The sequence below is a fragment of the Rhinichthys klamathensis genome, unplaced genomic scaffold, assembly GCF_029890125.1.
Source record: "Rhinichthys klamathensis goyatoka isolate OS25496 unplaced genomic scaffold, OSU_Roscu_1.1 h1tg000469l_1, whole genome shotgun sequence".
NCBI lineage: Eukaryota > Metazoa > Chordata > Actinopteri > Cypriniformes > Leuciscidae > Rhinichthys > Rhinichthys klamathensis.
In genome coordinates, this window is record NW_026606958.1 from 310,620 (window position 1) to 371,567 (window position 60,948).

A 60,948-nucleotide genomic window follows, 5' to 3' on the forward strand; every position below is an offset into this window, starting at 1 on the left:
AGAGTTTAGATGTGCAACAGTTACATTCACTTACCAAGGAAACAAGAAATACAGATTTTTCGGGCTGAAAACTGCTGGCAGTTATTTTCCTTTTTGGTTTGATTTACTTTACGTTCAATTTTAGGCTGTGCTGTGCATGCTTTGTTTTCATTGAGATATTGATGTAGAGTATTCATCAGTTGTTTTCTCTCCACACCCTGGCAGAGGAAGCTCATGGGATTGTGTGTGTATATTGGTAATGTCTCTGAGTGACCTGAGGCTATGTCAGAGATGGTGGCAGGTGAAGCCCATGAGGCTAGCTGTTTATTTCCTACTGGCATTTACGAATGTGACATGTTGATGTGATAATTGAAAGGAGGCGAGACTTTTGGAGGAAACCTTAGCGGTGACTCACCATAGCAGCTTGCTTTTACCTACATCTCTGCCGTCATTAGAAGAGTGAAGACATTATGTGCTGTTGAGGTCACTCTGCAGGCCATGACTAGCAACCTTCAGCATAAATTTTTCAAGATTTGACTGACATGCTCATGCTCAAAATTCAACATTTGTGCTGTTACAAATTGAAACAATTGTGCGATAACTTAAGGGATTCAAGCTGATGCTAAAACCAGATTTTATTTTTTTTGCATGCAATTTATTAAAAAATAAACCTATTGATGATGCTTGTTTAAATGAATTTAAAAAACATTACAAAAATTTTATTTGAAAAATAAATCATTTAATATGATTTATGATATCCTAATGAAGAAAAAAAGTCTCATTAAAGAATGCAATTCTTGAAATTGATCTTTTATTTCTTAGAATTTATTTAGCACACACATAGGCATGTGCCGGTATCAAATTTTCATGCTGCGATTAATTGATTGAGCTTTTATCACGGTATACGGTATTATCACGATATTTTAATTGCACAAGAGAAACAGACGGATTGGGGGTATCTAAAAAAAACTTGCATCACAATGTGTAATTGTGATTGTCAAAACATTAATTTTATTTTTTAGTGACAACATGTTATAATGTTTACATGGTTACTGAGGCTACTGTTTGTATTATTGCTTAACACAATTTTCATGATTTCAATTAAATTCTTGGATTTAATTTCAATCTTGATTCAATATTGACTCATTTGGATAAATATTAGGTAGGCTACAGTAGATAGCCTGCATTTAAATGTTTCTCAAGAAAAAATATATCTCACATAATGCTGTAAACATACAGAGAGAAATGAAATATAATGCATACAATATAAATATAATAATAATATAAATATAAAAATGTAATATGCCGTAATTTTCATTATAATAACAATTATATAATGACAAGTAAACATATATTAAAATATGTAATATAGTGCACATATTTAGCAAAATACTCCTCTCTATAGCTATTTTCTTATAGTCAACTAACATTAAATGGCTTTCCTGAGGTAAATGTAACGTTCTGTGACATAATTGTTCTCCTGCAGTGTTATTGACCTCTTTCCGTGGTTGAAAAACACTGATTGATCGAAAGTACGTACCTTTCGGTGGGTTGTACTGTCTCTTTAATAAAAAGTAACAGATGATCGGTTTACTTGATCTGAGGCGCGCGATCTGTCACGTCACATTTACAAGCACCAAAACAGTATTTATTGTCTGAATTTCGTTATAAAACCTGAGAGCTGATATTTTTTTCATATCAAAAGTAACCTGCTCTGTCAAGTCTGTCGGTGTCAGTGTCCTCTTTGCTCCGCGATTTTTCTCTGGGTGAGAAAATGGATGTGTGGCGCGAGACCGTGTGAAAGTGTCAATTGCGTGAGTCTCAAGCTGAATGCGTGAGAGTTGGCAGCCATGCGGGGGATAAATAGTCGGCAGCGTTCCTCCTTCCGCCGTGCTTCTTCTCCATGTGAGGATTGTTTATAGAGTGCGCACTGCATGCACAGTGCTTATACATGTGATGTGGGGATTGTTTACATCAAAGTGCACATGTGTTTTGCGCAGCATATACGCATTGTTTTTTAAGCGGTTGATGGAAAATAAGCTGATGCGCGTTCTAAAAATCTAAATTCGGATCTATTATTTTTCACGGTATTTCAAAGTCCCCGCGATAACAATATCGTGCATATTCATTACCGCGATTTATCGCATTACCGAATACCGGCACATGTCTACACACACAACGGCTGTGTCATGCTCAGTAAGTCTATAAAAATATCAGATAAGTTGACGTTTATATGACAAGGCAAGGTTCAGATTGTAAAATGTCATTAGCCGCTTTCCGACCGAAGGGACTTTTGCAGTTCCTAGAACCTAACGTTCCTATAACCCTTTTTTTCGCGTGTTCCAACCGGACTAAGTTAGGGATTTTTTAGTTCCTCAGACCGTAGTTCCTATAACTCTTTCAGTACCTAGTCTAGAGTGAGAACTTTTTTAGTTCCCTTTCCCTAGGTCTACTTTGATTTGATTGGTACTGTCTGTTGCAATTCGCCTATGTAGGCTATGCTAACTCATAACTTAAGACAAACATAACGCATTCAACCAGCTAATTGCTAATGCTTGCTAAACTTACCCGTCATTTTGTTTGCCTCCTGCGCTCTGCTCTTCTATCTTCTTCCATCATATTACTTAAGATCATATTACGCTGGAGCCTTCGTCTTCTGTGTTTCTCTGTACAGAACTCAAGATCTTTAAACGCCGCCGTTCGTACTCCGTTATTAAGGTCCCGGCAAGGCAGAACAGAAACATTCCGATAGCCTCCTCCACGCTGGTTTGTTGTTGTTGTATGTTGTGGCACCGCCGCCGCCGTGCTTGCGTCACTCCCTTACCCCTCCTACCAGTTCCGATGGCCACTTGGCCAGTGCGAACGCAAAAAGCAAAACCGAGTTTGGGGGAGAGTAGTTCTTAGAACTGTTTAGAAGTGGACAGTTCCTATAACTAAGTTCCTGTAACTACTTGGTCGGAAAGCGGCTATAGTCACCATTAGGCTCTTTTGACTTTCAGTTTGTTTTGATTTCTCACGTGTGTTTCCCTGTCAGTGTTTCCAGCCACAATCTGTTTCCATGGACACTAATCACCTTCCTCACAGCTGCCTGTCATTTGCACTCATCATCTCTGTGTATTTAGTTCCTGCTTGTCTTCAGTTCAGTGTCCGGTATTGTTCGTGTTCGATACGCTGTCTCACCTGTTCCTGTGTATCCTGAGTATCTACATTAAAGAAAGTGTTTACTACGTTCTTCGTCTGTCTTCTCTGAACCAACCCGTGACAGAATACCGGACCCACAAATGGAGAATATTGACTTCATTGTCCTAGCGCAGAAGAGCCAGGATTTATTGTCTTTCTCCACGAACTTCTTTTATCTTGCAGTCACCAGCCCCCTCGACGACGAAACCCTGAAGACCCTGTTCTGGATCAGGGCGAACTTCCACCACCCGATCGACCTCCCAGACACCTCTAACCTGAACTGGAAGGAGGCCATCATCAGGTGTCTGGAGAGCATCAGCCAGAGCCTGAGATAAAGAGGACAGAGCTGACCCTCGCCCCGGAGGAGGAGCCCCAACAGGAGTCTGACCAGGGGTGTGAGCCCACGACATCTGTAGACGAGGGAACCCAATCGAAGGAAAATGAGGACTGGCTGATAGATTTTTCTGAAGAAACACCGTTTCCCACCCTATCCCACACGTCATCTGTATCTTCGTCGTTTTCAAACCAATCCAGTGACTGTATCTGCCCTGTCATCGACCTTTCAAGTACCATCTCACCACAAAGCTCAGCCAGTCCTCCAGCCCCGCCGCTGCTGGATGTTCGCTGCCCTACATCGTCTCTGGGGAGGGTCCCTGACGTCGAGTCGCAGGTCAGCCATCCATCCACCCCTTCGGCTACAGCGGGCTCCTCCTTCCCCTCGGCGTCACCTCTGTCCTCCCTCACTCCGACTCCGCCTCTGCTCTCAGGTACTCTGGCTCCACCTCCGGCGTTAGTCACCGCGATGTCGCCTGGGTCTCCCTGTCCAGCGACGTCGTTGGAGTCCACCGGCTCTCCGTCTGCGCCGATGGATCCTGCCGCCAAGTCTCCGTCGATCATCTTCCAGCTGCCGTCAGCCTCTTCGCCACCTGGTCTCTTCCCTCCCTCTACTCGGTCGTGGGCTGTCGGTACTGGACGGCTCTGGGTCTGCGCCACCAGGCCATCTCCATCTGTGCCGTCAGGGAATCGTCGTCATCCCTTCACCATCCTGCCACTCCAGCCTCTCTCCTGCACTTCACCTTCACATCGTCCACCGCCAGAACCTCCTCCAGTCCTCCCTCTGCATTGCGTTACTGCGCGAGGATGCGCCTTGCCGGAGGGGGGCGTTATGTCACCATTAGGCTCTTTTGACAGTCATGAGATGAGACTACCAAAAACTTAATAATATTCCCTAAAATATACTTCTGCTAATTGGACATGTTTATTTGCCATTTATCCTAAAAGTAGAGCTGTTTTGTAACATAAGATCTAGGCAACTTCTGCAACTTGCCATTGATTTTCTAAAATTCATGTTGTCTGCAGCCATTTGTGACTCCTTTCTGTTCCACCTGGCCCCTTGGGTGATTAAATAATTTACCTCATTGTGTGGGTACGTCCAGGAAAAGAAATGTAATTGTTCCATTACTTCATTGTGTGTTCAATTACCATTCTGGAGGCAAAACTGATCCATCCCCCTATCTTTTTCGTTCCATGTGAGTGGAAGGATTTTCTCTGTACAATACGTTTCACATTGATTGATCACATTGATTGCTAATTTGCAGTTCAATTTGCATGTGAAGAACTTGACGATTCACTGTCCATCTTTTGATGGACAGTCTGCTATCAACACTTTCCATATTTTAGTAATTTTAATGAATATCCGTAGGGGCTATTTATCTTTTTTTGTAAATTACTTTCATGTGGGTTCCTTTGTGTTTTGACAAACCCCAGGGCTTTATTATAGGTGTATGGCACAGAAATGCTTGCTTATTTATTGGATCATTCTCATCCTCTCATATGCACTGACACTGAAAGAATGACATTTGAGGTGCCATTTTTGAAGCTTCTGCTGGAATAGTCTGGTGGGCTATATCCTTATCTTTTATTAAGGCTCTGAGAGTAAACTCTGACCTTGCACTCCATATTGTATCTAACAGCACAGCTTGTTTCCAGTATCACCTCTAGCAGAATGAGATCTGATGAACCACAAAGCTCAACATTTGGCAGAATGTGATAAGCATGTTGCTCTGTCACTGGTTTTTATGCTGTGGAAAATCATCTGAGACATAATTGAGAAACTCTTATCAGGATTATTTGCTAAGTTTTGTTGTTTGGTTGTACTCTAGATGAAAGATTTAGAACACATGTATGAACAAACGGTCAATTTAATTTGTACTTCTCGTCATCTATCATGCTTTCTGAGCGTGAGGTTTTCAGCTTGATTCACATGATAACTTTTGCTTTTTGATATCTCATGCACAGTATTCTTCAAATGGTGAATCCATATTCAAATTATAATTAGGAGAAACATTATTAGCAATGCAAAAAAAGGTTCCTTGGCCTAAAAAACACAGTAGTCATGCTGTTTAATGTCAGCCTTTGACATTTGATTCACAACATCTAAATTAATATTTGGTTAAGGGACATTAAAACCATGCCATTTATAATGAAGCCAGCTGGTTGGATTTACTACATTATTTACTCATCACCCTGTAACGAACTTAGCTCTATGAAATATTAATAATCAATAATAACTTGTTATGATTAATTATGAATATTTTGGTCAGTTAATTGGATTAACTTGACATGGCTAAATTAATATTACAATCAATTAATCAGTTCGTCCAACGAACTCTTTTGATTATTTATTTATTCTAAGAAAAGGGTATCTTCCATGGCCACAGAAGAATAATTATTTCTTAGCATGTACAGCGCTTTTAGCATGTAGCAAGGTCAAGATCGTAAAAGAGACTTTGTTTGCAAGCAGTGAATCAGAACCAAATACATAAAGTGCACAAGTTTTATTAACTAAATCATAAACATGAATAAACTAAACAAACATACATAAATACATGTGTAGGAAAAAAGGAGTGAGAGATGGAATGATGTAACGATGGAGAAGATCCATCGAACTATGAGAAGAACCAACAGCATTTCATTTTCACATTTCATTGAATTGAATACTTGCATTTGTAGTGGGAACAATTCTTGAAGTTGTGGAAAATTGAAGTCGTTGAGGGTTCCGGCAGTGGCAAGTGGAAGTTGTTTGAAAGTTATCTTTCTCCATGAGCACATGGCTGGTTTGGTCAAGGCCTGGGGCCCTGGGCCCTGTTGAGGCCACGCCGAGCACCCAGGAGAAGTGAGGAAGTCGGAAGAGTGGGTGATTGGAGTCGTTGTTGGTTGGAGTCATGGTTCCAAACTCTTGAGATTGTTCTTGGTTCTTTGTGAGAGAGTCTTCTCTCTCCTGCCTGAGCCCATATCTGGTTGGATCAGGGCCTGCTGGGCCCTGTTGAGGGAGAAGGGGTTCCCCAGTATCACCAGAAACAGTGTTGCGGCTGGATGAGAAAACCCAAGAGAGAAAGGTCACATGTGGACTGTCTCTAATAAAGCCTGATAAAGATCCAACCCCTAAGGGTTGACTGACCAATAAGAAAGGTGACATGTCTGAGAGGGAAAGTGTTGATTTATGGTCTTTGTCCCCAGCATGCTTAGACTGTTCATTCATTCTCAGATAGATATAACAAATCCACATTGCATTCTAAGAGAAGGTGATGTACATCAAAGTGTGAGTCATTAAATGAGGATTAATTAGGTAGGAGGCATGATACAGGTGAGGTTACATTGTTAGCTGGTTGTATAATAAAATACATACCATAGCAGTGTTTCCCCTACCATTGTTTAAAACGACCCCCTGCCCCCCTAAAATGCTGACGAAATCCAGTCATAAAAAAGGAATTTACTGTATAACACGAAATTTCACGGAATTTGTACATTTTTTGAGGAATAAATAGAAAGCAGTTCAGTACACTTAAAAATCAAATCGCGGTGTAGACTAGTGTGTGTGAATATTAAACCACAAAGACTATTTAAATACGAATCCTGCATGTTCTGTGTGAATGAATGGTGCAGCCGACGCGCAGTTTCAGTTACCACACACACAGAAGCACGTGTGACGTTTGCGCTGTTTTTTTGCCTATATGAAGACACAACTGCATGAACTTCCTCTCCAGGCTCTAGATCCACTCTGAAAGTCACTTCGTGATCATTTAACCGCTTAATTTGAGAAAAACTTCATCATGACATAAACACACAGAAACTCAAAAGGTCTTCACGGCAACCCGCCAAAATAAAAGTTCGGTTTAACTTGACAGAAATATATTACTGTTGTACAGTAGAATTTAGATATCTCCCAATGTAATAATACTAACACTGATCCCAAAAAATTATCATCAAAACTACATTTAAAGAATAATCCATGTTTTAATTTTAACAGTAAAGCTCATTGTGCAGCACGTTATTTGACAAAAAGTTTATTTAATTTCATATTATTAAAATTGATGATAAATTATCAAATTTGTGTTTTATGTCTTCATTTTATTACCAGATAAAATACAACACAGAACTAGTGTGAATTTTTTTTTCATATATATTTTTTTAAATGTTGTATAAGTCTAATGATTTTATTTATTTATTTTATTTATCTATTTATTATTACAGGGACAGTGCATATTAATTAACATTGTTGCCAATATGCCAGAAGTAGCCAGAAGGCTATTTTTCATCTGCAGTCCCCGGACAGATGTTAAAAGTCACCCTAAAAGAGAATAAAAATTACATATAAAAAAAGGAAAAAAAAATTGTACAATACATTTATGATGATTTCAATTAATTAGACATGCTTTTTGATTGCTAAAAAATTTACACCACGTATCCACATAACACGCCCGCTCCGCATCAATAGCAGTTATTTTGTCAAGCTTTTTTTTTTATTTATTTTTTTATATTGGATGTTTAAGTGTTTGCACAGACTTAAAATACAGTGCATAAGTCGTACAGACTACGTTTATGGTGCTTTTATGTGTTCTTTTGTCCTTTTTTTTTAGGTATTTTGGATGTTTTAAGTTAATATCTTACAACTTTCTACACTATTAATATATATATATATATATATATATATATATATATATATATATATATATATATATATATATATATATTGGAGTAAATGTTTTACTTAAAAATGTCACATTTAATCCAATGTTTTATTTATCGTTTCTTTGTAATTATTTGCTCAATTTAATTTACTAGCTATTTTTTTTTCTTAAATTGGCTATGGTTTAATTCTTCACTTTAATATGTCATTAAGAGTCTAAAGTGTGTCAATTCATGCTGAAATTGTTAATTTGACAGTAAAACAGCATAATAAGCTACTTCACTGATTAAATTAATGCAGGTTATGGTTAGGGAGAATCTTATGGATAATGAATGTGTGTCTCCACCAAATTTGTTTCATTAGCCTGAACATCTGCTAAGTAGCAAATCCCCAAATCCCTTGCAGTTGCAGTAATGCTACACAATAATGTAATATAATAATAATATTGTAAATTTATGTCTACATTATAAAAAAAATCATTTTGCTTTTAACAAGTTATTTGTATTTTAGGTTGTTTGAGATCTTAATAGTAATTGAGACTTGTCATTTACATCCGGTTTGATCATTTGCAGAGAGAACATGCATTGCATTTATTACACTCCTCAAATATTCTTATGATAACTATAAAATGTGCATCACATTCACCGGCAGTTCCTCTCTAAAGAGACTTCATCACCCCAGCCATGTTTTACATTTCTCCCAAGGTTACAATATGTGCACATGAAACTGCATACTGAATTTCATTTAGCTCAGGGTTTATTTTTTTTATATTTTTTTTTGGAAAAACAAATTCATAATATTGATGCCAGGAAGATGGTGACTAGTTTAACCAATGAATTAGTCTAAACTGTCCAGTTTTATATAATATGTGCATAATATGATTTTGGTTTTGTTGCTTTTACTGAGAGAAGTATGGAAATGTATTGTATATATTGTACATATTTTATGGTACATGGTATCATATGGTATTTTTACACCACATACAAGACAGACAAATACACAACATTAGCACATCATGGAAACAACATTTAAAAATTACAGTACCTAAATTAAGCACATTTATGGCACATGGTACAAACGAAAATGTAAATCTATTTGTCTTGGTTAAAGGGACCCTACAAAGATCCTGAGGGGAGGGTCTGAAATGCATCATAAAGAGGGTGATAAGTGTCAGATATGATGTGATGTGCTTTGCTTTCTGCATTAAAAAAAACCCAACCCTGACAACCCAACCCAGGCAATTCACACCCAATAGTTTACTACAGTTATTTACAACCTTTGAAAATATTTTTTTTGTTTGACCTTCAAAGAGGCAAACCAACAAATCAATGAAAACGTTAAAATCAATTCAATATATGCCTTATAACAAACAGTCATCAATGTCCTGTCAATATTAAATTTGGCTAATTTCTGCAGACAATAAAGTCTTTGTTGACTCATCTTACACAGTCTATCAGTATTCTCTGCAAAATGTAATTTATTATCGATAATAGTGCCTATAACTTTCGACCAATTGAATCGAATGATTATCGATAATCGTACATGGCACTACTGCCTGCCTGATTAAGCTGCAGATCGATACACATATCCTTGGTTTTCTCAGCATTCAGAAGTAGACCAGCCTCTAGACACTGATCTGTAAAAGACTCAACAATAGGCTGGTGTTCTGTGATTGTCTGCATATGAGGGACCAATATGGCAATGGCATGATGTGGTTAATAAACATTGTTGCATGTGTCTAATGCAGTTCATCAAGTGACATAATTTTAAAAAAGTGGGTTGGACAGTGTGTGTGTGTGTGTGTGTGTGTGTGTGTGTGTGTGTGTGTTGGCATGTTTAGCTATTCTTGTTAGGACCAAATGTCTTCCCAAGGATTGTAAAACTTGAGATTCCCTATACTTTTGTGAGGACTTTTTGCTGGTCCTCACAAGGAAAATTGATTAATAAACATAAAAAAATGTTGTTGTTTTTTTGTATAAAAAACATTACGTCTATGGAGGTCCTCACACATATAGCCAAACAAACGTGTGTGTGTGTGTGTGTGTGTGTGTGTGTGATCAGATATGTACAATAACAATTGCAGAAAAAATAACATTACAATGTCTAGAAATCAATTTCAATAGTCCATTGAGTTTAATTTATCAACATGTTTAACGTGATAGTTTCATCCGTACTATAATACAAATATATCATCCGTCCAGAGATTCTCTGAATGATGACATGTCCCAGCCGCAAATTACGCCTATTAATTTATCCCTCATTTGTTTGAATAGCACCAAAACCAAAGTAAAATCACAGTCTACCTTTTTTTGTTGAGTAACCACATGTTGAGATTTGTTTTTAAATAATGCCTTAATAATGCACATAAAATAAGGATCATGAGCCATGTATGATAAAATATATGTAACTAAATTAACCACGACAGCGTTTTGTTTTGGGCACAACAGCCTCTGCATATATAGATGCTGGTGTTTTTTTTTCTGAACTACTGGGCATTGACCTAGCTGTTTCGCAAATGTGTTTTACTTATTGATTCAATTCAGGATTCAGTCCAATTTGTCCTTGTCTGTACTTTAACTCTACGCCGTGAATCAATCGATCACGCTCTCTCCCAGTAGCACTAGTTAGTCCACTTGTCACATTGTGCATGGCGCTGCATCCGACTACAGAGTGTGTTGCGCTCGTGCCTGCGTTCAACAGGAGTCAGGAGACAACCACGCGCCTTTAAGAACTTATAAGCGATTTATGTATCGATAGAGAAGACTAGAGAATTTGACAGTCTGTCCATTTGGCATCGATTCCCACCAAATCGACAATTTCTAAGTGACATGTTGCCGTTTTCCGCTTGAGCAAAGGACTCTCTCGCGCGCATTTGGAGCAGTGTGCATCGCGCGCGGTCTCCAGTCCACTTCAGATATTGTATATCAGAAGATTTCTGCACATTTTCGCCATGGAACCTCCACAAAACGGATCTAACCTAACGGGGAACTTAACAAACCAATTCGTGCAGCCGCCGTGGCGCGTCGCGCTCTGGTCTGTGGCGTACAGCTCCATCCTAGCGATCGCGGTGTTCGGGAATCTGATCGTCATGTGGATCATTCTGGCTCACAAGCGGATGCGAACCGTAACCAATTACTTTCTGCTCAACCTGGCGTTTTCAGACGCATCGATGGCCGCCTTCAACACTTTGATTAATTTTGTTTATGCCGCGCACAATGATTGGTATTTTGGAGAAGCCTACTGCAAATTCCACAACTTTTTCCCCGTCACCTCCGTGTTTGCAAGCATTTACTCCATGAGCGCAATAGCAGTCGACAGGTAGAGTACATGTAAAGATACCATTAAATCAATGTGAGAACTCTATAAATGTTGTTTTAATGCATGCTTTCATTAATACATCGCAATAGGTCTAACCTTTTTTTAATGCAACATTTCTTATCATAATGGTTTCATATTTTTTCTACAAAAAATATTTAATGACTCTAAAATGTAGTTTAAATATCGAGCAAAATATATAACATATTAAAAATTAAAACATTTTACAAATGTTTTACAAATATAATCTATTTTGCCACATCAAAAATGTAAATCAGGAAATGATTGGATTGTTGGATCATTGCAGTGGTTTGCTATTGCTGTGACTGACGTCATGTGAGTGACAGGTTGTCCCGACCTCACGTCAGTAATCACGTCATCAGAGAAGAGATGTTGCTGGTTGCTGGAAATTATTTTGATTAAAGATTGGGAGGGCACATGAATTAAAAAAAAAAAATTATGTGTACAAAAATAATTTATAAAAAAACCCTGCAATATTCCATACAAAAATAAGAATTGTCAATTTTGATTTAATGGTGACTTTGTCACACTGACAACATTTTTTCCAGAATAAAACTAATTTGCCTTACTGCTTTTAAAATAAATAAATAAAAGCCAAACAAGTATTTTTTTCTTCAAGTATTTTAGCCTTTTAATGAGACACTTTTTTTTTTTTTTTTACAGTCTCTGGAAGAGTTATATGCACTTTAAAAGTGTCCTTTGATATGCATTTATATAGACTTGACAGATTCAGTTAAGATTGGTTTAAACAGTTATTTATGTGTCAATTTTCTTGACTGGGAAAAGTGCCTCAGGCAGTCCTTCTTACACAGAATGGTTGACTTGAAGTAAATGGCTGCACAATGATTGTGGATCGCCGAGCTCTGCTAACTTATCTACAGCACCTTCAGGGGGCGTCTTTGCAGGTGCAGATGCACATTCATTCTGTTCTTGGAAATCAAATCACACAGTGCAATTGAAACCACATTCATAAGCAATCATTTATGGCATAATTCTTAGCCTGAATTGAAAAGCTCAAAATTGATAAATCAGTGATATTCTTTAAAGGGGTCATGAACGGGATTTTTCTTATTATTTTAGAATGTTTCCTGAGGTGCACTTTTAATGTTAGTATGATTTTTACATCAAAAATGGTCATAATTTAGAAATAAAAGGCTGTTTTCTATTCTGATTTTAGCCCTCTGATTTGAATGCTCTGTTTAAAGGGGCATGTCTGCTGTGAGACTTCAGTGTAAACGACCACTGCTGTGATTGGCTAACATCTTTGCATAGTGTTCCACATGAAACTCTCGAAACCTTTTACTACGATTTTACTATTACAGCTTTTGGGATTAACTAATCGTGAAAAGTGTTGATTATAGCTGTGGCAAGCAGGTTGGTGTGATTGCTAATGAGCGTCACCTGCGTGCCGCACCGGACTCGAGTTTCTCACGGAGGAGCTTCAGAAGCATTAAAGGAGGAGTGACGGCAGTGAAGGATGAGAGAGGACCAGGCCTGGACTTTACATTTTGTTTTGTTTATGTGTGTGCAGCAGTAGTCCGTGAGAAACTCAAGACCAGTGCGGCACGCAGGTGGCGCTCATTAGCAAACACCCCGCCGGCAATTAGCAATAGTCCTGCTTGCCAAAATAGCATTATATTTAGATCTACTTTCGTCGCATGAAAGGTTGCAGTGATGAGCATTGTAGCTGATGACAGATATGTCTGTTGAGCGCATGAATGCAGTGATCTCATCAATGCTTTCATCGTAGCTAACAATACGAACATGATGTAAATAAGAGATTCAGTGGATTATAATGGGAGTTTTTGCGAGAGTCCAGAACTCAGTCACTGATAATCTCGCGCTGTTTGATTGACAGCTCCAGCGATTATAAAGGGAGTGTTCTTTGATCGCTCTCTGTATATAATTCAGTTACAATTTAGATAGCTTATTTTCATGCTACTAAAAGTTGACCGTTTAGTCACTGGCTTGATTTACAGACGCATAAACAGCAATAAATTATTTTGAGACATAGAACATCTGACTGTAAATGAATCAGAAATCACTGATCACACAGGCATTAGAACTAACGCGGTTACTTACATGTCGTGGCATTACTATCAGGTACATATCTTACAGTAAAGGTCTGTCTGCAAAGCCTGTGTCGAAATTGAGACCGATTAACTAAAGAATCCACTGTGAAATGTACAGAATAAACAAATAATATAACACTTTCCTAGCATTAGGATCATTTGGAAGGTAATGTTATTTTTAGTCCAGTGATGCTGCATCTCTCTTCTCTCACTAATGCGCCAGTGGGCAGGGCCAAAGATGTCCTGATGTAGAGTAGGCTTTAGAGAGGCTGATCACTGCAGAGCAAATGGGTGGCTAGACATCCAGTGAGGAGGTGCAAATGTAATTTGGGCTTAATGGGTGGAGCTAGAATATCCAACCACACCCTAACCCTACCCACAACTCTATCCCTAAACCCCATTAGACGCTTAGAGAGTTGGACGTCATTTGACTCTGCAATGAGTACCACTTCAGGCTTTGATCTGATTCTGCTGAGGTGTTTTTTTTGTCACACTATTACGTCATAACGTGACAAAATCCGAAACAAATCGTTTTCAGAGCTTTGTTACAATAAAAGCTGTTTTTGGACTAACAATGAAGTTTTGAGTTCTGAAACTTACAGGATGTTTTAATAGTACAATAACCTCTCACATGTCAAAGGTTCAAGGAAAAGTTTATTTCTCAATTCATGACCCCTTTAAAATGTAAGGTTTGGCAAGAATTTGTCACAATGAAGATGCATATTTTTTTGATCATTAAAATGCCTTACTTCTAAAGAAATGATTATTATTTTTAAAAACGTAAAAAAATAATAATGTAGCCTAATAAAACTTTTATTTTACATGGAGTGGGTCGCCTCATTGGTTTTTATTTGACTGTGCACCATACAATTCATTTGGCCCAAACCATAGACATAGTAAATACATAGACGCCCTATTGGCCGCTGGAGCGTACGTCAACGGCGCCGCCATATTGCAGAGGGCAACTTTCTCATACTTCTCATAACGAGAATTGAGAAAAATGCCTGTTTCATGTGCTGCTTAGGGCTGTACAAATCGCCACACAATTGAAAACAGGTTCTGAGGAATTATCTTTCACAAACAAGACTGAACATTTGTTTCTGGTTGTATTTGGTCATGATATAATTAGTAATAGTAACGTCCAGAGGAGAAAAGCTGCGAAATTTAAAAATACTACTGTTATTGTGTCACGAAATGTAGTTTTAATAGTTTTTCAGTCGACAATGTAGTTGTTTAAAGCTCAAATCTGTGGTTTATTTATAAAGAGAGCGCCCATTTAAACATATGATCTGACGTTTTCGGAGTTGTGAGATCCAGGCGTTCACCGGGCGCTCAGCGCTCATGTACCCCGCCTGGAACAGCCATACCTCGGCTAGTGCTTCTGACATTTGCCGCTGACTCTGATGTCTCTAGTCTAGTGGTTAAACATGAGATATAATTCGTCTTGTGTATATCTAACGGGCGATCTTTGGTCTCACAAAAAGAGACAGGGTTGTGACATTTTATTTTATATACATTAAATGTCAGTTTAATGATCAATATTATAATGTTTCATATTTTTTTCATATTGTCTATATTATTCTGCAATTGATATTACATTGTATTTGCTGTTCTTATTATTATTGAAATATTATACCACTTGCAATTATCCATCTATTACAGCTATGCTGTTAAATGATTGTAATATTCATAGTCACTATTTAACTTATTTTTTATTGTCTATATACTGTAATTGATATTTCTTATTCCATTGCTATTATTATATTATACATAAACTATATGCTATTATCAATATTTGTATTATTATATTATGTACTTATGATATTATATAATTATACTATTCATTACTATTTTATTTGCCATATACTGTTTGTTTATTTTATTGACTAAACTATTTACTATTACTTCTCACTTTATCTTATATTTACTATATTTGCATTGCACTGTGGTTGTACCATATCATATGTATTACCATAAATGATCCATCAGTTACCTTTGCTAAAATCGGGTCAATCACAGAAAATGCTTTTTCCACAATAAGAAAACTTTATTTAATTTAATGTAAAAATTAAATTATATCTTCACAATTCTTATCCAAGAATAAAAAGCCAGATAGCCTACATGACAAGCCTGAGCTTTGACAATTCCTTATTAAAAAAAAATGTTTTATAAGTCTAACTATCGAGATTTTAAATGACTAGAGATGGAACTTTTTGTACACCACGTACAAACCACTGAAATCAGTTGATAAATGTTTTTTTATCCAGAAAAACCGCAGCTCACCGTTTACTTGCATTTGATTACAGTGCAGTCTTGCCCTCCGCAAAATGGCGGATGCGTTGATGTATCGCAGCAACGTTCCAAAGCGGCCAATAGGGCGTCTATGTATTTATTATGTCTATGGCCCAAACTTCTCTCCATTAACAGAATCAACAGAGAGAGACAAACAGCTTGCATTCAGTACTACCAGAGAGCTTGTGATTCTATGGCGCTCATTGATCTTGATCTGTCCTTGCCTCTAATCAGATGCAGTTATTTGAAATCGAGATTTTAAAAGAACAATCCAAACTAATGTGAATAAGTTCAACTAATAGGAGAACTGCAATTTAGAAGCCACAAGGTTCTGAATACTGAATATTTCAGAGAGTCTCATTGCTGTCTGAGTTGAGTTATTTTGCCACAAGCAATGCGTTGAAACTTTTAAGAAGTTCAGTTTTTTCCCCCGCCGAATCCTCCCAGATCTTTAGGATGCATAATCTGCATAGGTAAATGTGAAAATGTTTATTTATTTATTTTGAGAACATTGCTGCCTTCTCATCCCTTTACATGCTGTGCCATCTAATCATTCTTTTCCTCTCAGCACCCTGCTGATATTTCCATATTTGTCCTCTGATTAGACGTCTCAGACTAAAATCTCACTAACTAAATAATGCGAAAATAATGCATATTAAATGGGACTTTTGAACTTCATCAGTAACCTTTCAGATTTGGATGACTACTCCAGCACAGTGTGCACATATCAGTGTACTGTATTTGGGTACTTACTTAGGTAAATTATTTTTTATGCCATCATCAGCTGTATGAATTCTGGAGTAAGTGAAAGACAAATGTCAGAGTTATGCAATGCTGTACAATGAGTGAAAGAGCTGTATATTTTACAGACATCACTCTAATGCCAAATATTATCCAAAACTTTTTCTGTCCTTTCAGTGAAACTCATGTCAGAAAGTGTGTTGTCACATTGCACTAGTGAAAATAATGGAAGCAGCATAAATTTTGATTATGACTGATGCCTGAAGCTCATGGCCTGATGCTTGTGTTTCTCTCAACTTGACCCCAACTATGACTTCTAGTTAAATGTCAGGGTAATCAGATATAATGCTCATTAATATGAATGGAGATCACTCTAAAATCAACATAGTAAGCTATTATTCAGTCAACATACAGAACTGTTTTCTCAAATTCAAATATGCTTAAAAGATGAGTGTTATGAATCACGTGAGTCTGGGGCATCCAAATGCAGCGTGTTTATTAGAAAGCAGAGTCGAACAGGCAAAGATCAATATCACAGGCAAACAACAGTATCAGAGGAAATCCAGGGATAGTCGAGCAGACGAGAGTCGGAATCCAGGCAGAGGTAATGCCGCGTTCCAGGCAACCTGTAACCTGTGTTTTTCCAACTCGTAACTGGGAGTATATCGTTCCAGGCAAGCTGTAACCCGTGTTTTTCCAACCTTATACCCGTGAAAGTGCACTGGAACGGCAGTCAAACCCGTGACTTCCCATCCGTGAACTCGTACTAGATCGATGTACTCCCAGTTACGAGTTGGAAAAACACGGGTTACGGGTTGCCTGGAACGCGGCATAAGTAACACAGGGAACAGAGATCAGGACAGGGTCAGGAAACTACCAGACAGGCGAAACACTCGGTAATGCTCACAACAGTAATGCAATACTTCGCAGAGAAGTGGTGTGTGGAAGTGGCTGTAAATGAAGTGCAGGTGTGTGTGCAATCAGTGTAGTGCAGGTGTATGGATTTTGGTGTAATCAGTCCAGAGAGGTGTATGATGGGAAATGTGGTCCAAGTTAACCCAGGAAGTGCATGGCTAATCATGACAATGAGGTGGCATTTGATGAGCTTAATCATTTTGCATTACAATTCTGATGTCATACTCATTTATTCTGAATAGAGGACTTGTTTTGAGGATGTATCTGCAAAAATATACAAGGCTTTTATAAACAATTTTTTATCACTGTAAAAGCAGAGGTACAGTAAATTCAAGTAAAATGGTTCTATCGTCCTCAAATCAATCTTTCGTTTGATATTTTGAGATTGAAGATCTAAAAATTACGAATTAAAATCCAAATCCAAAACACTATGAAAACAGTAGGTCATTTATTGAAACTAAAACTGCAAAAGCGACTTGATCCATACTTTATTTTTCAAGGTCCCTATTCAAGTAAGTATGATAGTCTGTGCTACACATTTCAATGTGGTTTATTTTCGGATCCTGTCACAATCTAATGCCGCCTTATCAAAGGCATTTGATGCTGAAGGATGAAAAATGGAATATGGTCATAAAAAGCTATACAATGACTGATTTTGACCCAAAAACCTTTACTAATATTATTAAGTGAACCTCTGGGAACAAGAACAAGAACAACAACAAAATGTGTGAAATAACCCCTTTATTATATGGAAAATGGTGTTGTTGTTGTTGTTTTTTTGCTATCAGTACATTAGCAACCAAGTTACTGCAAGAGTGGAATTATATTAGACAACGAAAAAAAAAAAAAAAAAAAAAAAAAAAAAGTGTTCTTCACAGTTATTTCCTGTGCTCAAAATGTCACATAGTGCTCATGGCTGCAGGCTACATATTTCACAACCCACATTTGCTATTACTGTTGTTTTTGCTGGTAGGCAGTCACTACTCTAATGTACAGAACAATTGTGACGTCTGCAGGAATTTGCAGTGGGTCAGTGTGCTTGCAGTTGCATTTGGAGGAAAGTGTGAGATTTGTGCTGACACCGCTTGCCCAGACAGTATTTTTAGTACAATAAATGTTTTATTTTACTGTCAGAGAGATGGCATTGCTGACAAAAACCTCATTCTGGTGCATTTGTTGGTTTATGAAACTTTAATGAAACTATTATGTGCAACATTTTTTGACGAATAGTGGAGGCCACTAGGTTCAATCTCAGTTCAAACATTTTGTCATCAATGGTATTACACTTGAATGTGATATTATTTAGCTGACTTATTTTACATTTAGCCGATGCTTTCCATGAATAGAGTACAAAAACTCTATAATATCTAAACTTGTGAACATCAAATCTAGTGTGTATGTATATAATATGTATGTATGTATGTACGTATGTATGTATGTATGTGTGTGTATGCAGTGCTGGGTATAACTGATTACATGCAATCTGGATTATGTAATCAGATTCCAAATATTAAGTACTTAGATTGTATTACATTATAAATTACTTGTAATCAGACTACGTTTTTTTATTACATAATCACACAATGGCAGTAAATTGTTCATAATTTAATCGATTCTCCCTAATTCTTCTACTTCATGTTTAAAAATTTAGCAATATAAGGTATAATACCAACTTTAACGATACAATGTTTAATAACTAAAAAAAATGCTGTTTTTTTAATTTCCTGAAAAATAATGGTTTTGGAGATGCGAGGATTCCGCCCGACAGCGACAATATATATATTTATTTTATACACACACAAATTAAAGAAAAATAATAGGATTTGTGCCTTTAATGTTTTTTAAAGTAACGGAGCGTCAAATTGTAAACAGCTTGTATGATCGTGGCAGCTTAACACATCACAGCATGACATAATTAGCTGTATTTAACTGCAGTAGATTTATTAATCTACATTTGTGAATGTTTTCTAGACACATGCTGGTATTAATTTTCATTACTAGTATAACTAAAACACAGACAGTTTACATTCCATCATCTTTCCTGTTGTGTATCCAAGATGCCCACATGAGTGCTTTGACATTGATGCTGTCCATATCCCAAAAATAACCTTCTCTGCCCAAGAGTTATTGGCTGTCTAACAAGCCATTCACTGCTTATGATGAGGGAGTCTTTAAAGTTAATTATCTATTATCACTCTTAAAGGAGTAGTTCACTTTAAAATGAAAATTAGCCCATCATTTACTCACCCTCAAGCCTTCCTAGGTGTATATGACTTTCTTCTTTCAGACGAATACAATCTGAGTTATATTAATAAACACCCTGACACTTCCGAGCTTTATAATGACAGTGGATTGCAAGTTTGCAACCATTCCAACCATCAGTATGAAGCTCAAAAAAGTGCATCCATCCATTAAATAAAAACTCCACACGGCTCCGGGAGGTTAATAAAGGCTTTCTGAAGCAAAGTGATGCGTTTGTGTAAGAAAATTATTCATATTTAACACGTTACAAAGTAAAATTCGAGCTTCCGGCCAAATGCAGCCTACTTGCGCCTAAAGTGCAACTTACGCAACTAATAACGTCGGAAGTAGGGCTGGGACAATACATTTATGCATTGTGAATCGAGAAATGATTCTGGATCGATTCCAATTTTTACCGAATGCATTGCGATTCTCTCTCGAATCGATTCTGAGCTTATTTTTAACAGCAGATGGCACTGCGTGCTTTGGAAACAGCCGTAATCTTCCCTTTCAGTCGAGAACGTCAGACGTAGTCAACGTCGACTGAATGGGGATCACGCCAGGGAGCCAATCATCTTCGAGTACTATTGAACGAGCCAATGGGAATTGGCGTGCGTGTTGACATCACACACTCCGCCCCCACGGCGCGGGTATAAATACGGAAGTGGATGCACACACTAGTTGCCTTTCGCTTCGGAGCCGATCGTTTGATGTCTCTGAAGAGTGCTATTGTTTACAACGAGCGAGTGTGTCGGTGTTCTTCTGGAAGACTCTCCCAGTGCTGGTGGTTTCTACAGTGCGAGTGCAGCGGTGATTGCGAGCTTTGAGCTCTCAACTGCTGTTTTAACAGCAACAAATTTCTAAAGGTTTGTGTGTTTACGGCTGGTAAGAGGGTGGAAAAGTGAGTGCTTCACTGTTTCAGTTCACTGTTCAGTGTTGCCGCGGTCATTCCCCTGTGTGCTCCGGCGCTGGTGATGGGTCCTATTTCCTGAAAGAGCAACATTTCAAGATGTCATTCCACCTGTGCGTTTCTGGATGCGGTTGTTCCCTTTTCCTCTCTGACGGTCACAATTGTTGCATCACGTGTTTGGACTTACAGCACGCTGAAGCAGCTTTTGTGGATGGTTCATGTTCCCATTGCGGGAATATGACTGTCGCGGTGTTGAGATCGAGACTCTCCTTCGTCCGCGAAGCGCGAGTCTCCATTACCATGCCCCACCCCCTGGTGTCGTGTGGGATGGGTGATTGGAGGATAGTGATGGATGTCTTGCCCGGTAACCATTCCCTGTGGGCTCCTCACTCCTCCATCACACCGCAGCTGATGGAATTCCTGTTAGACGTGCTGGTCCCTCTGTAATGGACCGATCAGCCGTTTCAATTGGGGTTCCCCCAGAGGATAAGATGTCGATAGCAGCATCGGAGGGTGAGCTGGCCTCTGGAGATGACGACTCGGCTGTGTTATCTCCCTCTGGGAGTGTAACGTTGCCCGAGCCAGATCCAGAAATGTCAGCTATGCTGAAACGGGTCACCCAGGCTGCCAGGCTTGAGTGGAACCCTCCACCGTGTCCCATTCAGTCTCGGTTGGAGGATTGGTATCTCGAGGCGGGCCGCGCTGGTTCTCAGCTCGCCGCCCCAGTGCTTTTCTTTCCCGAAGTGCATGCAGACCTTACCAGGTTGTGGACGGCACCTTTCTCTGCCAGAAACTGCCTGAAAATCCTCGTCTGCCCCCTAAGGCCTGTGAGTTCTCGTCCATTGCGACGGGCAGAGCTTACAAAGCCTGTGGGCAAGCCGCCTCCTCTTGCGTGCCATGACGCTGCTACAGGTCTGTCAGGCCAGGGCACCCATGGACATGCACGAAGGTAGCCCAGACCGTGCGCTCATAGGTGAGCACCGCAGTGCTTCCGACCTCGCCCTCCGGGGCACGAGTGTCGTGGTGTGCGTGATCGGTCTGGCGATATCCACCTTAATGGTCCAGGAACGTTCGTTGGCTAAGCCTGGTTGATATGGCGGATGTGGACAAGGTTCGGTTCCTGGCCTCCCCAATTTCCCAGGTTGGGCTGGTCGGCGACGCGGCGGAGAATTGCGTCCAACAGTTGTCCACCGCCCAAGCGCAGACGGAGGCCATCCGGCATATCCTGCCCCGGCGGCCTGCTGCTGCCTCCACCCGCCGCCGGTGGCAGTTCCTCCGCCTGCTCGTTTCCTCTGTTCCTGGGTCCCAAGAGGGCAAGTCTGGCAGTGTGCGACCCTGTAAAGCCTTGCACCCCTCAGTCCCCTCTTGTTCACCAGCACGGCAGCTGGGTGCGGTTCGAGAACCCGGTCATCCGCCTTCTAGGCTTGCTATGGTAGTCGGTGTTACCGGTGTTACACGGTGTTCAGTCGCAACACCGGTTTCATCACTTGCCCACCGCGGCACCGCAAAATATATATGTATTTAACACAATTACGCAGTATCCGTTTTTTTCTGTTACCCGTTGACTAGCGTTGTATGATCACACTCTTATTAATGTGAATGCTTTTAAGACTAAAGAGACCATGCTGTAAGTCCTGCCTATTACACACACACACAAATAGAAAAGACGCGTTAGTAGTATCGAGTTCTCTTTTGGGCTTGAACAAACCGTAACACACAAATTATGCCAAAATGTCGGATTGGGACGAGTGTCAGATCGCGTCTCTGTCAGCAGCGGCTGGTCTTAAAGTGTCATTATGTTAATCAAAGAACGATAAGAGAGTAAATGACTCACTCAGACCCGGCGCCAGGAGGATTATTATACCGGTAGCACATTTAACACATCTCCGGCGAACGGCTTCTTCACGCAAAAGAAAAACTCTTCATGAAGCGCAGTGAAATTCAGCGACCATGGCGTTTCCTGATGGATCGAGGTTGTTCGTTAACTTCATTTTTTACGTGCAATTCACACAAGCTCAAAGCGCATGCGATACTGCTGCGAGCAGTCAAACTTTTATTAATGAAACAGAAAATCAGAGGGAATCATTTCTTTAATGTATTTTTTATTTTTTTTTACTGGTTGGCCGGTCACACGGCTTTCATAGTTTTCAGTTACGTGACTGGTGCTGTTCTGCCCGTGCAAACGCGCGCATTTTACGCTTGCCTTTCAATTAGCTATTTAAATGGCCCTGCCGGTGATACCGGTATTGACACACGTCGATTAACCGGTGGGAAAATATCCTCACCGTCACATCCCTACCGCCTTCTCCCCCACCTCGGGTACGTCTGTGGTTCCCTGACCCCTGGCACAGTGTGTGTAAGCCTGAAGATGCTTCCTACCGCTCCAGCTGGCCCCGAAACTACCCCTGACTCGGCTTGCGATTCATTTCGCTTGGTTTCGCCCTGGCTCAGTGATATTCATCATACCTAGGTGTTGAGCTGAGATGCTCCTAAGATTAGTGATATTTATCACACCTACGTGTTGAGCGCTGCTCTTGTCCTGTGTGCGCACGTCGCAGTCCTACTGGCGAAGGATATGATGTAGCCTCTCCTCCAGCCGATATGAAGACCGGTTTCTATAAACCCGTACTTCATTGTACCTTAGATATGTGGTGGGTTATGGCCATCTTGGACCTGTGTCAATTGAAACGGGCCCTTTTTCAAAAGCCTCCGTTCAATTACTACACAGAAATCTATTTTCAAATGCTCCATCCCCAAGGTTGGCCTGCAGCATTCGACCTGAAGGACAGTACTTCAGATCTCTATCCTTCCACTCCACAGACCATTCTGTGTTCTTGCGTCGAGGGTACGAAGTATCAGTACAAGTCCTACCCTTCGAGTGCTCCATAGCCAGTTGGGTCTTCAGGTCAAGAGTGATCTCGCCCACGGGCTGAGTATCTCTTTTTCAGTGCAGGAGAAGGACTCGGTCCAACACGTCTCTGTGTGAGAAAGGGTCCCACTGAAAAAATTCAGAGGCTCCTGGGGAATATGGCAGACGTAGCCGCTTGGCTTCCTCCATATGAAGACCGCGTCAGCACTAGTTTTATGATCGAGTCCCGAGGTGCTCAGTGAGCTGGTACTGGTCTGAAAAGACAACATCGCGATCGTTGCGCTAAGCTTCCCTCGCATGTCACAACTCGCCCGTCACCTCCTCCTTGGAGTCAGAAGCTTCTGAGGTCACTTCATTCCACTATAAAATTCTTCCGGCCTGCTCAATCGTGCCGCCAACGAGCCTCACGACAGCTATGGCCAGGGAAAGTGGAGACTCCATCTCCTGGCGGTCCAGCTGGGCAGGGACCACCTCGGGCCGCACAGTTACATCTGTTGCCTCTCCGGACTCGTCCCTCTGCCAGTTGTGTTTCTGTCTGAGCGGACATCCTGGCTCTCAGCTGACCCCGGGGCCCCGCAGAAATGCGTTCCCCAGTTAGCCTTCTAAGAAAGCGGCTATGCGATTCATTATTGTTTGGCGCTGCTCAAGTTCAGTGATTTTCATCACACTCAGGTGTTGAGCAGAAATGCTCCTAAAGCTTAGTGAATTTTATCACACTCAGGTGTTGAGCAGAAATGCTCCGGAAGCTCAGTGAATTATCACACTTAGGTGTTGAGCAGAGTCGCTCCTGAGCTCAGTGAACTTATCACACTGTGTTGAGCAGTGCTCCTGTCTTGTGCGCGCATGTCGCTTGCACCTACTGTGCTAAGTCAGGAGTGGAACAGGTCTTGATAGTTGCCCCTTATTGGCCCAACCAGATCTAGTTCCCTCGACAGCCTTCCTGACTTCCCCTGAATACATTTCATGGACAGGGCATGATGGCACCCGCGTTCAAAAAACTGGACGGGTAGGTTAAGGTGGCTACCACAAGGATATGTGGTAGTGACCATCACTTCTGCAAGCACCCCCTTAAGATAAGGCAGTTGTGCTTCGCTAAGTTAGTAGTGGAACCTATTCATTGAATGAGTCTTCTCTCCGTGAGGAGATCCTGAGAGCGTTCGGTCATTTCAGTGCTCTCTTTCCTGCAAGTTGGGTTGAAGTCGGCTGTTCCTTCACACTCAATATGTTGACGAACATCATATGCAGAAGCATGGAAAGCATGTCCTGATTGTCAGGTTCCTGAGGGAGCAAGGGTCATCCCTGTGCCCCTCTTTATCCTCTTGGGCCTATCTCTGGTGCTACTGCACTGCAGCCACTGCAGGCAGTGAGTTAAAAATTCTGTTTTTAAACAGTTCTCCTGCTCGCATGGTCTCTACTAGAGGGTCTCTATTTGCTTGCTTTCCGTCAACGACTTGTGCCTGGAATTCGGGCCGGCTAATTCTCATGAGCTGAGACCCCGGCCTGGATATGTGCCCAAGGTTCCTACCTCTCCCTTAAACTGGGACCAGGGGGTGAGCCTGCAAGCGCTGCCTGGAGGAGGCAGACCCAGCCCTGGCTTTCTCTGTCCGTCCGCTTCATTGCGGTTTTACGTGCACAGAACGCAAGCCTTAGGACCTCAGACCAGCTCTTATCTGTTAAGGAAATCAGCAGAGAGGGAAGGCTGTTTCCAAGCGAGGTTGGCCCACTGAGATGTGGCTGCCTTCATCTTGGTGAAATTCCCGAGATCCACATGTCCACTTAGGTGGTGAGCTCCTCTTAAATGAGTGTGTGCTCCCGCTTAGGCGTTGACACAGAGTGCTTTGCTGACAGATATTCTAGAGTTGGGGGCTGGGCGACACCTTAGTCGAACCGCTGCTTCCCGGGGGCTCCCTTCACATGAAGCCAGTTTCACTGTAAGCCTGTTTCGTTGTGTTGGCTTGCTGCGCCATTCCCCTCCTATGGATGGATACGTGCACAATTCTTGCTCCAGTTGAGTTCCCCTTTTAGCTGAACCCTGTCAAGTTCTTCCATACCCTTCAGCAATGGACGTGGCGGAACGTCCAAAGCCAGGCCTATCACTCGTATGCACTGGTGGAGCCTGTGTTAGGCTGGGTCCATATGCTGTGATCCCTATGGCGATCCCATATGTGTATTCTTCCATGGTACGGCTCCCTGCGGCAAGCCCGTGTCTTCCCTTGGCAGAGCCTGCTCTGCCGTCACTGTCCGGTTGAGTCTCCCCCTGTCTTAGGCTGGAGCCACCCCAGTGACATTCCATATGTTGTACTTCCCGGTCATCCGCCCAGTTCATATGTGTATTCTCCACACGTTGCCGTCCTTCGGGCAGGATGTGGCTTCCACAGCGTCCTTTCCTTCCTTGTACAGGAAATGCTTTCCTAGTGGTCCTGCAGGAACAGCAGTGACTTCCCTGGCCTAAGCCCTGTCCCTTCCCGCCTTAATTTATTAGGGGATCTGGAGGCTTTTGTCTAGGCACTGGAAGGTGGCAGCTTTAGTGGCGTGTTCAATGGTTCAACGTCGACTACGTCTGATGTTTCTCGACTGAAAGGGAACGTCCTGGTTGTGTATCCTTCAGGGAATGGAGGACGTAGTCCCCTTGCCACTACCACTGGACCACCGCTGACTCCGAGTTACGCTCGGCTCCTCAGCGAAAAAGCAACTAGTGCTTGCATCCACTTCCGTATTTATACCCGCGCCGCGGGGGCGGAGTGTGTGATGTCATCACGCACGCCAATTCCCATTGGCTCTGTAGCATATGAACAAGAATCATGATTCTGTCATTCTGAACGCAATGAACACATTTATGCTGAGATCCCTAAAGCTCGCAACCCGTGACTCATCTCATCTAAATCCCCAGCTTAGCACCAGAAAGTCTGGGGTAGATTGCCTTTTCGACACCTTTTATGGGCCCTTAGAGAATCACCAAAACACACCACACATTCCCCAGCTCTGGGTCCAAGCTTCAAAGAGATCCTAAGCAGCTCTCCTAGGTCCAGGAAGGGAGAGTCAGAGACCTTTTCATGTCACAGACATGACACACACACACACATACATGGACTTTTCATTAACTTCCTCATATAAAGACCTTACTGAGATATATTTGATATGTTTGTATGTTTGCCTGCTTGCCCATGTCATATTGGGGTATCTATTATTTTATCGTAGTATTAACTGAACTATAAGTGCTTGTAATTATGCATTAGAATGTAACTTGGTATTCCTATTCTTTTTACATGTCTTTCTTGGTACTGTTTTAATCCGCTCGGTCTAACTGAGTTGGTCATATACAGGAGATTACAGTAAAATGTATGATTCTATGTGCACCAGCTTTGTGGAGTAGAAAAGACAACTTTTAACACCCTCATAAACTATGCAGATGAGCCGCCTTGACAGGACAAAGAAAGACTTTTGCTGCTCACAGAACTCCAAGCCGATTGGTCAGTTCACCCCGGAAGGTTTGAACCCAGACCCCCTTTAAAAGTCAGGACCAGCGGTTTCCTCCCTCTCTTCTCGTCAGTCCTCTTCTTTTTGGCCTTCAGTTATCCTTCGTCTTCAGTTATCCTTCGTCTTCAGTTATTCTTCTGTTACACTACAGACTTCCTCGGGTCTGTTTTCTTTTGTTTGTCTTCTTCAGTTTTTGTTTTCCCTTTTCGTATTCTCCTTTGTTCATTTCTACTTGCGAGTGAAAGGAACTTAGCCTGAATTAGCTGGCAAACTTTACTTTCAATGGACATTTGAACTTACTGTGACTACGCTCACCCCGGAAGAACCGAAGAGAACGTGAAGCTCCGAAGAACCGACAAACACACGCCTTCTTTACTCAGCAACACAAGAGAGCTATATATGAAAGTATTCGTTTTACCGAGCTTTCAAGGCGTTTAAGATTTGTTCACCCCATTTAGGGTGATTTGATTCTTGTTGTCTCTCTCTCTCAAGGTTCCTTTTGTCTGTGGTTTTGCCATAACTGATTGATCATTCTCTCCCTCTTTCTACCACTCTCTTATTCTCATTCTCTTTCATTGTTGTTGCTTTATTTTGTTGTATATACATTTATTCCTTGTAACGTTAGTCACCGGTATACATAGTTTTCCTTTATTAAATCCATTATATTCATTTATTGACTCTGTCTGTTGCTCATATTAAAAATGTCCCTTAAATGTTCGATATAAGCTACAAGCTTTACAATTTGTTAATACTTATTTTTATATACGTATTTTTATAAAACAGGAAAGTTATTTTTCATGGCCAGAAAGATAGCCTTTCTTGCGAGTCTATAAGGATAACTTCTCTTGAGGGTTGATGAAAGATCGTAAGGTCAGTTTGCTGGACGAACAGATTATTCGATAACAAATTAATTCCATAGGGGTTATCCTTAGAATCGATCTATTCTAGACAATTGACATATTAATATCTAATTATAATTCGTTGTGATTGATTATTGATATATACAATTGATCTATTTTTGCCTAACTGTATGGATAATTGATTATAATCCGTTGTATGTAGTTGTCCATACAGATACATTGGCAACGTATCCCCTTTACGGGTAATTTTAATCTGTGTATGTGATTCCTGATCATATTCATGATCAGTTATTAAAATTATATTCCCTTTATTTGAGCTAGAATCGCTACAGCTCGTTCAATAGTACTCGAAGATGATTGGCTCCCTGGCGTGATCCCCATTCAGTCGACGTCGATTACGTCCTCCGTTCCCTCTTTCAGGGAACGGTGGGTTGCATACGTAACCAGGACGTTCCTTACACACACCTCTTGAACCTTCTATAAAATAATCATTCATAAAGTTCAAAAAGGTTGAAGCAAATTACAAGGGTGTTTGCAGTGGGCTGTTTACATTAATCTCACGTCATAAAAGCATTCTGAGGTGCAAGTATATTCTCAGACTCACCCGAATACACGAGCACTCTTCTTCGTGAGCATTTGAATGTGCAGTTAAAAACTAGCCTAGAGCGCCATCTGCTGTTGAAAACTAAGCTCAGAATCGATTCGAGAGAGAATCGCGATGCATTCGGACTTAAAGGGATAGTTCACCCAAAAATGAAAATTAAGTCAGTAATTACTCACCCACATGTTGTTCCAACCCCGTAAGACCTTCGTTCATCTTCGGAACACAAATGAAGATATTTTTGATTAAATTTGATAGCTGGATCACTCCTCCATAGGCTTCTTAAGGGATAGAAACTTGACGGCCCAGAAAGTCATTGAAGAAAATGTTTAAATAGTCCAAGTGACTACAATGGCTCAACTATAAGTTTATCAAGCGACGAGAATACTTTTTGTGCGGAAAAACAAACAAAAATAACGACTTTATTCGACTATTCCTTTTCTTCCTTGTGGGCCTGAGACGAGAGTTCAAGAGATTTCCACGACGCATGCGCGAGAACTGAGAAGAGGACGTTCTTCTTCTACTACTACTTGTTCAGTCTCAGTTCACTAAATTCTTCTTGTTACTTTTCTGTTATGGAATGTTGTATTCACCTGGCAGGTTGAATTCTTATAGCATCCGAGAAAAAGATTTACATCTTAGATGGGAGCCATTATCAATCAGCTATTAGATCATTACACAACCTACAAATTGAAAACTGCTCAACTGTGGTTTGTCTTTGATGTTTGATGATGATCATATTAATGTTATTTGAAGCTGTTTCAGACTATATGTGTGGCACGAGACTGATCGGTCATCTGTTTGTGTTGTACAGGTACATGGCCATCATCCATCCCCTGAAACCACGACTCTCAGCCACAGCCACTAAGGTGATCATTGTGTGTATTTGGCTGCTGGCTGTGGTTTTGGCCTTTCCAGTGTGTTTCTTTTCAACCATCAAAAAATTTCGCATACGGACCGTTTGCTACATTGCCTGGCCGAGACTTTCAGAGGACCCTTTCATGTGAGTGCTATTTAAATATGCATGCACATTTAAAAACATATATTTATAATAGTAGTAGTAGTAGTTGTCAATAATAATAAAGTAGTTGTGGTATCAATTTTCAATAAGGTTTCATTAGTTAGCATTATTTAACTACTTTAGTTAACATGAACTAAGAATAAAGACTGTACTTCTACAGCATTTATTAATCTTAGTTAATGTTTATTTCTTTTACTAATACATTATTAAAATCAAAAGTTGTATTTGTTAACATTAGGTAATGCACTGTGAACTAACATGAACAAACAATGAACAACTGTATTTTTATTAACTTACATTAACAAAGATTAATAAATACTTTAACAAATGTATTGCTTATTGTTAGTTCATGTTAGTTAATACATTAACTAATGTTAACTAATAAACCTTATTGTAAAGTGTTATCGTAGTGGTCAATAATACAAAAACATGATTAGTAGTAGTGTTATTATTAACAACAACAATAACAATATTAAATCGAATCATTGTAAAATCATGTTTTCTATTAAGTTTGTACATAGCTGGTGTATGGAAACAGTGTCAACACAAGTTCAACATTCACAAGTGTTTTGATTGCAGTCCAGAATCTGTATGAGGAAACTGTCAAGTTTGAGACATTGAGCATTATTTCTTCAAGTTATTGTAGAACTGTAAGGTTGGATTCAAGACTGAAATTGTAAAATATAAATCCGTAACCACTGTTGGATGTGTGCCAATATTTAGCCTCTGCTAAACATTGTCTGCGTCAGATATTTTGGGCCACATTGGACTTTTCCCAAATTATCTTGGAGTGAAATACAGTCAGACAAGTGACATTCATAAAACAAAAAGTAAGTATCAAAATAAGTAACCCCTTGTTTGTCACACCAAAGGAAATTAGCTTTTCATTCCTCCTTTTCACCCCCTTTTCATTTTCATTCTCTCTCTCTCTCTCTCTCTCTCTCTCTCTCTCTCTCTCTCTCTCTCTCTCTCTCTCTCTCTCTCTCTCTCTCTCTCTCTCTCTCTCTCTCTCTCTCTCTCTCTCTCTCTCTCTCTCTCTCTCTCTCTCTCTCTCTCTCTCTCTCACTTCAGCTATCATATAATCTTGGCAATGCTGGTTTACGTTCTGCCCCTGGTGGTCATGGGCATTACCTACACTATTGTCGGGTTGACGCTTTGGGGAGGAGAGATTCCGGGTGTTTCATCAGACAACTATCAGAGCCAACTGCGAGCCAAAAGAAAGGTATGCAGTTCATGTTTTTTGGGGTCTGTCATGTTATAAAGAGCGATCCTGCTAAAGTCAGCTGGTCGCCAAAGGGCAGTGAAATTAAAATACTAACTCTATGTTCCTAGATGTAGATTGATGGAATGGCTGGAACACACACAAACATCAGAGTAAACACACAACACATTCACATTTAATGGGTCATTACATGTGGGATCAATAAGATATTAGAGAATGAAGTTCTCCAAAGAAAATGGAAAGGGTTTGATAGTTCAGCAGATCATTTAGAGCACCATGTAGGAGGTAGTCGATGAAAGAGAAGGATAGAAAAAAATATTCTGCTCAGTTTTTTTGTGTGTTTTTTGTGTGTGTTTTTTACACACAAATACTGCTGGCCATGGTAAAAGAGAAATTGGCTTCATGTCTGTCAAGTGAATTAAATGTCAGCATTTGATTCTGCTATGGACATTATAGCAGCAACTGGCAGCCCACAAATCTAGCCTGTCAATCCGGCCTGTACTGTATGTATTTCTTTCTTCTGCGGAATGCAAAAAAGAAAGAAAAAGAATGTAGGTAACCAAACCCTTTTGGTTACCATTGAGTTAAATTGGAGAAAAAACATTTCTCAGAAATATCTTCTTTTATGTTCCTCAGAAGAAAAAGTCATACAGGTATAAATAACAGTGTGTTCTTAGAAGTGACATTAAAAAAAACAGAAGAAAACTGAAGCCTCATAGACGAATCAATGGACAGATATGTATGCTTTTCTACATTAAACCAGTGTGCCTCTTTTGTCTGTGGTGCTCATTAATCAAAGTGATAACATAACGAACACATTCTGCATTTGTTCGTACAGCCCAAGTTACTTTCAGGACCAGGAAAGGTTTTATTTGATTTTTCTCACTGGAGAATAATTTTCAAGGAAGAATATTTGTCTTTTGTCTTTTTCTATTTATGTAAAATGATTTAGTTGTTTTTCAAGTTAACATTTTAGACTTCAAATGAAAGCTTGGGGGATTTGCACAGAAAAGCACTTAACAAATTACCATGGTTGATCTATAGCACTCTTTTGACTTAGATAATGTTAAACTGATCAAGAAAAAAGTAATCAAAAGCTTCTCGTTAGGAATAAAAAATGGTTTTGGACTACAAAAAATATCTGGGGCTTTAAACTCAAAAGCCTAGCTCTGTGTCCAATTTCCTGTTCTTTCACAGTGTGTACTGAAATCAGTGAAAAACAAATATATTGTTTCTGAAGTTTTAATTCTAGTTGGCTACAGTAGGCTTCCCGTCGACTGATGTGGGAAGCAGCTCTGATCAGCTTCGGTTGGTAACTTAGCTGTCGTAATGACAATCAGAGAGATTTACATGAGAATCAACAATCAACTTTAGAGTGTGTGATCCATTGTGTCTCGGGGTTGTGATTCTTGTGTAAAAATATTTCGATGCGCTCCTCTGTGTACCATGAACGAGAATCCTGTGGAAACCACTAAGTGTAGCCAGTAAAAGAAAAACTCAGTTCATTAAAGCAATATTATGGTCCCTTAAGTGAGAATGATGTGACTTACCCAATTGATAAGCTATTTAAGATGCATTAAATTAAATGAAAGTGTGCAAAACATTGCAGCTCAACATAGAACAAGCATTTGGGCAGAATCTGGTCTTGCAACCCATTGTAAGGTCTTTGACTAGTATCACTCAGTCTTTGGAATACAGTCGTTCGCTGGTTCAATAGGCATTTTATATAATTCTACATTCCAATCAATAGCATTCAGAGCTCAGTCTGCTGGTTATACGTTTCATTAATGGCTGCTGGGATTGTGCTGGCTTTTTTTTTTTTTTCGATCAACGCTGCATCTTGCTCGCTCCCTACGGCTGCCCCCTCATCATGTCTCTTCTCTCCATTAGTGGCTGGCATGCTGAATATGTGTACTTGGAGCTAGTTAGATCTTGCGGGTTCCATATGCCCCCAATTTATATGATGTGTAAAGGTGATTATGGGAACCCTGAAGCATGTACATCTTTTTCGGCCTTTAGAAGACCCTCAATTAAGCCTAGTGACATTTTTATTTTCATTGTCAGTTCAGATGAAACTCTTGGAGAAGCTGGTTGGTGACAAACACTTATCTATTCGCGGTCTTTGTGTAGCCATTAACAAACCAGGAAAAAGCAACCCAATAGAGACTTTATAGTTGTAAACATGAATGAATGACGCACAAAATGGAGTGAAGATAATAAAAGAACATCTGCTTTATGTGGTATATTTTCAGTTTGAAGTAGTGTGACCCGTTCTTTGAAATCTAATTGTGGCAAGCCTTCCCGGTAATGTTTCCAATCATGCACTTAAGATAATATAGCTCATATTGCTCATTATTAAGTAGAATTGATGTGTATTGCACACACACACAGAGGTGGACGAAGTACACAAATTAAGGGCTTGAGTAAAAGAACAGATTCCCTCATAAAATATGACTCCAGTAAAACTATTAAATACTCCTTTTCAATTTTACTCCAGTAAAAGTAAAAAAGTACTTGATTTTTAATGTGCTTAAGTATTAAAAGTAAAAAGGGTTACACTTTATTAGGTGTCCTTGTTAGAGTGTAACTATACATTTAAGTACTGAGTAATATTAATTAATTACATTTACATACTGTTGGGTTAGTGTTATGTCTGGTTTAGAGTTAGTTGCATGTAGTTATGTAGAATTATAGCTGAGTTTAATAACTACATGTGACGTGTAACAAGGGCACTGAAAAATAAAGTGTTACCGTAAAAAGTACTGACCAATATTTAATAATTAAATATTTAATTATATGTATGGGGTTGCTGGGTCTGACATCATAAATTATGAATTGCCAAGTAGCCAGCACTAGTGGGTGAAGATACATACAGTAATATGTATGTATCTTCATACATACAGTAATATGTAATATCTGCAAGTAAGAATTTTTTTTATTTTATTACCAAAACTTGTCATACTCTATCAAAACATGAAATATCTAAAAATATCAATTTAGGTTACTGATACTTCATGGGCCCTATTTTAACGATCTGAAACGCAAGTATCAAGCGCGAAGCGCAAGTAACTTTGTGGGCGGGTCTTGGGCGCTGTTGCTATTTTACCGGCGGGATAAATGACTCTTGCGCCCAAAGCAAGTTTAAAAGGGGTTGGTCTGAAATAGCTTCATTATTCATAGGTGTGGTTTAGGTGTAACGTGAAATAAACCAATCAGAGCGTCATCCAACATACCCTTTAAGAGCAGGTGCGCATGTTGCATGGCGGATTGCTATTATAACGGCGGATTTACCAGGCGCGCGCCAGGAGCGGTTCACAGCCGAGGAGACCGACGTTCTTGTCAGGGCAGTGAAAGACAGAGAAGTGACGTTGTATGGGGATGGGAGTTTTTTTTTTTTCTGGTTCTTGACGGACAAACTAATTTGTCAGATGTCCTTATGTGTCTTGCCACTATTGGGCAAACAGGTCTGATCCGTCATTACTACAATTAGCCTGAAAAATTTGGGTAAATGTGTAAGCTAGATTTAGGCCTACATTTTTTTACATCTTCATGGACACCACAATGATTTCCCTCATGTGTTAATATTTTTCCTTGTTATAATGTATGATTTGCAAAAATAAAAACTGCTGCATCTGTGTTGATGAGAGAATCAAATGCTCGTTGTGCACCCGCTACATTATGGCCAAGCATGCGCGCTTAAAATAGCATTTTAAGGTTTTTAGGTTTTTTTCTGGTCAGTGGCGGAATTGTTTTCTGGAACTGCAAAATAGCACTAGGGAATGTTTGCGCCGAAACACGCCTCCTTTTTGCGCCGACCCGCCCAGGGAGCGCAAGTTAATTTCCTAGTTTACCGACGCTTTGCGCGGGTGCAAAATAGGAATGATACATGCGTCAGTGTACAAAGTAGGGATGGGGCCGATCCGATCCAGTATCGGTATCGGGACCGATACCAGCGTAATTCACGTATCGGATTTTCCCGATCCAACCTGCGGAGATATCCGATATCCATGAGCCATGTCTGCGCTTTAACGTAGTCTGCTGAAACGACTCCAAAAGTGATTCCCGCGGCCCGCCGGCTAGTCTGCTAGCTGGCTGCAAACTGTGGAATGGATATCCTGAACGGAGGTGCGGCTCAATGAGACACAGAGACCCCCCCTCAGGAAATCCATTCCGCAGTTTGCAGCCAGCTAGCAGGATAGCATTGAGCTGCCAACATGTTCGCTGTGTGGAAAAAATCCTATGGTGGAAATACTTCACACTGGAAACACCACAGCAGAGCAAGACAGCAAAATGCAATGTTTGCAAAGCCGTATTAATTAAACCATTTGTCTGTGATGCATGTTTGCTATTCGCAGTCCAGAAGAAAAAGAGAGAGATCTCTCACGCGGTGCCACAGCGCGCACAACACGACAGCCCATCAGCATGATCGGTGATTGTTGTAAAATGCAGTCTCTACTGTTGCTAAATTGCGGGACGCTTTTAATAATAAAAAAAGCTATTAAAAGCACAAAAATCTGCGCAAGAGAAGCTGTTCCCGCGTCGCGCGCTCCGAAACAGACCGCAACGAGACAAGCACATTATACTTTGGGCTTCATATGCACGTCTAAACGATCAAATGTAGCCTACACAAAAATGTCAAAATGACCGGCTTGGAGATTCACTTAAACAGTTTGTCTAAAATGGACGTAGTTATGGAAATAGTTGGGAGAAAATATGGTGCACTCGTTCTTAAAGGGGAAGCAGTCTAATAAACATGCTGACGATTGCTCCATTACTGAGAATCAAACAACGAAAAGGCAAAGAGAAAATCACTCACAGCTCTTGAATGAATAACTTTAGCTTTAATAAGCATAAATCTATCTATGATAAACTTTGCAGTGCTATTTTACTTTTGATTACTTTATTATAATTATTTTTAGACCATACCTGAATAATGTTAGTAGACCTTCCTGAAATTAAAGCACTGTGTAGGCCTGTATAATGTGTATCTTTGTTTAATTGTCTATCTTTTGTTTATCTATTGTTTAATATATATATATATATATATATTGACATACATGCATACATACGTACATATCATACTTGCCTGTAGAGAGGAGTTTATTTCAGCATCATATAAAATCAACAATAATGATAATAATAATATTAAAGCAAACACAGCTCTGGTATCGGAAAAGTATCGGTATTGGCCGATATCCAAATTCAGGTATCGGGATCGGATCGGAAGTGAAAAAATGTGGATCGGTGCATCCCTAGTACAAAGTCATTTGCGCCGGGTGCAAGATAGGGCCCCATGTGTGCAAACAAGAGAAAAAATACAACAAAATATAACATAGTATTTAAAAATGAGGAAAAACTAAATTGTGTGTTGACAAACAATATAAAAACAGACAACAGGGCAAAATGAACGCATTTTAAGAACGTAAGCTTTGCTATACTAGTTTTATATCATTTGAAATCGCTACTGCAGTGGGGAAGATGGATGGGGATTAATTTGCGTTCTTTTTTTGTTTCGTTTTGTTTTGTTTTTACATAAAACCTACCCTGTTGAGACGGTGATACGAATGTGGGCATGTCCGCATTCAAGCATTACAGTGGGCTTAAACAGCTCGCCCTTTTACAGCAGATTTAGAGCAAAGTCAGTTGTTTGCCTTTTACAGCAAACAACTGACAGTCGTGACCTACATATGATTTTCCTTCACAGTAATTAATCCTAAAATTCGGTATTAGCTTAGCATTAACTTACTTTTCGCATCATCAGTTGCACGTTGTTCTGGATCTGGGCTAACTACCACCATCCCATAGACCTCCCAGACACCTCTGGTCTTTAGTGAAGGGAGGCTATTATCAGGTGTCTGGTGGCCCCAATCCAGGACACCACCACCCTCGACCGCGGAGATGGAGAGCAACCGCCCACCGCGATGCATGAGCCAGAACCCTAAAAAAGGAAAGGACAGTGCCGACCATCGCCCCGGAGCCGGTGCCCCAGAGCATGTCTGACCAGGGGTGTGAGCCGCGCAACTGAGGGAATACTGGTGGATTTGGACACAGAGGCTAATAGATTTGGGCATTGAGGTACTGCCTCCCACCCTATTCCACCCGGTACTTCCTTCATCATTGTTGTTTCAAGACAGCACTGAAACCTTTATAGAATTATCTGTCTGTTCTGAATCATCAATGTTTCAAGACAGCACTGAGAGTGTTTCGTTGCCCTGTTGGGAATTAGAATTACCGTCATTGATCTCGTCAAGCTTATCTCTGTCACCTTCACTGCACAGCTCAGTCAGTCCTCCAGCCCTGCCTCTGCTGGATGCTGGTCAGCCCTTCGTCTATCCCGGGAACGCCTTGCTGTGACGCGAAGCCGCAGGTCGTGCAACCACCAGCCCCCCTATAGCTCCGCCTCCGGCCTCTGATCCTTTCTCTCCACCTCAGCCCGTCAACCTGTCGGCTCCGCCTTGGCCCCTCCCACCTCCGGCTCCACCAGAGACCCTCGACCTTGCGGCTCCACCGGGTTCCCTCGCCCCATTGGCTCCCCCTTGGTCAGTCGTCACTCTACTTCCACCCCAGACTTGCGAGCCTTCCACTGCACTCAGCATCTCCACCCCTATAGCTACAGCGGTTTCCTCCTTTGCTCTGGATCCTCCTCTGTCCTCTGTCACACCGGCTCCGCCTCAGTTCTCGGGAACTCTGGCTCCGCCACAAATCCTCGTTGCCGCGACTCCAGCTAGGTCGCCAGTGCCAGTGGTGTCACTCTTGCCCATCGTCTCTCCGTTTGTGCCCTGGAATCCATCGGTTCCGCCTCTTTCGGCCATAAGGAGAATGTCGCCAGCCACAGCAACTCCACGTGGACTGTCATCCCTGCTGTGCTCTGGGTCTACAGCAGGGTCCCCTTCTATCATCTCTGCCGGGCTCCCGTCGTCCTATTGTCACCATCCCTCCGCCGCCAACTATCACCATCCCTTCGCCATCTCCTGTGACCATCCCTTCTCCATCCCTTCGTCCGCCTCCTAAGCCTCCTCCTCTCTACGCCGCGAGGTCTCACCTTCCAGGAGGGGGTGTTCTGTCACCATATGTCAGTTGTGTTTGTTAGTTTCTTTTTCATGGATTTTTAGTTTGTTTTCATTCATCACATGTGTTCCTTTGTTTGATTTTCCTGCCAATCATCAGTTTCTATGGACAGTAATCATCACAGCTGTTCGTCATCTAGTTCAATCACCATGTTTATATTAGTTCCTCACCATCACTCAGTGTTTGACCGGTCTCATTTAAGTTAGCGCTTGTCTGTATCTACCTGTTGGATGTTTATTAAACTTTGCATTTGAACTTATCCTGATCTTATTCATCTGTCTGTCCATAACCTTCGCTGACAACATGGGCTTTGGTAAAATCTACAGAATCTAATAAAAGTGGAAGTTGCTTGCTTGATTGAAAATTTAACAGACTAGGAAATTTTTTCCAGAATAGGATTACAATTAGAACAATAGCTCAAAAATAATTGCATTATTGGGAATTTATTATAAGTTGGCTTAGCTGCAAAGTTGGACTTAAACAGTACTTTATCTGTCATGCACATTTAGTGCTTATGCAGACTGCATTCTTTTTATTTTATGTCATGTAATGCAAAATTAATTCCAACATTCCTTACCCTACATCACCTTTCTTAATCCAGAGCAGGACTCATTGTTACGAAACTTAAACTTTGTCATTACAACTTCAAACATTGTTATATTAGCTGAAAGCTTTTTAGGCAGCTGCACTTGACTTCGCTTGTAGGATTTAGGCTTCATGGTTCGAATGCCTCACTGCAGGAGTATATCTGCCTTCAGGATTACGCAGGCAGTGCTTACTTTGGATTGGAAGAATCTGTTAATAACACTAATCTAAGCCTGGGGAAAGTGATCCTGTGAGTTATGCTCTGATGATTATGGATTAGAAGGCTCGGATGATTAGTTTACCTCCAGACTCTGATCATGTCACAATAGCTTCCCTCACTCTGTTCTCAAGGCACGCTTTTCTCTAGTTCTTTGGAAGATGTTTGTGTGTGTTTGTGTGTTTCAGGGATGGGTTATGATCTGAAAGTTAATGCATGTAGTTTTTTTTTTTAAATCGATGATCCTTGGGAAAAAATAGAATGAAACATTCAGCTATTGATATGGTACCATCAGAAATGCATTTTACTAATATTAGAGCTTTTTTTTTTTAAACTTAAACCTGGCAGGTTTTAGTTGTATAAAACCAGCAAACGTTTTCAACAATGTCTGGGTTGGAAAGGGTACTTGTCTAAAAAACAAATGACCAGATATCTTTCATGTTCATGTCTTAGTTTCATTATCTTGTTCTGTTTAGTTTCATTGTCTCTGTCTTTGCCTGGGTTCTCATTTGTTATCATTCCATTGTTTGTACCTGTTCCCTATTACCATCCTCTGTGTATTTATCCCTTAGTTCCCTCAGTTTATTGTTTGTTGTCATCTATGTTTATGTCTAGTGTGTTTTGGTAATTCTTGGTGTTTATTAAAAGGATTCTATTATTTATTCTGCATCATGCATCATTCTTCGGATCTGAACTACACAGCCCTGCGACAACAGTAATGTTTGTTTTGAAACAAAGTAATGGAGGTTTAAATTTTTTAGCCCCACATTTCAGCTTAAAGACATACAGGTCAATAACATATTGGGCCCTATCTTGCACCCGGCGCAAATGACTTTGTACACTGACGCATGTATCATTCCTATTTTGCACCTGCGCAAAGCGGACTTTTCCCTCCACAGACACACGTCGGTTAACGAAGAAATACACTTGCGCTCCCCGGGGCGGTTCAGCGCAAAGAGGAGGCGTGTTCCGGCGCAAACTTTCCCTCATGCTATTTTGCTGTTCTATAAAACAATTGCGCGACTGACCAGAAAAAACCTAGTTTAAAGTCAGTGGCGCGTTGCGCGTTGTTCATTATGCTATTTTAAGGGCGCATGCTTGGCCATAATCAATGTAGCGTGTGCACAACGCGCATACACGTTATTCTCTCATCTAAGCAGCAGTTTTCATTTTTGCAAATCATACATTATTACGTACGATAGATAGATAGATAGATAGATAGATAGATAGATAGATAGATAGATAGATAGATAGATAGATAGATAGATAGATAGATAGATAGATAGATAGATAGATAGATAGACAATTTATTATAAAAGCATACATGTAGCTTACACATTTACTCAAATTATCATACGCCTGTTTAACAGAAGTTAATTTGGGTGGGTTTCTCCATCCCCAATGTCACTTCTCTGTGTTTTACGGCCCTGACGAGAACGTTGCTCTCCTCGGCTGTGAACCGCGCCTGGCGCGCGCCTGGCAAATCCGCCGTTATAATAGGAATCCGCTTTAGAACAAGCGCGCCTCCTCTTAAAGGGAATGTGAGATGACGCTCCGATTGGTATATTTCACGTTACGCCCAAACCACACCTATGAATAATGAAGCTACTTCAGACCAACCCCTTTTAGATTTGCGCCAGGCGCAAGAGGCATTTATCCCGCCGGGAAAATAGCAACAGCGCCGGGATCCGCCCACAAAGTTACTTGCGCTTTGCGCTTTGACACTTGCGTTTCAGATCGTTAAAATAGGGCCCATTGTAACATTACAGGCTAAATACACAAAACTATATATATTATATATATATATATATAGGCCTATATATATTGGCATTTATTTATTTAGTTAATTGGCATGCACGGGAAGGTGTAAGAGAAAATGTAGCTACATAGAGTAAATATTCTTATAAGCTCTGTAAGAAATTGGACATGGAAAAACATTTCAAGAGAGAGCAAGTATAACTTGTACTGTATTTATTTGTGCTCATTTTTGTTTACCATCTGACACTGTGAATCAAGTGAATTTGTAAAAGTGCATGTGAAAGCATTCATTTGAAAACCTATTTTACATTCCTTGAGCATGCTGCGGATAATTATAATCAAAATTTTAGAGCACAAAGCATCAATCCAGCTCTGCTGGAAGACAATGACTGCTGCCGTAGTGTGTTAACTGCAATCACCAAACCACACTTGTGAAGTTTTGCTTATCTCATCCAAAGCAGAGAGCCAAGTGCCTGAGCCACAGTATCCATTTCCTTCCATATTAGCTTTGTGGCTCTTTCACTGGATATCGGCAAGTACAAAAGCCATTTTAACCATTTGCACATAAGGAGACCTAGCACATCTAAGATAACTCAGTAATTAAAATATAAATTTGATTAATTAAATAATTACAATTTAAACGTTTTTATTCTTTCTTTCTTTCTTTTTTATTTATTTATTTACCTGATACTAAATAATAATTGGTTGGAAAGGTTACCTTTAATAATACCTGGTTATTTATATATGAGGAGGTAAATCAAATTTCTTCTGCCTTTCAGCCTTTTTCCGTAAACTACTTATTTAATTTAATTTGACGTTGAATCATTTGAAAATCCATTCTGATTAGTCAATTTGCTAAGCCTTTATGCTGTTGCTGTCAATAAAACGTTTTTTTTTTTTTTTACATTCATCAGAGATATACACATTAGTAACTAAATTAATTAAAATAACGGTTTATCACTGTTGTTACATTAATTAAAATATGAGATATTTCACAGTCCAGGCCGGTTACAGCAAACAGCACATCACTGGCAAATAGTGCAAAGTGAGACAGTCAAGTCAGATGCACGAATATTCTGTACAATCAGCCCCTGACAGTCTGCAATCCATTTTCTCCACAGGAGCTGTTTTCGGGAAGGCTTCATTTTCTCTAAATAAGTATTCAAAATGACTCCAGCTCTGTTTGCTGGAATGAATATATCAATGCACCATTATGGCCAGTGTCACAGCCTTTCTGTCATCTGTCATCTCATTCTACTCGGATCAGTTTTGCAAGTCTACTGTATGTGTGAAGGTACTGAAAGTGGTTTGTGTTCTTTTTTTCTCGTTTCTGGATATACGACTCCACCTAGATGCTTTTAGGTTGCAGCTAGTATTTATTTTATTTTGACTGGATTTTGTTTGTATACTCCGGTGAAAAATAAGCCAAACGTTGGGCGGTATTTGAACTGCTGGTGATTAGATGGTGTCAAGCTCCAAAAAGGACTGAAATGCACCATAAATGGATTTTTTTGTTTTTTTTGTCCTTTTGGAGCACGGCAATGTAAATCAATGTCGTAGTGGCAATGTAAATTCCTTGCATGCAAAACAAAAGTTCACTCACAGAAGTGTGAGTAAATGATGACTATTTTTATTTTTGGCTGAATTAATCCTTTAAATACAAGTTGCAGAGCAATACAATCTATGGTGCTAATTTATGAAGTTAAATCAGTTGTTTATAATGCACTTTGTCTGAGCTAGATACGTTTATCACATTTTTTGGCACATATCTTGATGTCATGGGCATTGATATATTTTGACAGCAGTGATTTAAATTTGATCAATACATAATGGATATATCTCTTTTTAAACCCTGATTCTATATATTGGAAGAAGTGATGTTACTGATAATGACATTGTAAAAGGTGACGTGGTTTCAGTTCACATGGTTCTGTTTGAAAATACCACAATTCCTCTGTCAAGCAACCGTTTGCTGAATCAATATGGATTAGGATGAGAGTGAGTGTGTCTGCTGAAGAGTGAGTTTATTTGCCTTACTGATAGTGTAAGGTAAATAAACTCTGTTGTCAAAATTGTCAGCTCAGTTACTCAGCAAGTAATGATGATTATTATTGGTTTTAATTTTCATGTTGACCACTGATGTGGAATATAGTGTGTGGCTTACTCTTTCGTATTTATTAAAAATATTTAAATCATGAAAACTATTAGTATAGTTTTAACATGTTATTGGTCTTGGCAGACTAATGCCGCGTTCCAGGCAACCTGTAACCCGTGTTTTTCCAACCTTATACCCGTGAAAGTGCACTGGAACGGCAGTCAAACCCGTGACTTCCCACCCGTGAACTCGTACTAGATCGATGTACTCCCAGTTACGAGTTCTGACGTCACATAGCCCGCAAAACCATACAAAACAACAATGGCAGCCCCTACGGATGCAGTGTTTCTGCAGGCGGTACACAGTGAGAATACACTTTAAATGGTAAATGGTAAATGGACTGCATTTATATAGCGCTTTCACAGACCCAATGGCCACCAAAGCGCTTTACATTTGCCTCACATTCACCCATTCACACACTCATTCATACACCGACGGGCGTATGAATAGGACAATATAACGTTGCAGTCAAATTAATAATAATATAATAATAATGATAATAATACACACAAGATTATGTATTACAATGTTATGTGTCTGAAACAATAAGTATGTATATACACACACGATTATGTATCACAATGTTATGTGTCTGAAAAAATAAGTATGTATATTGCGCTCAAGTAGTTTGGCGTGACTGGCCTGGAATGCTACAAAGTCATGAGTCGTGGTTTGAAGTCGTGATTTACGTGCTCAAAAAACCTGCCTGGAACGCAGCATAAGAGCCAGATTTACTAAACAGGGCAAATTAGCGTGAGAGTTCTGAAAGTTCTGTGCGTGATCTACTGTTGATGCGCAAATTAAAGAACACAGACGCAGATGGGTCATTTCCATAAAGACCAACGCAATCTACCAAGAGCAATGCAAATTAGCTTAGGGTTGCAAACAATCAAAGCCGCTCATAATCAGGTGCAGGTGATCTATTAACAACACAGGTGCAAAATGGGTAAAGACATGCTTTTTGGGGTGTTGAATAATGGCGCAAATACCAGTAAACTGACTAGTGCAAACCTTAGTTAATTACCAACACAACCAAATTATGACTTATTAATTGTTAGTAAGGTAGTTGTTTCGTTTAGGAATTGGGTAGGATTAGCAATGTAGAATATGGTCCTGCATAATAAGACATTAATATGTGCTTTATAAGTAGGCTACTAATAAACAGTCAATATCCAAGTAATATGCATGCTACTAAGCAACTAGTTAATAGGGAGAATTGGATCCTAAACTAATGCCGCATTCCAGGCAACCTGTAACCCGTGTTTTTCCAACCTTATACCCGTGAAAGTGCACTGGAACGGCAGTCAAACCCGTGACTTCCCACCCGTGAACTTGTACTAGATCGATGTGCTCCCAGTTACGAGCTCTGACGTCACATAGACGGCGAAAACATACAAATAAACAACAATTGCAGCCCCTACGGATGCAGTGTTTCTGCAGGCGGTACACAGTGAGAATACACTTTAGGACAATATAACGTTAACTAGTTTTCAGTCCATTGAGTGCAAGGATAAATTAATACCAAATACATTTCCAAATATACAAATAAAGTAAAATAAAAGGTATAACAGCTTATCTTGCCTTATGCGCCGTTTTCCTCCTCCGTTTCCCTCAGATAAACAAGGAGTAAGCACCTTTGGCGACAGAAATTATTACAAATGCGCATAAGCCCCGTAAGGTCGGCCATGCTGGTTTGTTTACATCTAGCTAGTAGCTACCACAATTCCTTGCGCTCAGGTAGTTTGGCGTGACTGGCCTGGAATGCTACAAAGTCGTGGTTTGAAGTCGTGATTCACGTGCTCAAAAACCTGCCTGGAACGCAGCATAAAGTGTTACGGTTTTGCATCTGAAAGAGAAACTCCTACAAATGCATATGCAATAAGGTAAGCCAAAAAAATAACTGTCCACGCCTTTTCAGCGCTATTCACTGCATGTCTTTAGTAAATCCTGACAGTATTTTTTTTGTTTCTGTTAGTAAATCTGGCCCTATAGATCAGTTATGCATACTTCAACCGTAGCACAAGTAAAGAAATGCTACTGCAAACAGATTCACAGACATAATATATGCTGCTGCTGCATGAATAGACATGCTTAAATCCTGTAGTACATCTAAGCAGGTGGAGCTGGATATGGAGGAGGGTTGCAGAACATCAGGACTAGCTTGTCGATTGCTCGCCGATTGCATGTAAAGCACCTATCACCCTGCGCCATATAGAGTTTTATGACTGAACTAGATATTTAACAATCCTTAAAACCAGATTAAGTCACCTAAAAATTGTGTAGGATATTAAGGTTTGTTTTAAGAGAATATTTACAGAATTAAGTCATAATTTATAATTAATTGTAACTAATTATTATTATTAAGGGCAGCACAGTGATTCAGCGGGTAGCACTTTCTCCTCACAGCAAGGAGGTCTCGGTTCGAGTCCTTGCTTAGCCAGGAGGCCTTTCTGTGTGGAGTTTGTTCTCACTGTGTCTGCGTGAGTTTCCTCCAGGTGCTCCGGATTCCCCCGCATTCCAAAAACATGCAGTATAGGTGAATTGGAGACTTGGGGCAATTGGTGAATTGGGGAAAGACCTGGCAACCTACCCCGGAAAAATCATCAGCAAAAAAATGTATGATCAGTCTCTCGAGTATAGCAAGCCCACAGAATTACCAAGAGACGTATACGACTGAAATGGTTAATAAATTAATGAAATTATTATGATTTAAATAGTTTTTTATTTGAACAAAATCATGAAATAACTGAGCAAAATGCAGTGAAAGATATTTTTAAATAATATGGTTAAGGACAGAAAGAGGCGGTAACCCTTTGGCATTGCATCCGGTTTGACCTTCTAAACAAAGTCTTGCCTAGTAATTTGCATTTCTACTTCCTCATGCTGACAGAGAGCAAAAACCCTGGGTTGCTCGTCCATCATGATACGCTGATCCAGATCTGTCTCTCCAGATTGTGCCACCCCACAAAGGTTTTTGAATAATTCATATATAGCTCTAGAAGGACTACATGTATTTTCAAGCTCAATTAGCTGGTGGGTCAATTAACAGCTGCCGCTAATCGACTTTACCCACAATGCTGTATTAAATAGTCTGGTTTTGGGTTAACTTGACCCTTTGATTCTTATTGGTGTTTTTATACACTACTTAAATGGTATGTACTGTATTGTATTGTTACCGAGGAATTTTAAAAGATCAGAAAAGCCATACAAATGAAGCTGCTTATGTGATGCAAACGTCAATATGTATTAGCTTGGTAAAAGCGTTTGAGGTCATAATGTAGTATTGTGCAAGGAACCATGTAAAAATAAGTTTTAATCGCCAATCTGCCCCTAATCATAATTTCTGTGAAAAAGAATTAAAGTCTAGAAAAAAAGTAGTTCCCTTTCGTCCTGGGAACTCCGACGTGTCGTCGGGGAGTTCCCTGACGAATTGGGATCACGCTAGGGAGACCAATTGCCTTCGAGTGAATTAAAACGAGCCAATGAAAATTGGCAATGCAAGATTTGCATTCCGCGACCCGCCTACCAACGCGGGTATAAAAGGCGGAAGTAAACATTGCGCAATGCTTTTAGCTTCGGAGCCGTCCGATTGTGTCCTCTCTGAGTGAGTGAGCTTTAAGAAATGTATTTTTCTTACGACTACGAGTCTGCTGTTTCGGGAGGGGATCTCTCTGTGTTGGTGAGATGGCGTTTCAGCGACCGCGCGGTTCCTGTCTGCCGGCTGCGTCTATATGCTGTTAATTCAAAAGCTGTTTTCACAGCTGGTAAACGGTTGAGTGCGCACAGCGGGCTTGCAGTTTCCCCGCTGTGTTGCCGCGTTGGGTCCCTGTGTGCTTCAGCACGATAGAGAGAGTACTTTCTTCCTGAAAGAGCAACACGAGTGAAGATCGCGTCCTTTTCAGGATGATGTTTCACTTGTGTGTTTCTGGATGCGATCGTTTCCCGTCCTTATTTGACGGCCACGTTCATTGTTTCACATGCCTAATCAGTGTGTGAGACTACGTTCGTGGGTGGTTCATGTTCTCTCAGGAGTGCATGACCACGTCGGCACGTTGTCCGTCTCCCCTTTCTCGTAAAGGCTTGAGCCGCTCAGCGTGCCGTGTGCCGTCGAGCGCCGGCTGACAGCGCGGGTTGTCACGGCAACCCAGCGCGCGTCATTCGGCGCTCAAGATGCGCGGTCAAGATCAAGACTCGCGTGCCTCTATGAGGTGAGTCCCTTTGCTTATTTCCCGATCCAGTTTCTCTTCTGGTGCACCAGAGGAGGGCTGCTTTGGCGAATAACATTGGTGATCTGAGGGTTTCAGTGAGCATGAACCACTCACTCCTCTAGCGCATCGCAAACATGCTGAGACTGTGTTCGTGGGTGGTTTATGCTTTCTTATGAGAGCATGACCACGTCGGCACGTTGTTCGCCTGCCTGAAGGCTTGAGCGCCCAGCGTGCCGTGTGTCATCGAAGCGATGGCCACGTTCACTATCTTGCATGCCTGGTTGACGGCCACGATCACGGTTTCACATGCCTAATCAGTGTGTTGAGACTGCGTTCGTGGGTGGTTCATGTTCTCTCAGGAGTGCATGACCACGTCGGCACGTTGTTCGTCTCCCCTTTCTCGTAGAGGCTGGAGCCGTTCAGCGTGCCGTGTGCCGTCGAGGCTTTCGGATGGGTTACTGGTCCTTCTCATGAGGGACCAGGCATTTCATTCGGGGCCCCAGGGAGGACAGATGTCGATCGCTACATCGGAGAGAGGGCTGTTATACTCTGAAAATGATGCTGAGTTCCTACTATAATGGTGTGTTCTCATGCTGAAGATTCAGACTTAACAGCCACACTTTCCTGGGCTGTTCTAAAGTGCCTGGATGTGTGTGAAGAATTTTGGCAGTATGGAAGCATTTTGGTGCCAATATGGCAAGCCAAACATGCCTAAATCTGCAGAAGTTTTTCCTCTCTCACTACCACTGCACGTGCGTAGTTCTAACTTGGGGTTGAGCTGTGCTTAGTGACTGACCGTGATTAGTCACAGCGCTGGCCCTCGGTTAGACGATGTCCACACTGGTGGTCCAGAAGCACCTCAAAACCAGCCCGCTCGGAGTTTGTTTTCCCCCAGCAAAGGGAAGGGAAACAACCCTGAGAGGAGCGACCCAGATTGAACTGGACTGAACCCCATCAGTATGCCTATAGAAGGAACCGGTCCGTGTCTGACGCAGTGTCAACTGTCGTCCACTCTGCTCTCACCCATCTAGAGAGCAGGGATTCCTATGTCAGGCTGCTTTTCCTAGACTTTACATCTGCCTTTAACACCATCATTCCGCAGACATTAATTAACAAACTGCTGCTGCTGGGACTAAGACCATCTCTTTGCAATTGGGTCCTGGACTTCTTGACAAACAGGCCACAGTCGGTTAAGATCCACGACACTTCATCTTCCACCCTCATACTCAACACGGGCTCTCCACAAGGATGTGTCCTGAGCCCTTTGCTCTATACGCTTCTCACATATGATTGCTCTGTAACACGTCTGAGCAATCACATAGTGAAGTTTGCAGATGACACAGCTGTGATTGGACTGATATCTAACAATGATGAGTCAGCATATAGGCAGGAGGTGGAGGAACTCGTGGTCTGGTGCAGAGAAAACAACCTCTGCATCAACGTGGGGAAGACTAAGGAGATGGTTGTGGACTTTAGGAGGAGAGTTCATACCCTACCTCCTCCCCTCTACATTGATGGAGTAACTGTAGAAATGGTGACCAACTTTAAATATCTGGGCCTGCACATCTCCGACGACCTCACATGGTCCACCAACATAGCCAGCATTATTAAGAAGGCCCACCAACGCTTGTACTTTTTAAGGAGGCTGAAGCAGGCCGGCCTCAACCCTGCTATCCTGACCTGTTTTTATCGGAGTGTGGTGGACAGCACACTGACATTCTCCATCACTGTCTGGTATGGAAACTGCTCTGCAGCTGACAAAAAGGCGCTGCAGCGAGTAGTTAAGTCTGCTAGGAAAATAACAACAAATGACAGCCTTCCTTCCCTAGACGACATCTATGTCCGCAGGTGCAGAAGCAGGGCATTGGACATTATGAAGGACTCCACTCACCCAGCGAATAAACTGTTTACCACACTCCCCCTGGCAGAAGGCTGCGCAGCCTTAAAGCAAGATCTACAAGGCTATTGTGCAGCTTCTTTCCAGAGGCAGTGAGGCTTATGAACTCCTTAGTTTAGGGCTCTTCGGGGCCCTTCTGCCCTCTGCTCGCTCATTGCTGCTACTGCACAAGGCACTTTGTGATATTATGGGTTAATTATGGTCTATGGTTTTTTTGTTTTTTTTTTATAAACTTAAGGCTATTTTAATGTTTATAGAGATGTATTTTATACGTTTTATATAGGTCTATCTTAGAATTTTAAATTGCCATTTTTTCTGTATTACGCTGCTGGTCCTGGGAAACGAATTTCGTTCCTTCATGTCTAACATGTTTGAATGACAAATAAATGAAACTGAAACAGAGTATGTGACGATCTGCTCTTTGGGAGTGCGTCTCATCACCACTCCTTCCCCCGGGGGAGGGCCGGGTGGAGAATTTCGTTTCTGTTCCGCCGCTGGTTATCCTGTAATCAGCGGTACCCAAAGTTTGAGCAGTCCACTTCCTCTGAGTCGTTCACGGGCCCCAGCGCTCAGATGGCAGTGAGGGCTGCGGCCTTGTCACTCTCGTCTCTCGCTGGGTGAGGGGAATCCAGGACTCGATGCCCCCGGGCCTCGTTCCTCGTTTCCCCTCATGGTCGAGACTGGCAGTATAATAAGACCAGTTTCCTCCGTCCGAGAGGGTCACAATGGCAGTGCGTGCCGCCCCCAAGCTGCACCACTCCCGTTCCCCTCTCCCCAGCTTGCAGATAGCAGTGACGCAGCCTCGCTCCGGTCTGCAGCTGGGCCCGGAGGCGCAGAGACCAGGACACGAGGAGTCAGGGCCTCGTTCTTCGTCTCTCCCCCTCCCTTCGCCACCTGGCAGCCCGCAGCAGAAAGCCTACGAGCTCTCTCTGCCGTCTGCCCCACGGTGGACCGCCCAGACCCCGCTTCCAGTGGCTACATTGCCACTGGAGCCGGGGTCCCGGCCTTCCACCTCGCTGCCCCTCCGCGGGTGTGCCCACCCGTGTGCGGTGGTTCGGGTGGGCTTATTGGCTCGGTACCTGGAAGCCTGGCTACCGCTTCCGGATCCGTCTCGATGGCTCATCCGCACCATTCGGTTCGGCTATGCAATTCAGTTTGCACGCCGGCCTCCCAGGTTCAGGGGCATCCACTTCACCCGTGTGCGGTCAGTGGATGCCCCTGTCCTGCGGAAAGAGATCGATGTCCTGCTGGCGAAGGACGCGATCGAGCCGGTCCCTCCTGCCCAGATGAGGTCCGGGTTTTACAGCCCCTACTTCATTGTACCCAAGAAAGGCGGTGGGTTACGACCAATCCTGGACCTGCGAGTTTTGAATCGGGCCCTGCACAAACTCCCGTTCAAAATGCTCACGCAGAAGCGCATTTTCGAATGCATCCGTCCCCAGGATTGGTTTGCAGCGATCGACCTGAAGGACGCGTACTTTCACGTCTCGATTCTTCCTCGACTCAGACCATTTCTACGGTTTGCTTTCGAGGGTCGAGCGTATCAGTACAAAGTCCTACCCTTCGGGCTGGCCCTGTCGCCCCGCGTCTTCACGAAAGTCGCGGAGGCGGCCATTGTTCCCATGAGAGAACAAGGCGTTCGCATTCTCAACTATCTCGACGACTGGTCAGCCGTTTGGGGCTTCAGGTCAACTGGGACAAGAGCAAACTCTGCCCCGTGCAGAGGATCTCTTATCTCGGTATGGAGTTGGACTCGGTCGCCCAGACCGCGCGCCTCACGGAGGAGTGCGTCCAGTCAGTGCTCACCTGCCTCAGGTCTTTTCGAGGCAGGACAGCGGTTCCACTGAAACAATTTCAGAGGCTCCTGGGCCATATGGCAGCCGCAGCCGCAGTAACGCCGCTCGGCCTGTTACGTATGAGACCGCTTCAGCACTGGCTTCACGATCGAGTCCCGAGGTGGGCGTGGCAGAGCGGCACGTTCCGGGTCAAAGTAACGGGTCGGATCCTGCGTTTCTACGGGCCGGAGTGCCCCTGGTCCAGGTTTCCAGGCAAGCTGTGGTTTTCACAGATGCCTCTGCCATGGGGTGGGGGGCCACGTACAAAGGGCATGCAGTCTCGGGTCTGTGGACGGGGCCCCAGCTGCATTGGCATATCAACTGCCTAAGAGTTGCAAGCAGTACGCTTGGCTTTGTGCCGCCTCAAGGGGCTCCTCAAAGACAAGCACGTACTGGTCCGTACGGACAGCACTGCGACCGTTGCGTACATCAACCGACAAGGTGGTCTACGCTCCCACCGCATGTCGCGACTCGCCTCCCACCTCCTCCTATGGAGTCAGAAGCATCTGAGGTCGCTTCGCGCCACTCATGTTCCAGGGGAGCTCAACCGTGTGGCAGACGAGCTTTCACGGTTTCCTCCCCTGCCAGGAGAATGGCGACTCCATCCCCAGGCGGTTCAGCTGATCTGGAGTGTTTTCGGAATTGCACAGGTAGACCTGTTTGCCTCTCCGGACACGACCCATTGCCAGTGGTTTTACTCCCTGTCCGAGGGGACCCTCGGCACGGACGCCCTGGCTCACAGCTGGCCCCGGGGCCTGCGCAAGTATGCGTTTCCCCCAGTGAGCCTTCTTGCACAGACTCTGTGCAAGGTCAGGGAGGACGAGGAGCAGGTCCTGTTAGTGGTGCCGTATTGGCCCACCAGGACTTGGTTCACGGAACTCATGCTCCTCACGACAGCCCCTCCTTGGCCGATTCCTCTGAGGAAGGACCTCCTTTCTCAGAGACGGGGCACTCTATGGCACCCGCGTCCAGACCTCTGGAAACTCCATGTCTGGTCCCTGGACGGGACGCGGAGGTTCTAGGTGATCTACCACAGGCAGTGGTAAACACCATCACTTCTGCTAGAGCCCCCTCTACGAGGCGCCTCTATGCGTTGAAGTGGAACCTATTCGTCGAATGGTGTTCCTCCCACCAGGAGGACCCCCGAACTTGCCCGATCAGAGTCGTGCTTTCCTTCCTAGAAGATGGGTTGGAGCGAAGGCCGTCTCCCTCCACCCTCAAAGTGTATGTTGCCGCAATAGCCGCACATCACGATGTAGTAGAAGGTAAGTCCGTGGGGAAGCACGACCTGATCATCAGATTCCTCAAGGGTGCTAGGAGGTTAAATCCACCTCGTGTTTTGCACTCTGTACCCTCTTGGGACCTAGCTCTAGAAGAGCTCTTCAAGGTCCTCCCTTTGAGCCCTTGCTGACAGTGGAGCTTAATATCCTGTCCATTAAGACAGCGCTCCTGTTGGCATTGGCCTCTTTTAAGAGGGTCGGGGATCTGCAGGCTTTTTTGGTCGACGAATCGTGCCTAGAGTTCGGGCCGGGCTTTTCTCGTGTGATATTGAGACCCCGGCTCGGATATGTGCCCAAGGTTCCTACCACTCCCTTCGTAGATCAGGTAGTGAGCCTGCAAGCGCTGCCCCAGGAGGAGGCAGACCCAGCCCTAGCTTTTCTCTGTCCAGTCCGCGCCCTGCGGGTTTACACTGACAGAACGCAAAGCTTCAGGACTTCAGATCAGCTCTTTGTCTGTTACGGAGGCCAGCAGAAGGGGAAGGCCGTCTCCAAGCAGAGGTTAGCTCACTGGTTAGTGGATACTATCACCCTAGCATATGAAGCTAGGGGTGAGCCTTGTCCTCCCAGGTTGCGTGCTCACTCTACGAGACGTGTTGCCGCCTCCTGGGCGTTGGCTTAAGGCGCCTCGCTGACAGACATTTGTAGAGCTGCGGGCTGGGCGACACCGAACACGTTCGCTAGATTCTATAGCCTACGTGTGGAACCTGTTTCCTCCCGAGTACTCGCTACGGCCAGTGCTGCGAGGGAATAGGTTGTGTCGGCTTGCTACGCCACTCCGTGCCTCAGCCGCATACGTGCGTCTTTCGCTCCGTTGGCGCCCTACGGTGGTTAGCCTCGTGAGTTCCTCCATCACCCCTCCGGTGCCAGGCGTGGCGGACCGCCGGCGCCAGGTCTACTACCTCTAAGGGAGTTGTGTAGACTGGGTGTTATGTCCAGTGGTCTCTTCGGTGACCCATTATGCCACGTGCAGTCCAGCCGTGTCTTCCCCTTGACAGACTCGTTCTGTCGTCCCTGTTGAGTACGCTCCCACTCCCCTTGGATGGGACTACCTCAGGGACTGCCATATGTTTCACTATCCTCCTGGGCTAGTACATATGTGTATTCCAGGCCTTCTTCAGGCATCTGGCTTCCGCAGCGTTCCCTTCCCCTTTTTTACGGGTTGGGCACGCTTTCCCAGTGTTATCCAATCCACTGTATGGGTCTTGCGGAACCGCAGTGTGACTCCCTTGCTAGCTCCCGTAAATTGTGAAACTGCTTTGGGTAGCTTAGCTGGGCGCTGGAAGGGGCCAGCACCATGGCGTTTTGTTAGGGATCCCAATTCGTCAGGGAACTCCCCGACGACACGTCGGAGTTCCCAGGACGAAAGGGAACGTCTCGGTTACATATGTAACCCTCGTTCCCTGAGTACAGGGAACGGAGACGTGTCGTCCCTTCGCCATGTTGCTGTACCTTCGCGGAGGACTGGACACCGTTCGGCTCCTCAGCGAAAAGCATTGCGCAATGTTTACTTCCGCCTTTTATACCCGCGTTGGTAGGCGGGTCGCGGAATGCAAATCTTGCATGCCAATTTTCATTGGCTCGTTTTAATTCACTCGAAGGCAATTGGTCTCCCTAGCGTGATCCCAATTCGTCAGGGAACTCCCCGACGACACGTCTCCGTTCCCTGTACTCAGGGAACGAGGGTTACATACGTAACCGAGACGTTTTATTGCCTAGTGTTCATTTCAACTGGAAACTGCATTGACTTATGTATAACGATACATTTTTCTAAAATGTATGTAGACGTTTTTCCAACGAGTTGTACTTGGGGGTAGTTTCATAGATTCGGGGTGTTTTTGAGTTTTTCTGTGTGTGTTTGTTTAAGGTCGCCTGCCACTTGAAAAGTTGTAGAACCTCTAGTTAGATACTAGTCAATGATTGTGACGCCATTCTATGCTATTCTATAGTGAAGAAAACCTGACCTGATGAATTTAAAAATGTTCACTCGTTGTTTTATGCACTGAAATTTCTTCTTCTTTTCTTGTACTTGGTTCGAGCATTACTTCTTTGTTGTCTCTCTGGACTTGTCTCTCTTATGATCTCAGTGTATTGATCAGCACTTTATGTCTGACTATTCTCCATTCCACAACCTCAAACAGATCTCCAATCTCTATTTGCCACAGTTGTGTAGTCTCTATTCAAGCGCCAATCACCAAAAGGACTTCTATTTCAATGAGAGTGCCCTTGTCTTTTCTCAATCTTTGTATCGAAGAGACAGGGCAGATAAGAGAAAACAAAAGAGACATACTATTGTGGTAACAAACGCAGTGCACTTTCTTAAACTCTCAGTTTGCAGAAGCTTTCGTCTGGAGACATATTGGGAGATAAACCTTGGCTTGAAGGTGAGCGTGAATGGCAATCACATAAGCTTTCCTTTTACCCCAGGACATCTTCTCACGTCCACCTCCTGCTGAACCGTTGATCAGGCACTATATCTCTCTGTCTTTGAAATGTCGTGTAGGGAATATTATTAAAAACAAATAAGGGATGCATTTAGGGATGGAATACTGATGAAATGCCCATAGAAAAATCATAATATGAGTTCTTTGAAGAATCTGAATTCCAAAATTATATAGGCCTATTTTATGTGTCATCCACGTAGTGTCTGTGAAACACACCATGTGTAGTCTTGTTCTTTCCTTTGATGATTTGTTTCACAGTTAATCATTTATGGCATCATATTTTCTATGCTCATTAGGGGTGTCTGATATATATATACACTCTAAAAATGCTGGGTTGTTTCAACCCAAATTGGGGTCAAATATGGACAAACCCAACCATTGGGTTAAAAAAATGTTATTAAAATTTGTAACCCAACGGTTGGATTCGTCCATAATTGACCCAAATTTGGGTTAAAACAACCCTGCATTTTTTAGAGTGTATATGTGTGTGTGCAAATACATCTTGATATTCATATACTTACTGTGAAATAATATTTTTCAATCAAAGTTTTTTTTTTAAATATTCAAAAAATATCAAGGTATGTTTTTAAATACTAAGGTTTTAATATTTTAATTTAAAAAGAACTGTTGACTCATTCACAGAAATAGATTTGACCTATTCTAACATAGTAACTGAATCAAGAGCTGCTATTAAAACATGTCTGAATCATGCATTCATACTCATGATTTGCAAGATAATAACAGCCTTCTTTGAAGGCGCATTAAAGTCATGATGTTGTCTAATTTTATATTGCCAGCAACAACATCAATAAGATATTGTTTATTTTCGATATGTCATCCAGCCCTACTCATATTTAAACATGATTCCTCACATTGTGGAGTTTATATAAAGCCAAAAAGGTTCATTTATACGTAAGAAATACCCCAATGCTGTGTGCACATTTAAACAACTTTATAACTTACAGATGCTGAAAACACAGTTCAGCAGGATGATAATTGAATTTCAGACCAAAAGTTCAAAGTTTTTTGCTTTAAAAATAGTTCACATGTGAACCTGCAGAAATTAAATAAAACCTTCAATAATCTAACCCTAATGATTGGACAAGCTAAAATATTCATTGCATTGTGACAGCTTCACAAAATAAACCGTGTGAACGTAAACGGAGACTTCTTGTGGTGTCTCTGAGGCTAAGTGTGCATGCTAGGAGAGCGATGGACATGTTGACTAGTTGTTGATTATTTTCTTTCTTCCAGCTTTTTTGCACTTGGGAGGAAGCTTTTGACATTAGTGTGTTTTCATAGTACAATAATCTTATCTTAAAAGATCAAGAAAGAAACCTGGTTCCTCAAGATATGACACTATAAATGGCAAAATGTTGTAATGACTATATTCACATATTAATTTGTTCATTTATTGATTCTTTTATTGATCTCTGAGTTGGAGAGATCTTCAGATTGAAGAGTATCTAACAAAGCTACATTTGCTGTCTCTGTGGGACAGCATGAACAATGTAATTACATTCATTAGTGGAGTGAAGCGGGAGGCTCCTCCAATCAGACTTTGTGAAGTGGCTACAGAAACAACTCACCTCGTGAAGGATGGGAAATGGATTTGTTATGGCAGAAGTCCCTGCAGGGGCAGAAGGACACTTGCTTGAAGAGAGAGTGGATATTTTGAGGACCGAATTAAACTGACAGGATGGAGAACTGCACAGATCTACACACAGCACAGTTTGACAATTGACACAAGAACAGTAAAAGCAGCAGAGAACTGCACGAGAAGTCAATGATTTTTCATGAATTGTGGCAATTACAACTTAGTCAACATACAATTTTCAGGAGCACGTACGCCATGTTTGCTGAATCCAGAGGAAGTCAGAGAAGACCTCATGTGGTGTCCTTGTTCTGTTGAAAATGTGTTGCCTGGGGTTTTCTTTCTTGCTGCAGATGCATTGCTTGCCCAAAGTGTCAAAGCTTGTTGGTTGCATGACCAAGATTTTGGTATCCTGACACTGTTTGGTGCTTATGGGTGTGCTGTTTGCTGTGGGATTTGAATGACAAGCAGTGTCTTAATGAATTAACATAATGAATAAAAACACAGCCGTATAACTGCTTGTGATATGATTGCTCCTCCACTGTTCTCTTTGTTTTTGTATGTGTGAAATAAGGTCAGTCACAATGTTGCAATGGCTAGAAGCTGCTCTTTTTATACTCTCCGCCTTGACGAACCTTTATCACATTTACCATTTGTGTGTGTATATATATTTCTTTTAGCACAAATAAATATATATCTTTACTATAACTTATGCAAGCCACATCACTGATACACTATATGCTGACACTTTTCTCCGATATTATAAATTCCCACCAATTATGGTACAATATTATGGAATATTTTACTTTACTGCCTTAATTTTCTGTTTCCAGGTGGTGAAAATGATGATCATCGTAGTGTTGACCTTTGCGATCTGCTGGCTGCCATACCATGTATATTTCCTGGCTACGGGATGGAACAAGGAACTGCTTAGACCGAAGTTCATTCAGCAGATCTATCTGTCAGTCATGTGGCTTGCCATGAGCCCCACAATGTACAATCCCATTATTTACTGCTGCCTGAACAGCAGGTAAGACTCGAGTGCCACAACAACAAAAGATTTATGACACAAATGTATTTTTGTCAAAGCAGCATGAGTGTTGTTCCCACTTATAGTTGCATGAATAGGCCTTATCATGCAGTAATGGACACCCATAAGATGTTGCTTTTTTGTGAATACAATAGTACTCCTAAATCAATGATTAAAATAAAAGTGTCATTAATAATCAGTCCAAGTGAAGGACGGGGACATGAAACAAGCTTCACTGAATTTCCTTTTTTTCCTTCTATGGTCCAAATCTTGACCCAAGGTTGGTTCCACACGATACATGAATAATTTGTTAATATAATGAATTAACATAGTATTTCTCCACACTAAACTTATTTCTCATTATTTTCCAAAGATATAAAATGGATAGGTGTATTTATACAGACATTTTAAAGGGATAGTTCTCCCAAAATGACAATTATGTCATTATTTCCACTTCTCCAGATTGATTCAAACATACTTTATATGCTGAAATTTAAAGTCATATTTTGGAATGACATGTGGATGAGTAAATGATAAAAGAATGTTCATTTTTGGGTGCACTATTTTAACACAGCGTAAATGAATTTAAGCATCAATATTTGTTCTTCCTGTGCTGACAGAAAATAAGATATGCACTGAATGTCATGACAACGGCACAGCGATCATTATAGAAACAACTTTAGAGCCACCTTTTTTTTCTCAAGGTTTTAATTAAAGGAATGTTCCAGGTTCAATACAAGTTAGTCTGTATTGACATCATCCTTGATGTGTCATCGATCACCACAGAAGAACATTTAGACTCATCCTTTAGTTTACAAAAACTAGCAAAAGTCATCTTTACAGCAATGCACTAACAATTGAAGTCACTCAGGCCAATGCATCTATTAAAATTTGCATGGCTAAAAAAAAAAATGAAGCAACAAAACATTATACATAAGTTTTGTTTACATACATTTTTTCAACTCCTATCATGACCATTTAAACCCATTCAACCCAACCAGAAAACCCAGAAACTCTCAGGTATTACATTGGTAACAAAGTATATATGCCTAGAATTATTTGTGATACGTAATTTGAAATGGATATTCAAGAATTATTTAAGATGAAAGACATTTATGTTTGCCCGCTTTAACATGTACTGTGAAATGGCGCACATCATTCCTTTCATTTCATGGCCATAAATCATTGGCATGAACTGTCTTTCTCAGGTTTATATAAAAGCTCACTCTACCATACTGTGAGAGCATGTCTGTACATTTAAGCTCCCCATAAAATATAGCTAATGACCTTTATACAGCTCTGTAGCCTTTTTTTTTGAGCACTCAACCAGTTGTAGCCTGGCAACCGTTGCTATCCACCATTAACTTGATCAGGCTGGGACAGCCATAGCATTGACTTCATGTAAATGCACCACAGATGGAAAACATGGCTAAAATGCGAGACTGGATGATAAATAATCCACATCTAATTTCTTCAGGTCCCATTTGGCTTAGTTTGCAAGGACACCAGTACCAGAGCATAACAATTTGCAACCGTACGCTATTCAATAAGCGGAAAACTAGACATGGCAGGATCATTATCAATCAATGAGCTGAATATTGCAGAGGAAATAACTGCTGTTTAATGTACCTGACAGTATTTGATTATTAAAAATACATGGCTAAGCTTGTTATGCTGGCAGTAGCCTCTGACACCTAACCTGTGATATTGGTTTTCTCTTTATCCTGTGCAGTCCCTCAAACTTAACAAATTGATTGCTTTTAATGGCTTTTGGTCATTTGCAAAGGTATTTAAACCCTGTTTCAACCTCAGAGTAAAAAATAAAAAAGTAATTGTGAGATAATGGGCCCTATCATACCCGGCGCAATGCGGCGCCAGGCCAGTGTTTGCTAGTTTCAGCCTGACGCAGTTATCATTTTCACGTCCTGCGCCGTGTTATTTAAAAAGCAAATGCATTTGCGCCCATTTGTGCGCCCATGGGCGTGCTGGTCTGAAAACAAGGTGTGTTCAGGCGTATTGTTGGCGCGTTGCTATTTTTAGGCAACTGAAATAGACTGCGCTATTGACAAACTAAAACCTGGTCTAAAGTCAATGGCGCAGTATTTTTTTTTTGTTATTTAAAGTGCACCTTAGTAATGCTGTAATTGGCGGGCCCAACACGCGCATACACTCCGCTTATTACACACACAGGGACGCGCAGCAGCACACAAACTAGCCAAATATTAAAAATAAAAGGATTACAATGTAAAACACACCAATTACTCATTAAGAGAATAGGAACAACCCTTTTGAGGCCATGCGACGGGCGTGACGACCATTTTTTTCTGTGCGCTTTAGACTTTAGACTTAGATCGTTAAAATAGGGTTAACATAAGAAGTTTAACATAAGAAATAAAGTCACACTGTGAGATAAAAATTTGTTGCAATTACAAGTGAGAGATAAAATCCTGCATAAATCTGCAATTAACGTAGCCTTTTTGCCCATAGATTTGTTCAGTTTTTAATTCATGTTTTGTGTTTATTCTCGTCTTGGCTCAGGTTTCGGGCCGGCTTTAAACAGGTTTTCCGCTGGTGCCCGTTTGTGAGGGTTTCTGACAACGACGAGCTTGAGCTGCGGGCCATGCGGCATAAAGTAGCGCGCCAGAGCAGCATGTACACGCTCTCACGAATGGAAACCACCGTTGTCGCTGTGTGTGACCCCTCAGAGTCAACCGCCCACCCAGGCCGGAAGAGCCTTCTCAACCACCAGCACAACGGCTGCTCCAACCCGGCCAAGAGCAAAGAAGTAACGTATATGCAAAGCGACCCGAAGGAGGAATTCTGTTGAGGTGGACTTTTGATGTAAGATTCACACTGAAGTATCAAGCACAGCCATTTTAACGAACCTCATTGCAAAGGATGATGAGAAGTCATATCTTTAATTAAATTGGCTAATGTGTGACACACACACAACAGCATCCTCATAGAGTAATTTTTCAATAACAGTGTTTCATGGAACATGCCTGGTGTGCTTTGCCTTGAAAACTTGAGAGTCGCCCCCAGCACTCATCATCACAAAGACCAATATTGTCCAACATCTGAGGAGCACTTTGTCCATACCAGAAATTGTAGATAGAGGTTGCCCTTTGATGCCAATCAGGTAGCCTACTGTTTTCTTTCATCATGTGGTTAGCAAGGTTAACATGCTACATGAATGCCAAAGGTCCGATTTGATTTTTCCCTGAGGCTAAACGCTCAATTCTTGTTAAAATCAGTGTGAGTAGGTGCATTTCCAGCACAATGGCAACTTGGCTGAATTGTGAAGTAAAATTTGTGAGCTTCCTATTCTCTCATTTAATCTAAAACATAGGTTACACTTTATTTTAAGGTGACGTAGTTACATACTCAACTAAGTACTGAATAATATTAATTAACTACATGTACTTACTATAGAGTTAGTGTTTGGTTTAGGGTTAGTTGCTTGTAATTACCGTATGCATAATTTACTGTTATTACTATAGTGAGTACATGTAGTAATGTAACCTGTTACCAAAATCATTCATTCAACTGATAACCTGAGTTGGTAAAACCAATTGTGCATCAGTTGAAGATAGAGGCTGTTATTGGAATAGCATGCTACTTTTATTACTACTGCAGTTTGTATGCATATTTTCAGTTTGCATGGAATAACAGGATGAACTGCTCAGAGAGCACTGTGTGGGATACTCTATCCCAAAATGCAATGCGCATGACTTTTCATGACCTTTCATTTCAAAGAACCAGCGGTGTTCTTTGTTGTTACATTGCTTCATTGATCTTCTGATCAAATTTTTATGTTTCTTTGATAGCTGGATGCTACTTGCTGAATTAAACATGCACAGAGCAATGTAGCACGCTGCTCTTTGAAATGTGTGCATAACGTGTACTGTTGCACATCCTATTTTTAAAATATATATGCAGCATACAGTGCTGCAGTCGATTTGGTCAACCAATGCTGTATTTATTTGATCAAAAATACACTAAACAGTTATATTGTAAAATATTATTACAGTTTAAAATAACTGATGTTATTGTTCTATTTTAATATATTCAAAAACATTATTTATTCATGTGATGGCAAAACAGCCATTACTCCAGTCTTCAGTGTCACGCGATCCTTCAGAAATCATTCTTCGTCAGGTTTTGTCTGATAAGTGTGTTACCCCTGACGGTGTCA

General features: G+C 41.6%; 1 protein-coding gene across 2 annotated transcripts; it reads left to right on the forward strand.

Annotated features, from left to right (window-relative positions):
• Positions 1 to 10,774: 10,774 nt before the first annotated feature.
• On the forward strand, positions 10,775 to 59,983 carry tacr3a (tachykinin receptor 3a). 2 transcript variants are annotated; one of them, XM_056236862.1, is made up of 5 exons: positions 10,775 to 11,446; positions 29,257 to 29,445; positions 30,535 to 30,685; positions 56,557 to 56,753; positions 59,292 to 59,983. In XM_056236862.1, the coding sequence occupies exons 1-5, from the start codon at positions 11,079 to 11,081 to the stop codon at positions 59,578 to 59,580; spliced, it is 1,194 nt and encodes a 397-aa protein (XP_056092837.1). In that variant the 5' UTR covers positions 10,775 to 11,078; the 3' UTR covers positions 59,581 to 59,983. The 2 variants fall into 2 exon arrangements, with proteins under 2 accessions (XP_056092837.1, XP_056092838.1); XM_056236863.1 differs by lacking the exon at positions 59,292 to 59,983 and having other exon boundaries at positions 56,557 to 56,757.
• The last annotated feature ends 965 nt before the right edge of the window (positions 59,984 to 60,948 follow it).

Bases quoted from the DNA above. Each gene is read 5' to 3' on its own strand.
- tacr3a (XM_056236862.1), top strand. From the start codon at position 11,079: ATGGAACCTCCACAAAACGGATCTAACCTAACGGGGAACTTAACAAAC. The intron at 11,447-29,256 runs GTAGAGTACATG...TGTGTTGTACAG, and splicing joins AGCGCAATAGCAGTCGACAG to GTACATGGCCATCATCCATC. The intron at 29,446-30,534 runs GTGAGTGCTATT...CTCTCACTTCAG, and splicing joins CTTTCAGAGGACCCTTTCAT to CTATCATATAATCTTGGCAA.